The 72,089-nt window shown below is 44.6% G+C and overlaps 1 protein-coding gene across 1 annotated transcript; it reads left to right on the top strand.

Annotated features, from left to right (window-relative positions):
• The first annotated feature begins 12,874 nt into the window (after nt 1-12,874).
• SETD7 (SET domain containing 7, histone lysine methyltransferase) lies at nt 12,875-48,504 on the top strand. Its single transcript, XM_040418470.1, has 8 exons — nt 12,875-13,029; nt 25,580-25,709; nt 29,457-29,658; nt 34,956-35,145; nt 37,127-37,208; nt 43,020-43,137; nt 45,051-45,208; nt 47,295-48,504. The coding sequence occupies exons 1-8, from the start codon at nt 12,990-12,992 to the stop codon at nt 47,473-47,475; spliced, it is 1,101 nt and encodes a 366-aa protein (XP_040274404.1). The 5' UTR covers nt 12,875-12,989; the 3' UTR covers nt 47,476-48,504.
• Nucleotides 48,505-72,089: the final 23,585 nt, after the last annotated feature.

The following is a 72,089-nucleotide window of genomic DNA, read 5'->3' as shown; positions in this document are numbered from 1 at the left end:
TCCATAGCCAACTCCTTTAACAATTTTGATTGTACTACCAAAGGAAACTGAGTCAAAGAAACCAATTGTAAAACCTTCAAGAAGCTATTCCGCCATCTTGCACTTTGGGTAACGTTCTAGCCATGGACGCATGCTCTCCAAATTTACTGGTGTCCATGCTCTTTGCCACAAATTCCTTGGTAGATGGCTGAGTGGGCAAATTTGCTTTTTTGAAGCAGTGCACCATTGGGTGGCTACCTCCACAAAATGCACATTCGTGACGATATTTGCATGAGGAAGGCCATCGACACTGCGCTTTATTAAACGCAAAGCAGGTGCCCTTCCCTAAAACAGAAGACTGCTGAGCTGATGCAGAAGGCTTCTGCTTGGCGGAATAAAAGGACGTACGCTGCGGCACCAACAAATTAAGCCACAGACCCACATCCTTTGTGCTCCATCGCACACTAGGGTATACCGACAGCCTCTGCCTTACTCCCTCGTCATACGTAAACAAACCTACTCCTCCAAAATTCTTATACGCTTCTAAAACATTATCCAAGTGTTGAAATAAACCCGAACATCTTTGGGGGTACTTTTCCCCCATCACACTACAGAATATACAGTAAGCCTGGAACCAATTATTAAATGTCTGAGGAATCAGGCGTCTCCTGTCTTCTTCTGATATCTCCTCCCGCTTTTCCAATTTAATGATAAACTTAGATACAGGCAAAAGAGATAATATGTCAACAAATTCATTTCTCTATATCTTCTCCTTAACAGACATGGACAAATGAAAGCCGAGAGGAGATATATCGCACGAAAGTGACTCTTTGTAACAAATTTCCGCCACCCCTCTGCCCTTGGAGACTAACGGGAGAGAGAGGGAATCCTCACCATCTGATTCCTGACCATCCCTCTCCTCGCCCGACCTCCAGTCATCCGCAACATCATTCGCCACAGCCGCCGGACCAGCAGACAGAGATAAGGGGGGGACTAAACTCTTTAAAGAGGACAAAACAGCGGACAGGGACTCAAGCACAGGGGCTAAGCCATTTTGGCACTCACCACTGGATGAAGCCCTGGACTGGACCAATGGAGGAGATGAATCCAAGGAAGGCAATACAGGATCTTCCAGGCACGCGCTCTCCCGCTGCTCAACACCAGAGTGGAGCTGCTGGGATCAGAGCTGCGCCAACGGAACCCGACTCCTGTGCTGCCAGTTCTTGCGGTGGCACGATGCAGAGGATGGCTCCAGGGACACACTAGCCGGCTGGGAACTTCTGTGTAGTAACCAGCATCCGGAACCAAAAACCTTCACAGTTCCTGGGGGACGATGATCTTTGCTGCACCTCCGGATGTGACGTCAGACTTCTGCTGCCACTTCCGGTCCGGACTTCAGACGACGGACGCTTTTCCCCTCTTTGCCGCACTTGGCCCGACCTAGAAGAGGATGGAGAGAAACGTGTGCGCTGCCTCCTCTCACGTTGTGAGGAGCGCAGGGCAGGAAGCACAACAGAGGGACCCGCATCCACGGCAGCCGCATCCTGCGAACCTTCAGCGACTGTCACTACCAGAGCTTTGAGACGTTCTCACAGCTCTGTTTCTCCACCCCTGTGATGATGTCTCTACTAGAGCTTGGAGGAGTTCTCACTGCTCTGTTTCCCTGCCCCTGTGATGAAGTCGTTACTTTCTGTTTCCTTCCTCCCAGCTGTTCCTCCTGCGTTTGATTTCCCTGCCTTTAAATCACCCCTCCTCCTATTGTAGGGCGTGGATTATATTTCTCATTTCAGTTGTAGCTCTTGCTTGAGTATCTTCACTTGTAGCTATCAGTTCACTGGACCTGTGTTCTGCTGCAGCAAGCACTCCGGATATTGCCAGCTGTCCTTGGATCCGTCTTCTCTGCGGCTGCAGCTCCTTCAGCTAAGTGTGCAGACATTGTTGTGTACCTGGTTATTTTCTGACTGGATCTGAGGTGGCCACGGTTCCCTCCATATACTGAGCAGGGCACCAGTGGCCGTGCCCCTTCCACTATTGTAGGGGTTACAGTGGTCATCACTCTTAAGTACGCGGCATGCTTCGTTCCGCCATTTGGATCCGGGCATGTGCTTTAGCAGCATAGGGAGAGCTTTGAGGGTCTGACAGGGGTCACCCTTTATCCTCCCTAGTTTGGGTCCGGTCAGTAGCTCATTTTTACTGTGTATACTCTTGTTGCTCACCTACAGCCGTGACATTATAATCCACCAAAACCGTCCTTTTTTGACATGGATCCGCTTTCTGGCCTGGTTGACCGCATGCAGGGTCTTTCTTTGGAAGTAGCGGATCTCCGTCAATCTATGATTCAGCTTCAAGCATTGGGCTCTGCTCCGGCTCATGGAGTCTGTTGCGAGCCAAAGGTCTCACTTCCGGAAACGTTCTCCGGGGGCAGTGAGAATTTTGTTCGCTTCAGAGAGGCATGCAAACTCCATTTTTGCTTGTGTCCCCACTCCTCTGGTAAGGAGGAGCAGAGGGTGAGGATTGTCATCTCCCTGCTCAGGGGTAATGCTCAGACTTGGGCTTTTTCGCTGCCATCAGGGGATCCCTCCCTTCGATCCGTGGAAAGATTTTTTGTGGCCCTGGGGCAGATATATGATGACCCGGATCGTGCTGCTCTGGCCGAATCTAACTTACGTGTTTTATGCCAGAACAAACTGTCTGCGGAGCTTTATTGTTCTGAATTTCGGAGATGGGCAGCTGATTCAGGTTGGAATGATGCTGCACTCCGGAGTCAGTTCTGTCATGGTCTCTCAGAGAGATTGAAAGATGCGTTTGCTTTCCATGAGAGACCAACGTCCTTAGAGTCTACCATGTCATTGGTGGTACGCCTTGACAGGCGTCTAAGAGAAAGAAACAAGAACTCTCTGTCCAGCCATTGTCAGTCTAGGGGCAATGGTGCGGACTCATTCAGTGTGCAGGGGCCTCATCCTGTCTCGCTCCCCTCTGAGGAGGAGCCCATGCAGCTAGGTCGACTTGCCCCTGATAAAAGAGGATTTAGTCCTCAGAGTATGGTGTGTTTTTGTTGTGGGGGCATAGGTCATTTGGCAAATGTTTGTCCGTCTAGGAGATTCTTGAACTGTACTAAGAGCGATAATAAGAGAAAAACCTCAAAAGGTGGATCATCAAATTCTGCTTCATCTGCTACTTTGGGCAAAGTTGATGTAGGAATTGATGCTTTTCCTCTGACCTGCAGTTCCCGTTTTCTCCTGTCTGCCAGGGTGGCGCTAGAGAGCAAAGTCATTTCTTGTGAGATTTTTGTCGATAGTGGAGCGGCCGTCAATCTTATTGACACTCAATTTGTAGCCATGCATGGTTTTCAGGTTTGCACATTAGAAAAGGATATACCTGTTTTTGCTATTGACTCTGCTCCACTCTCACAGAGATCTCTGAAGGGCATTGTTCACAATATCCGGCTAGCTGTAGGTGACACTCATGTGGAGGATATATCTTGTTTTGTCCTTAACAGATTGCCTTCTCCTCTAGTTTTGGGGTTACCCTGGCTCACTAGACATAACCCCACTATTGATTGGCAAGGAAGGCAAATAAATGAGTGGAGTGACTTTTGTAGAGAGAATTGTCTCACAGCGACTTTTGCAGAGGTGTCTACTAAAACTGTGCCATCATTTCTCTCTGATTTCTCGGACGTGTTTCCCGAGAGCGGTGTTCAGGAGCTACCTCCTCACCGGGAGTTTGACTGTCCCATTAACCTCATTCCCGGCGCCAAGCTGCCAAAGGCACGCCTCTACAATCTCTCACAACCGGAAAGAATCGCAATGCGAACTTATATCTCCGAGAGTCTCGATAAGGGGCATTTTCGTCCCTCAAAGTCACCTGTGGCCGCGGGTTAAAAAAAAAGATGGCTCTCTGAGACCTTGCCTAGATTTTAGGGAGCTGAACCGTATCACGATTCGCGATCCCTATCCCCTTCCTCTGATCCCGGACCTCTTCAACCAAATTGTTGGGGCCAAGGTGTTTTCCAAATTGGATTTGAGAGGCGCGTACAACCTGGTCAGGGTCAGAGAGGGGGATGAATGGAAAACGGCCTTTAATACCCCTAACGGGCATTTCAAGAATCTCGTTATGCCTTTCGGCCTGATGAATGCTCCGGCCGTCTTTCAGCATTTTGTTAATAGTATTTTCTACCATTTAATGGGGAAATTTGTATTGGTGTATCTTGATGATATTTTGATTTTTTCCCCTGATGTTCAGACCCATCAGGATCATCTTTTTCAGGTTCTGCAGATTCTGCGGGAAAATAAATTGTACGCCAAGCTGGAGAAATGTCTTTTTATGGTATCGGAGATTCAATTTCTGGGTTTTCTCCTCTCTACTTCTGGTTTTCGCATGGATCCGGAGAAGGTCCGTGCTGTACTTGAGTGGGAGCTTCCTGAGAATCAGAAGGCATTGATGCGCTTTCTGGGTTTCGCGAACTATTACAGAAAGTTCATTTTGAATTATTCCTCTGTTGTCAAACCCCTTACTGACATGACAAAAAAGGGGGCGGATTTTTCCTCTTGGTCGGAGGAGGCGCTTGCAGCCTTTTCTAAGATTAAAGAGAGTTTTGCGTCTGCTCCCGTCTTGGTGCATCCCGATGTTTCCTTACCTTTTATTGTTGAGGTGGATGCTTCCGAGGTGGGTGTGGGTGCAGTTTTGTCCCAGGGCCCTTCTCCTGCCAAATGGCGACCCTGTGCCTTTTCTCTAAAAAAACTCTCCCCGGCAGAGAGAAACTATGATGTGGGAGATAGGGAGTTGTTGGCCATCAAGTTGGCTTTCGAGGAATGGCGCCATTGGTTGGAGGGGGCCAGGCACCCTATCACCGTTTTTACCGACCATAAGAATCTGGCATACTTGGAGTCGGCCAGGCGTATGAATCCGAGACAGGCCAGATGGTCTCTGTTCTTCTCCAGATTCAATTTTGTCGTTACATTCCGACCTGGGATCAAAAATGTGAAGGCTGATGCTCTCTCTCGCTGTTTTCCGGGAGGAGGAAACTCCGAGGACCCGGGTCCCATTTTGGCGGAGGGGGTAGTTGATCTGCTCTATATTCCGATTTGGAGGCCGAGGTCCAGGCTGCCCAGACTGAGGCACCTGCCCGTTGTCCTTCTGGGATGTTGTTCGTGCCTCCTGAGCTACGTCACAAACTCTTCAAGGAGCATCATGATACGGTTCTTGCTGGTCACCCCGGGAGTAGAGCCACGGTAGATCTCATTGCTCGGAGATTTTGGTGGCCGGCTCTTCGTAAGTCGGTGGAGGGTTTTGTGGCTGCTTGTGAGATGTGCGCTCGCGCTAAGGTCCCTCGTTCACGGCCTTCAGGTTCCCTTCTCCCGTTACCCATACCTTCCCGTCCTTGGACACACCTGTCCATGGACTTTATCACGGATCTTCCTCGTTCCTCGGGGAAGTCGGTGATCCTGGTGGTGGTGGACCGTTTTAGCAAGATGGCTCATTTAGTACCTTTCCCTGGTTTACCCAATGCTAAAACGTTGGCGCAAGCTTTTGTCGACCATATTGTTAAATTGCACGGCATTCCCTCTGATATATTCTCCGATAGAGGCACGCAGTTTGTGTCCAGGTTCTGGAAGGCTTTCTGTTCTCGCCTGGGGGTTCGGCTGTCCTTCTCTTCTGCTTTTCACCCGCAGTCGAATGGTCAGACTGAGCGCCTCAATCAGAATCTGGAGACATATCTGCGCTGTTTTGTGGCAGAGAACCAGGAGGATTGGTGTTCATTTCTCCCTCTTGCTGAGTTTGCTCTGAACAACCGTCGTCAGGAATCTTCTGATAAGTCACCATTCTTTGGTGCATATGGGTTCCATCCGCAGTTTGGGACATTCTCTTTGGGGCTCTTTCTGGTTTACCTGAGGAGGAGAGATTTTCCTCGTCTTTGTCTACCATTTGGCAAAAGATTCAGAGTAATCTTAGAAAGATGAGTGAGAAGTATAAGCGTGTGGCTGATAAGAGACGTGTGCCTGGTCCGGACCTGAATGTGGGTGATCTGGTGTGGTTGTCTACAAGAAATATTAAACTGAAGGTTCCCTCCTGGAAATTGGGTCCCAAGTTTATTGGGCCTTATAAAATCTTGTCAGTCATCAATCCTGTTGCCTTCCGTCTTGATCTTCCACGGGTTTGGAAGATACATAATGTATTTCACAGATCTCTCTTAAAACCATATGTCCAGCCCACGGTACCCTCCTCTTTGCCTCCTCCTCCGATTTTGGTTGATGGCAATCTGGAGTTTGAGGTTTCCAGAATTGTGGACTCTGGCATTGTCCGCGGTTCTCTTCAGTACCTCGTTCATTGGAAGGGTTATGGTCTTGAGGAGAGGATGTGGGTTCCGGTGTCGGACATTAAAGCCACTCGCCTCATCAGTTCATTTCATAGGGCTCATCCTGAGAAGGTGGGTCCTGGGTGTCCGGAGTCCACCCGTAGAGGGGGGGGGGGTACTGTCACTACCAGAGCTTTGAGACGTTCTCACAGCTCTGTTTCTCCACCCCTGTGATGATGTCTCTACTAGAGCATGGAGGAGTTCTCACTGCTCTGTTTCTCCGCCCCTGTGATGAAGTCTTTACTTTCTGTTTCCTTCCTCCCAGCTGTTCCTCCTGCGTTTGATTTCCCTGCCTTTAAATCACCCCTCCTCCTATTGTGGGGCGTGGATTATATTTCTCATTTCAGTTGTAGCTCTTGCTTGAGTATCTTCACTTGTAGCTATCAGTTTACTGGACCTGTGTTCTGCTGCAGAAAGCACTCCGGATATTGCCAGCTGTCCTTGGATCCGTCTTCTCTGCGGCTGCAGCTCCTTCAGCTAAGTGTGCAGACATTGTTGTGTACCTGGTTATTTTCTGACTGGATCTGAGGTGGCCACGGTTCCCTCCAAATACTGAGCAGGGCACCGTTGGCCGTGCCCCTTCCACTATTGTAGGGGTTACAGTGGTCATCAGTCTTAGGTACGCGGGCATGCCTCGTTCCGCCATTTGGATCCGGGCATGTGCTTTAGCAGCATAGGGAGAGCTTTGAGGGTCTGACAGGGGTCACCCTTTATCCTCCATAGTTTGGGTCCGGTCAGTAGCTCTTTTTACTGTGTATACTCTTGTTGCTCACCTACAGCCGTGACAGCTACGCCTTCAGCACCGGGCAGCTCCGCAGACAAAGCTGGATTCCCCAGGTCAGCTAAGCAGGCTTCCAACCAGGCAGACGTCTCCCTAGCTCCGGCTCGTCTTCTAAGCTCTGCGATGAGATCCTCCAAGGTAAGTGGATGGAGTACAGCAGGGTGAGGCGTACAGCAGGGCGAGACACACGGGGCGGCAGGCGGGCAGCAGCTCTCCAAATTGCGGTCCGGCAGACAGCACAAAGCCGTCAGCCACCGCAATTATATACACCTCGAGCCATAAACACTCCTGACCATTAACCAATGCCCTATTGTTGCTGGGGCTCCTAATCTTCCTGGCCCAGCAACAATCTCAGGATGGGACATATAACTGGCCAATCAAGCCTAACCTTCCCTACCCTAGATACAATCCTACAATACTAAAACACGGGGGGCACACCAATAATGATGAAGCAGAGTGCTGGCCTGGTATATGTAGCAAGCATGAACAGAACAAGACAAAGAAATACCATACAATGGCCGCACCTCAAAAATACAATTTATTGAAATATATAAAAATTAAAAACAACAACATGTACATGGGGCAAACCCCAAGGATGGTACAATTAGAGTATGACGGTATATATATCTGTGTGGTGATGTGCCACAGAGAGAGCTATGCAAGAACGGGTAAACAATGTAATCCCTGAAACAACTCCCTCAATCCTGTAGTGGTGGCACAAACATAATGGTATCACACAAGGCATACAAAACCCATCCAAGAGGAGTGCACTTGAAGCCTGACGCGTATCGCTAGTGCCTCGACTAGCTTCCTCAGAGGTCCATGTGCATTTGAGTCCTAGGAACTCATCCAATATAGTCAGTAAAGTCAGATATCACAATTAATATATAAGAATCAGCTGTGGTCATACCTATTAAAAACTCATTTGGTGAAGAGGTCAGGCGAGAAAACGTAGATAGGTATCACCTGGATGTGTCCCAGTGCATGGTCCGTGCGCCCCTGCAAACGCCAGCGAACCGGCGTGTTGACTAGGCAGGCGCGCATGCGCAAGATGGCTCCCGGAACAGACATCGACGCCACGATGCGTTCCAATTCTTATATATTAATTGTGATATCTGACTTTACTGACTATATAGGATGAGTTCCTAGGACTCAAATGCACATGGACCTCTGAGGAAGCTAGTCGAGGCACTAGCGATACGCGTCAGGCTTCAAGTGCACTCCTCTTGGATGGGTTTTGTATGCCTTGTGTGATACCATTATGTTTGTGCCACCACTACAGGATTGAGGGAGTTGTTTCAGGGATTACATTGTTTACCCGTTCTTGCATAGCTCTCTCTGTGGCACATCACCACACAGATATATATACCGTCATACTCTAATTGTACCATCCTTGGGGTTTGCCCCATGTACATGTTGTTGTTTTTAATTTTTATATATTTCAATAAATTGTATTTTTGAGGTGCGGCCATTGTATGGTATTTCTTTGTCTTGTTCTGTTCATACCCTAGATACAATGGCTATTTTTAGCCACCTTGACCATCCACTTTCGGCGGAAAAATTCCTGCCAAAACGAATAGCCAGGTAACCTGGGATGATCATAATCCCATGAGGATCCCTCCATATTGCCATATACAGGATCCTGACATTCTTTCACCATGGTCGCTGCTCCGTTATGGGAGCAGATATGCTAACGGACAGCCAAGGTACAGAGAGGCAGCGACCGCCGACTACACTCAAAGGCGGATTGGGAATTTAAAGTAGCCCTGGAAAAAAAACTAAAAGGGGCTCCATGTTGTAGGTGGGTTCAAACTGACAGAAGACAGGCCAAAACACGTAGGCAGAGACAGCCGAAGTAGACGGGGCCTACAATACTGCAGTGCAGCGCAGAATACCACCCCAGCAGAACCGGATACCATAGGACAGCACAAAATACTGACACCCTCACCACAATATTCAACTGTATCACCATCATGAGGACAATAATACAGTTGAGTTCAGGAGGGCACCTGTGGCCGTTGAGCATCAGATCATTATGTACCTGGCCTGCAGCCATCAAGAGGGCTTGAGTGACCACCTGGGCATTGGCTCACCGGGAAATTTCCATGTAGGGTCTATGGCCAATCCGCCCCTGACTACACCTGTCCTCAGTAAGCGTTGTCTCCTGCATCGTTTAGATATCCTCCGAGCATCGCAGAATTCCTGTAACCTTTACAGTGGCTCAAAAGCAAATCTACCTGCTGCCCGCCTCGTTGTACCCTAGCGATGTGATCTCTGCCTCCCTGTATCTTGGCTGCCAATTAGCAAGTGGGGCCATAGCAAGACAACTGGTAGGTTTAGAGAAATAACAATGACATAGCTGGAATCGAGAGAACATCGGTATTAAGGGAATGTACGTAATTTAAAAAAAAACACGACTGGTCCTCTTTATTACTTGCAGTAGCACCACCCAGTGTCATGTCTCACTCATGTTCCTTTTTCTGATTGCATCCCCAGTGCTGTAGAGCAGCATATCAGCTGGTCATGAGGATATCCAATAATCTGTATGTTTTCTGATTGTCAGAGAAGAAGCAGAGCCTGTCTAGCTGCATCCTCAGCTTCCCTGACAAGAGGAGAAGTGCAGCAATCGCGGTATTCTTGGATTCTCAGAGGGACACTACTTTTGCTGCAGTTTGGGTGAGGTAGAATGGTTCGCAATGGTGTGGCTAAAGGGGGTTGTTTATTTGGTTCGGCGCTGCTGCCCACCCTGAAGCTTGTCATGAAGACAATGGATCTGCCTGTGGATTAGCCCCATTGTAAATCAGTGGGATAATCTGTTAATCGTATGAAATCTGCAACAATATTGACCATGCTCTAGATTATGAAATCCGCAGCATGCACATCATTCTGGATTATTTTTTTTTTCCTGAGCATGTGAATGGGGTATAAAGTACTTCATTTGCTGGATTGGTGCAAATCCACACCCAGATCTTGACAGAATCCTTACTGGGTGAACCTGGCCTAACAGTTTAGAGATAATATATTACTGCCCTATGAACTATAGCCTAAAGTGTCCCAGATTAAGTGTTCAATCTGGGATTCTAGTTGTTGTCCATACTGCCTCCTCATCCTCCAATGGTATGGCAAGCCAGGATGACCATCAGAATTTGATAAAACTGTAAACTGTACAGACATACCTTTTTATGAAGCTTTTTTCAGGAGTAGTATAAATATGAAGTTTTATTCTGCCAAATGCTGCTCTCCTCAAGTGTCCAGGCAGCAAGGCTCACTATGAAGTGCTCTCTGCACTGTGTTGTTCACAACGCCTCTCCTCTGAGTGATGGCTGTAGCATCCAACCAGTAGATCACTACAACCCCCCAGTCAGAAGAAAGATGAGGAGCAAAGAAGCAGTTCAATGCAGACAGCATAGTCCACCTCACAGTGAAGCTTCACTTCCTGGTTCTTGTAAGAGCAGAATCTGCCAGAATACAACTTCATACTTACACTACTCCTGATAAAAGTTCCACAAAAGTTAGCATTACCATCCCCAGCCCCTTCATAGTGCTGTCAGTTTAGGATGGTCAAAACTGCTGACAGGTTCCCTTTAAGGCTACTTTCACATCAGCGTTTTCCTTTGCGCTATTGAGATCTGTCATAGGATCTCAATACCGGGGGAAAAGACTTCAGTTTTGTCCCCATTCATTGTCAATGGGACAAAACTGAATGGATCGGAGTGCACCAGAATGCATTCCGTTCCGTTTGGTTGTGTTCCCATAGCGGACAGAAAAACACTGCAAGCCGTGTCTTTCTGTCCGGCATGGGATGCAGAGGACTAAAACCAATGTAAGTCAATGGTGCAGGATCCGTTTTCTCAGACACAAAAGAAAATGGATCCGGCGCCCATTGACTTCAGTGGAGTAGCGTGGGTTGCCAGCACCCGGGGCAAGGCAATTATTGATCCTCCCCAAGCTGTCGATACGCTGTCGATACAGATAATGTAGTAGATGTCAACTGCAGTCCTATGTAACATCACAGATAACACAGTGATAACTCTCTGAGTACAGATAATCTAGTAAATGGATGGGAGGCCCTATAATTCAGAACATGCACAGTGTGGCCTCAAGTTCTCCTGCCCCCCCCCCCACAACCCTACCATGAAAGAAATATGTGGATGGACATTACATATATTGGTACAAAAAATACTGTAGAATACAGCACCTTACCTCTTACATCCAGTCACGTCTCCTCTGAGGTACACTCTTTCCTCAACGTCTTCATTCGGAGATGAGACCGCCATGATACCTTCTTTCAGCCGTGTCTAGTCTCTGCAGAGTTTATCACAGAAAAACATTTTTAGATTCCTCACTTTACTATAGTCCTCTCCCTCCTGGTGCCTCAACACGGTCATCCTGCTGCTACCCCCAATACTGTGCTAGTACCATACAGATAGTCCCCCATAATACACTCCGAAACTGTCCTGAGGGGTAATAGTGTTCCCTGCATAGTAATGTCCTCCATATTGCGCTCAACAATAAAATCCCCTCAGCACCGCAGTATTAATAATGCCCCCATAGGGCTCCTAGTAGTGCCCCCAGCAGTAACAAGGCCCCTCGATAAGGTACCCCTATAAGAGCCCGCAATAGTAATAAAGCCCCCTATAGTGTCTGCAGTAGTTATAATGCCGCCTATAGTGGTCCAAATATTTATAAAGACCCTTGCAGTAGCCCCAGTATTTATAAATCCCCGTCTCAGTGTCCCCTCTGTATTATTATATATAATTGCCTCCTCTGTATATGAAGTATTGGCCCCTCTTTATCATTATGGCCCACTCTCTCTATATATAGTAATCCTCATCCGTCCTCCCCACCTCCATAGTGCCCCCAGTGCTGCCTGCCTTAGGGTGCATACATAAAAAAAAAGAACTAATCACCTCTCTTCTTCACTCCGTCACTGCGTGTGGCCTGTGTTCGGGCGTCCCGACGCAGGTGGTCACGAACACATCACTGTACCCTGCTGCGCCGCGTCATCACGTGAGACCCGTCACAGTGAGGTAATCGTGATCTCCTGCGCGGTTCAACTGCCTGATGGCCTGGAGCCTATGAGGCATAACAGAGGGGACGGTCGCCCTCATTCTACTGCCTGGCGCCCCCTGCAATTTGGTGCCTGGGGTAATGCCCCCCCCTCGCGCTACGCCACTGTTGACTTATAATGGTTTTAGTGCTGGATCCGTCATGGCTATTTTAGAGATAATACAACCGGATCCATTCATAACAGATGCAGACGGTTGTATTATCAGTAACGGAAGCGTTTTCCCTGATCCATGACAGATCCAGCAAAACACAGATATGAAAGTAGCCTAAACTGGACTTGTTATATACTAGATAGAAATAGTGCGGCCAGCAGGTGGCAGTGTCACCTGCATGCACTAGGGTTCCTGTGGTTCAGTGTCCTATGGCTAGAACTTTATGGTGGTCCCCAAAATGCACCCTAAACCAACTGCTGTGACTGGATGGGACCCAGTGCAGGGCGCACGTCGGAGGTTGCCCTTTTTTCTAACATACACAAACAGAAGTTCTGACCTGACCTTCAGCACTGTACCAAGAAATGCTGAGTGACAAGTCAAGTCTGTAGAGAAATACATGATGCCATCTTCCAGGATCTCTGACTTCCCTTAAGTCATCCCATTCTGAGAAATGACAGCTCGCCCCAGGTTGGGTGATGTCATCAGCTGCTTATTAGAAGAGGACATGGGTGCAAGCCACTAGAGGAGCTGTGCACGCTGTGTCCACCGGGGGGCGCTGGTAGGCAGGCGCACAGACTCTGTGGAGGGAGGGGGCGCTCTAGAGCCACCCGCATGCTGAAGAACTTGGTGTCTGTCACTGGCGGCGGAAGCCATGGATAGCGATGATGAAAACGTGGAGGAGACGGTGGCAGGTGGGTGCTTTGTGTCTGGATGTGCACGCGGGGCGTAGTGTAGATCCATGGCTGACATGTGAGCGGTAACGTGCAGGCTGAAATAGGGTCTCCCCAAAAAGGAAGTGCCCTGTACACACAGCGCAATGTGATGCAAGCTGCTGGGGGCTTCTATATACAGTATTCCTAGGAGCTGCAGATCCAGCCCATAGAAGGAGAAGTAGACAGCATGGCAGGGGGCCAGAGACAGCAAGTTTCCATAAGCAGGGATCCACTTCCTATAGATCCATGACAAGCTGCGTGATCTGAAAGTGGTCAGCAGATCCCAGACTTCCTGGCCTAGGAATACATGTCAGGCTACAGCATGTAGAGATCAGCCATGTCCCCAGACAGGAGGAGGAGAAGTATGGGCAACATGTTACTTAAAGTGAACCTGTCCCTATAAAACGCAGTGCAGCGTGTTCTGGAGCAGATTGATGTGCGGTAGTGATGATCCAACTAGTGCGTTCATCGGAACAAATTTACACGTTTAAGAGTGCGTTCCCACAGCCAGGCTCGGACTGGCCCCAGGGGTACAGGTGAATCCCCGGTGGGCCCCTGAGCAAGGTGGGCCCCTAGTCTCCCACCCCCTGCACAAGTGGCACAGTAGACTTACTGCACTACATATATATTCAGTGTACAGCACCTCAACCAGCCTATGTTCATATAAAAAACCTTATAGATTAATAAAGAAACTCCCCAGGTTATTATTATAGACACGATCAGAGCTGAGATGACTTCTAGGTATAGAGGAAAGCTGTCAGTGTCGTCTTCCTCAGGACCTACCTTCTCTATGCAGGGACCTCCATATTCAACCATCTGGTAGCATCTTGCTGCTGTATGAGCAGGTAATATTTGAATGTATCTGTACGGTGGGCCCCCAAAATAAATTTTACTGGTGTGCCCTAGGCACCCCAGTCTGCCACTGCCCACAGCTCTGGACGAACCCTCTGCCGATGATTAACATGGCTGCACATCTTGCATTGCCTTGGTAATCTTGCACATGCACCGTTACCGCAAGTATTGGTGCATACGCAGTGATATAAAAAAAAGAATCCGCTTAAATAAATTTGTATGTGCTGCGAAACGAATTTTAGCGGCGTGTGCACAATCACTGATTCAGTTTACCAGGCAGATAATTTGAGCACGAAGTAACGGCGCATGCTCGAGATTATCAGCGGTATTGTTTTGGTTTTTTATAGTGACAGCTCTCTACATAGTGAATGCTGTCAATCACTGATAGTAGCCACATGGGCTGTCTTTAGCTCAGATATGTATACGTTTTTTAGATCCTCTTCCCATAAAACTATATATCAGTCTGCTCAGCTCCTCCTGCTGTATACCCTGCAGACTGCACTGCATTTCATAGTGACAGGCTCCCTCGAACCCAGTAATTTGCTAAGGTTTATTATGGATATATATATATATATATTAGTACTATGTTACATCGCTGTACAGATTCTAAAGCGCAATAGGCACCTAGGTATCTATTTCGCTAGAAAAAGTCAAAGAAAAAAATAAAGTACATTAGAAATAATAATCTAATCACATTTAGAGTAGGTTTTAATAAAGTTTATTTATAAGTCTAGGTACACTTTAAACCAGGAATGGCCACCCTGAGGCTCTCTAGCTGTTGCAAAACTACAACTCCCAGCATGCCCAGACTTCCTACAGCAGGGCGTGGTGGGAATTGTAGTTTTACAACAGCTGGAGAGTCACAAGTTGGCCATCCCTGCTTTAAACACTTGGAAAATCCCGTTCAAGGGGTTGTCTGAGACCATAAAAAAATCTCGGACAAGCCCTGCAGGTGCCTACAATAAAAAAAAAATCATCCTATACTCACCTCTTTCTCAAGAGCTATTCTCTGTGGTCAGGTGCCATATACCAGCATGTCACCAGTGTACCGGGCTAGCACCTCAGAGAACGACTTCGAAGAGAGAAGTGAGTATAACATGTTTTGTTTTTTTTTTGTTTTAGGCTATTTCAGAGCTTGTCCAAGATTTTAAATCTTGGACAACCCCTTTAAGAACCTTTTATGTATGCATAAACTGTATGTTGCCTGTAAAAATGACATACACTGGAGGTAATTTTGTATGTATAGTGCGCCCTAGTGACATCATTTTCTTATCTTTTGATGTCCACCTGGTGCAAGCATTTATAAACTTACCTTATAGATGTGGGGTCTCTGGAGTCTGCCGAGGGACTGTTTCCCATTGTATAGATCAGGAATCAGCAACCTCCGGCACTTTAGATGTTCTGAAACTACAACTCCCAGAATGCTCCATCCACATCTATGGGAGTTGTGAGAACAGCCGAGCATGTTGGCATGCTGGGAGTTGTAGTTTCACAGCAGCTGAAGTACTGAAGGTTGCTGGTCCCATCGGTGGATCCATCTTGTCTCCTGCTTCATTCTCTGCCAGTCTGTTTGGTCTCTCAGAAAGGCAACAGATCGAAGGGGAAAAAGTGATGCCTGTCCTGTAGCCCCCTCAAAAAGGAAAGTGGTGTGACAGCCTGTGTGGGGGGCCATTGCCCCCCGAACCTTCTGGTGGATGTCTAAGGCACTTCTAAAGGCATAAGTTAATTTGTAAAGGGATATATATATATTTGAACCATCTGGAGACTCTGGGATTTAGAAAGGCTCCAGTTTAGCGAGAGACCTTTACTAATTAGGCTACTTTCACACTAGCGTTTTGGTTTCCGTTTGTGAGATCCGTTCAGGGCTCTCACAAGCCGTCCAAAATGGGTCAGTTTTGCCCTAATGCATTCTGAATGGAAAAGGATCCGCTCAGGATGCATCAGTTTGCCTCTGTTCCATCTCCATTCCGCTTTGGAGACGGACACCAAAACGCCGCTTGACGAAACTGTCTCCTGTCACCCTCAGCACTATATGTTTTTTTTTTCTATCTGACCAATATATTTCCTAGAACAGAGTAAGGGTCCATTCACACGCCCGTGTGTGTTTTGCGGATCCACGGATGCGTGGATCCGCAAAACACAGACATCGGCGATGTGTGTTTCGGTATTTTGCGGACCGCACATCGCCGGCATTCTCATAGAAAATGCCTTTTCTTGTCCGCAATTGCGGACAAGAATAGGATATGTTCTATTTTTTTCGGGATCGGAATTGCGGACCCGGAAGTGCGGATCCGCAATTCCGGATCCGGGCAGCACATCTTGCTGCCCCATAGAAATGAATGGGTCCGCATTTTGCGGAACGAAATTGCGGACGTGTGAATGGACCCTAAAGCTACATTCACACAAATGGTCCTTTTTCACTCTATGCCTTTTTGGGAAATACCTGTTAAAAACTGTTCCCTTCATTTGTATGGGGCTGTCAGTCTGTGAAAACGGACAAAATAGATGGGCCATCAAAAAAACGGCCGTGTGAATAACCCCATAGACTACCATTGCACTTAAAACAGCCGTGTGAATAACCCCATAGACTACCATTGCTCTTCAAACGGCCGTGTGAATAACCCCATAGACTACCATTGCTCTTAAAACGGCCGTGTGAATGTAAGGAAACATTCTCTGTGACTGTGGTTGTACTTGAGACCTTGAAGCATGTAAATTGTAATCAGGCTGAGGCCTTGTAATAAACCCCTGCATGTTAATGACGAGAAGCTGTCTTTCCAGCAAGAAAATAAAAATCTTGGATATTTTCGAACCATAGGGAATCCAGTATATGTCAGTAGTGTGGTAAAGCAGCGCCTGGTTCTAGAGATGCTGACGCTCCAGTACCTGAGAATTACCTCTCGCCCAGACAGGCTGCAGTCGTGACCATAATCTTCTTTACAGGCAGACGAGGGAGGTTAGGAAGGTGAGAGATAAAGGGCTTAGTCTATAAGATACTGCTAAGAACAGTGTTAGACTATGGAGGCAGTGACAAGTCATTAAAACTGTGATTTATAAATGTATCTGACGTCTACGCCATTCTGAAGACCTCTGCTTCCTGTAACGGTGCATTCACAGGACCGTACGGATTCAGAAAGCAGAAGAAATCCGTGTACTTTCTGCATCCGTGAGTCATGATGGACCACATCCACATCCCAGGACACGCTCAAAAACGCTGCTTGCAGCTTTTTTGTGTATATGATGGGAATGCAATGAAACGGAAGGGAATGTATTTTGGAGCACTCCATTCCCTTCAGTTCAGTTGTGTCGCCAATGACAATGAATAGGGACAAAACTGAAGCGTTTGCCCCCGCTATTGAGATCCTATGATGGATCTCGGTAGCGGAAAGGGAAAGCGCCGCAGATGTGAAAGTAGCCTTAGTCCGTTCCACAGAAGATGGAAAATGTCCTATACTTTTCTGCAAATCCCATTGACGTCAAAGGCTGCAAATTTCATATGGTAGTGTAAATGCACCTTAAATGGGTTATCTGACTCTAACAAATTCTCCCCCACATGCCGGGCCCCTCACACTGATTCTACTTACCTGGCTCCCCGCGTCACTCCTGGACCCCGCACCGCCGCAGCTGCTTCTCCCTGTGCGCAGAAGAAAACATCCGCTGTCGTGGGGGCAGCCAATGGCAGGCGGTGACGAGCCTCCCTAGTATCGCGGTAACACTAGGGAGGCTCGTCCCTGTCACCGCCTGCCATCGGCTAGACGACCCCGCTTCCCCCGACACCAGATGTTTTCATCTGCGCACAGGGAGAAGCAGCTGCGGCGGTGCGGGGAACAGGAGTACAATCAGTGTGAGTGGCCCGGCATATGGGTGAACATTTGTTAGTGTCGGATAACCCATTTAAGTTATATCTTGTTTACATGAAAAGGCTGATCTTTTTCTTCAGTTGTAATCCAGTCTAGGTAATATTGTTGAGACAGACATGGCACAAATATTTCTTCCCTCCTGAGGTTTGCTACAATGTATAGGTGTAGATAAATGTATCAGTCTGGAATCCAGGCTGCTGTTGTTTGTCCACATCTGCATTAGGGTTCCATTAGGAGCCTTCATCACAGATTCCATCAAAACAGCAAGAAAAATCCATGCTGGTAAAATGACAGAAACCTGACAGACCCCATTATAGTCAGCTGGGGACTGTAGGTATCCATCCTAGACTACAATTACGTCTATCTGTTCCTACGACTAAACGGAAAAAATAGAAAGCCCAAAGCAGATGTGAACACTCTTTAAGGGAGTCTTTAGTACAGTGGTCCCCCAATAAAGATGAGCAAAATGATTTGTATGTAATGATTAGTTCATCGAACAGCGGGGATAGCCTCTCGCTGCTCAAGAGGCTCCCCTTTGCCGCTTGATTGACACTGCTGGACATCTCACCCATCCCTGACAGTCTCTCTCCTGCATCATTGCTCTGAGTAGCAGCACAAGCGCAGAGACTCAGTTGCTCCAGTAGCAGAGATCCTAGTAGCGGCGCAAGCGCAGGAGCAGAAGTGCAGGCGCGAGATTGTTAAGGGCAGTGGAGAAGTCTGGCCCTGTCGATCAAGCGGTAAGGGGAAAACTTCTTGAGCAGCCGGAAAAAAACAATGTTGCTCAAGAACTCTGTTTGATGAATGAATCGATTTTGTACAAATCGCTTTGCTCATCTCTAGTCCTCAATCATTAGCTCAGTAGCACAAATGTGGCTCACGACTCGCTATAGGACCCTTGAGTTGTGACTCATATGCAATGGCTCCGTAATAAGTTTTCATTATTGACAAATTTACAGACATATCCTCACCCCAAATAGTGCTAGTCTGTATGGTATCTCTTTTCCTTTACTATATACCACCTAAAACAGGTAGTGTTGCTCTGGCCATTTTATTCCTTCAATCATATATTGGTTGAAGTGAGGAATGACTAAAAACCTGACGATGCATTAAGTAAATTAGTGTGAAATTTGGTCTGAGAGGTGGTTGCAGCCATAGCATTTTAGTGCCGGAAAGATGCCTGTTGATCAGTTAGACTGCGCAGCACATTCACATATAACGTGCACATATGTTGGTTTATTTCCTATAATGCATCTAATAGGTGCTCTTAAAGGCTACGTACACCTTTTGGGGGAATTTTGTTAATTTGTATTGTACCCATTGAGGTGCAAATAATATTTTCAATTGGTCTTCATTTAAAAATATCGAGCCCTTTTCTCTGTACAGAGCTGAGATGCTCTACTAGCAGAATCTGAATGTTCTCTAGGGAGCTGACTGGCTCCTGATCTGTGACATTATAACCACTCATTATAGCTCAATCCTTAATTTACAGATAAGAATGTAGTGCTTATGACCTTTTAGTAATTTAGAGAGAAGTGTTATTAGATGACTGGCATAAAGTGAAAGGATTCACACATCTAAAAACAGTACACCCTTTGTAAGTCAAAGGGTTTATTTTTAATAAAGACCAATTAAAAAAATGTTTCCATTTCGTCCACCATGACGGCTTTACTATGAGATTGACCCTTGACCTCTGTAGGGGCAGGAACACACAGAGTTTAAAAGGCCACCACCCACACTCACCCTCAGTGTTTCCTGTCCCTACGGGGTCAACCACACAGAGAGCCCTCCTGGTGGAGGTGAAGAAAAAGTTTATTATTTTATAAAATACCTGAGGATTCCGTCCTCGTCCCCTGCCCTCCTGCGGTCTGGTCCAAAGCTGGGCAGGGGATTCATATGGAGCCGATCTCGCTTCTGTACCAGGAGCCTGTATCCCTCCCCACAGTGCGGTCCCCCTTCCCTATGTTGAGGAAGCTGACCGCAGGGAAGCAGCATGCTGAACGCCGACAGGAAGCCTCAGCATTACTCTCTGCTCCCGGCGGCTGGAGGCAAAAGGGCGGAGCTTAGACAGGAAGGGGCGGAGCTTAGATCGGCCGCACGGCGGTGACGTCAGACGCCGGACTGACTACTTGTGGCGGCAGATTCAAACAGGCAGTGGCACCGATCTTCCTCCTGGCGCATACAGCACTAATGTCTGCTCCTGAAGCCCCGGACGCCTCTACAGCCCAGATGGACTCTGAAACTCCCTCGGCTACTCCAACAGTGAGTTCCCCTGTGGGGAAAGACAAAATGATGTATCCTTTTTTGACTTACTTGCTGTTTTGTCTATTGATACCTGGCTGCTCCTCTCTTTTATAGGGAGTTAAAGAGCCCAGAACAAGGTCTAAAGTTCAAAGATGTGCAACTTGTAATAAGAAGCTCCCCGAGAATTATAAAAAGAAGCTCTGCCAGAGCTGCATAAAAGACCTTATAAAAGAGGAGCAGCCGTCAATTTTGTCCGAGGTCAAAACGCTTATTCAGAACGAAATTAAGTCCTCTTTGGCCTCCCTCAGATCAGCCCCGTCTACACCTCCTGCTGCAAAAAAAACTAGATTATCCGCCCCATCCTCCTCTGTTTCGGAGATTATGGACGAGGGGGCCTCCACCTCTGGACAGAATGTGGACTTTGACGTTCTATCAGAGGGGGAGATAATGGAAGATAATAAAAAATATTTATTTTCTTCCGAGGATATGGAGGAGCTATTGGGAGCTGTCAGAGCAACCATGGGGATTGAGGAGGTGAAAAAACCAAGGTCTGTCTTAGACGAGATGTTCGGGGGACTCAGAGCAAAAAAGTTAAAAGTTTTCCCAATGAATGAAAATTTAAAGGACATGATCTTAGACGAGTGGACTGACCCCGAGAGGAGACTAGGGGTATCTCGGGAATTCAGAAACCGGTTGTTGTTTGATCCAGCGGACGTCAAATTATTTAACGAGACCCCCAAAATTGACATCTAAGTGGCGAAAGTAGTTAAGAAGACTTCCCTCCCATTTGAGGACTCTTCACAACTACAGGACCCAATGGAAAGGAAAGCCGACTCTCTCCTAAAGAAATCCTGGGAGACAGCTATGTTTGGGGTCAAAACCAACATAGCCGCAACATCAGTCGCAAGATCTATGTGTTTTTGGCTTAACGAACTAGAAGAACATATCAAAAACAAGACTCCTAGGGAGGAAATATTGAGCTCTATCCCACTCCTCAAATCTGCCACGGCCTTCTTGGCGGATGCCTCGGCGGAATCGGTGAGGTTCGCCGCTAAGGATGCGGCCCTCACCAATTCCGCAAGGAGAGCTTTGTGGATGAAAGCCTGGGGAGGGGATAGAGCATCAAAAGCAAAACTATGCTCCATAGCGTTTTCTGGGGAATACGTTTTTGGACCCGTATTAGACTCTATCCTGGAAAAGGCTGCAGACAAAAAAAAGGGGTTCCCGGAAGAGACCAAAAAGAAGCCCTTTCGTTCCTCCAACTCCCAAACTAGACCCTATAGGGGCAAAGGAAAGGGGGGTAGGTGGAGTTACCAGAAGGGGGGAAAAGGCAGAGGTTTCCTTCTTAACCCCTAAAATAAAGATAAACAATGACGCCAGAGTAGGGGGAAGACTGCGGAATTTTCTGTCCCAGTGGGAGTCCATTACAAAAAATCCATGGGCCCTAAATATAATTCGGGATGGCTACCGGATACAATTTTCCTCAGTCCCTCCAAAGAGGTTCAAAATAACCTCTCACAGCCCAAAAATAATAGAAAAAATCTGGCAGGGTATCCTGCAACTTATAGACTCAGGCGTTGTGACAGAAGTCCCAAGTACAGAAAGAGGAAGGGGTTATTATTCCAGTCTATTTCTGGTACAAAAACCAGATGGTACCTTCCGCACTATTATAAATCTAAAAGGATTAAACAAAGCGGTCGCATACAGGAAATTCAGGATGGAATCTGTAACATCCATCATTCCCCTGATCAGAACAGGAGACTTCATGACGTCCATAGATTTAAAAGACGCGTACTATCACGTCCCCATAAACAGATCATCGCAAAAATTCCTCAGGTTTGCCCTAGTGGACAGCTCAGGAGTTGTAAGACACTTCCAGTTCACCGTGTTACCCTTTGGAATCTCATCTGCTCCAAGGGTATTCACAAAACTAGTAGTAGAAATGATATCCCCTCTGAGAGCAGAAGGGATAAAAATTTTCCCATACTTGGACGACTTTCTGGTCCTGGGACCCTCGGAGCAGGAGACAACCAGCATTACCAGAGACCTGATGCACAGGTTTTCAGACCTGGGGTGGGTAATAAACCTGAAAAAATCAAGTTTAGTCCCCTCAACCAAAATGAAATTTCTGGGGGTAATACTGGACTCGGTCTCCCAGGTGACATCCCTCCCTCGGGAAAAAGTTACGTCGTTTATGGAAAAAACACAAAAATTCCGAAGTCAATCCCAGTGCTCCATTCGCAATGCCATGAGCCTCCTAGGCACAATGACCTCCTGCATAACAGCGGTGTCTTGGTCTCAGGCCCACACCAGGATTCTCCAATCTTGGATCCTGAGAATTTGGGACAAGAGACAGTGCTTTCTAGAGAAAAAAATCCCCATCCCGAGTCAGGTAAAATCAGATTTAAAATGGTGGATGAAAAAGGAAAACCTGCAAAAGAGTGTACCCTGGGTAAAAGATCCGGAGATTCAAATAAACACGGATGCAAGTGGTACAGGATGGGGAGCAAAAATAGGCTCGATAAATTACCAGGGCACTTGGTCGGACGCCATGAGAAAATGTTCCTCAAATCACAGAGAATTGAGGGCAATCTGGGAGGTGCTGAAGGTGTCACAGGACAGGGTCTCCGGAAAACACCTAAAAATCCTCTCGGACAACGTAACAGCCGTAGCATACCTGGAACATCAGGAGGCACACGATCATCAGGCTTAAAGGAATTGGCAGAAAAAATATTCTCCTTGGCGGAAAAGAACATTCTATCCATCACTGCTATCCATCTAAAGGGTACAGAAAACATACAGGCAGATTTTCTCAGCAGAGTAACCATAGATCTGGGGGAATGGGCCCTAAACTCAATCGTATTCGAGCAGATTACCAGGAGGTGGGGGACCCCCAAGATAGACCTGTTTGCATCAAAAAAGAACGCAAAGGTCCATCCCTTTTTGCTCCCTAAACCCAAGAGACAACCCTTGGGCGATAGACGCATTTTCAGTCAGGTGGTCTTGGGATCTAGCCTATGCCTTCCCCCCCTTGGCCATTAATACCCAGGGTGCTGCAGAAAATAAGATCGGACCCAGTAACAGTAATACTGGTTGTCCCGTACTGGACAAAAAGGAATTGGTTCCCAGTGTTAAAAGAACTAGCTCTGGAAGAACCCTGGATAATCCCCCCGCGGGAGGACATTATCTCTCAGGGTCCAATTCTTCACCAGAATCCAGGTCTTTTCAGACTATCGGTCTGGATTCTGAACGCGAAATCCTAAAAAGCAGAGGGATATCAGAGAAAGTCATAAACACCCTTAAGTCCAGCAGGAAAGAAGTTACTTCTGCAATATATCTTAAGATATGGAAAAAATATTGTAGTTGGCTTGGCCAGACTCCTCCCGTAAACTCTTCTCCCAATATTAAAAAAGTGCTAGACTTCCTCCAACGAGGGTTAGATCTGGGCCTTAGACCAAGTACTCTCAAAGTACAGATCTCTGCTTTGGGGGCTTGTTATGATACGGACCTGGCCAGTCACAGGTGGATAAGGAGGTTCATAAAAGCTGCCTCAAGATTGAGACCTTCCCTAACCCCTAGGACGCCTCAATGGGATCTAAACTTGGTCCTAAAAAACCTTACAAATTCGCCTTTTTCTCCTACGCAGGATATATCTCTCAAACACCTATCTTTAAAAGCAGCCTTCCTAGTAGCAATCACTTCAGCCAGACGTCTGGGTGAAATCCAAGCGCTGTCCTGCAGGGAACCATACCTCACGATCTTCCCGGACAGAATAGTTTTACGTTTAGATCCAGGTTTTCTCCCAAAAGTGGTGTCGGACTTTCACAGAGACCAAGAGATCATCCTTCCATCTTTTCCCAAGGACGACCCATCACAAGATCAGTTCCAGTTCCTGGACGTCCGGGATACCATCATACAATACCTGGACTTAACAAAAGAATTTAGGAAAGATGATAACCTTTTCGTTCAGTATGGGGGTCCAAACAGGGGGAAAAAGGCATCCAAAGCCACGATCGGAAGATGGATCAGATCTACTATTATTTGCTGCTACCAGAAGTCGGGTCTAGATAGCCCCACAAATATAAAAGCTCACTCTACAAGAGCTATGGCGTCTTCATGGGCAGAAAGAGGAGGTGTCTCCCTTGACAGGATTTGTAAAGCAGCCACCTGGTCGAATATAAGTACTTTTATCAAACATTACCGGATTAATGTGTCAGCTTCTGCGGATTTAACCTTCGGTCAGAAGGTTCTACAAGCAGTTACCCACCCTGTTTAATAATCTGGTAGTTCTCATAGTAAAGCCGTCATGGTGGACGAAATGGAAAGACCGTAATTAGACTTACCGGTAATTCTGTTTCCTTGAGTCCACCATGACGGCTTTACTATGAGATTGACCCTTGACCTCTGTAGGGGCAGGAACACACAGAGTTTAAAAGGCCACCACCCACACTCACCCTCAGTGCTTTCCAAATTACCAAGTGGGTGTAGCCTTAACCTAGGCAAGTATATGAATATATACATTTTTTTTTCTATATATATATATATATATATATATATATATATATATATATATATATATATATATATATATATAAAAAAAAATGTATATATTCATATACTTGCCTAGGTTAAGGCTACACCCACTTGGTAATTTGGAAAGCACTGAGGGTGAGTGTGGGTGGTGGCCTTTTAAACTCTGTGTGTTCCTGCCCCTACAGAGGTCAAGGGTCAATCTCATAGTAAAGCCGTCATGGTGGACTCAAGGAAACAGAATTACCGGTAAGTCTAATTACCGTCTTTTTAGTGCAAAATGAATAAAAAGCAATCATAAAAATAAATTAAAAAAATGCCCACGAAGGTGTACTTATTTTTAAAGGGAGTCTTTAACCAGGATAGGCCGTTTTAAGATCAAGGAACTGCTACTAAAAGCAAGAACTATGACTAAATGTATTGGTGATCATTCATGTTAATTAGTTGTTTTTACTTTTTTTATTTATTTTTTTTATTTATGGCTTTCTCTTTCAGTTTTTGAAAATTAGGATGACCACCATTGACTAATGCCATGCCTTACATTTACCATTGTATTTGATCCTTTTTTTCTGGTGCGTTGTTAAATTAGCGCTGTCCTCGGGATTGGACACTTGCTCATCAAGTGATGACCTAACGTAGCGATATGCCATTACTTTAGAAGATGGAAATACCCCTTTTAATATGTTAGCTTCCATTTCTAATAAAAGCTGAAATGGCAGAAGTAGGCTCCAGCCGAGTTCCTAATGGGCAGCAGTGTGTGGGCGCACATAACAGTCCTGTGCCTCTGACACTACTTGCCCACCTCTATTCCTCTTGGTGTAGCTGCACTCAAGTCCTAACAGACAAATCCAGGGCCCTGGAGACTGCAATAATCTAATTCAATTCATCCTTTAAAAAGACTGCGACATTTTGGCCACTCAGAGCATTATTCAGGCAAAAAAGAAGTATTGGTTGGAATCCACGGTGCCTTGGATTCGTCTAATACAATAACCGTTAACAAACGTGAAATTTGATCACATTGAACCACTTTTTTTTGTATGTTGCAGGCCAACTGGATGATGACGGCTTGCCCCATGGGCTCTGTACTGTCAGTTACAGCTCCACAGACCGCTTTGAGGGACACTTTGTACATGGGGAAAAAAACGGTCGTGGGAAATTCTATTTCTTTGATGGAAGGTAATTTATTTGTTTGTTCACATCTGTCTTGCGTGTCACAGAACTAGGAAGGGCGCTGGTCATTTTAGCTAATATTTTCATAAATGTGTCTACACATGTTAGGGATTTTCCTGCACTTTAATATTTGAGGTGTGTTGCTCCAACTGCCAGTATCCCCACTGATCACCTTAGTGGAGGGGCAGTCATTCAGGTAACATGGTTTGTAAGGCTGAAAAAAAGACATCTGTCCATCCAGTTCAGCCTGTTATCCTGCAAGTTGATCCAGAAGAAGCCAAAAACCCTGTGCCAATTTTCTTTGCTATAGGGGGAAAACGATTCCTTTCCGTCTCCTATCAGCCGGTCAGAATAACTCCCTGGATCAATGCGAGTTATAATGAACTATAACCTGTAATATTATTACCCTCCAGAAATACATCCAGGCTCCTCTTGATGTCTTTTAGTGAGTTGACCAGTTGACTCGTATAGAATAAAGAATAACTTAGAAGCTTGGGTAGCCAAAAATAAGCTATCCAGATGCTATACACCACACCATATGAAAGTCTATTACAAGGGAATGTGCTAGTGCACTTGGCACGGAGAGCGTAGGTAGTCCTGGAGCTCATGGAGTGTTTGCTTGTCTGGATTGCTGCCTGCACAGCTGAGTTTGGTGAAAAGCAGACATGTGCAAATGAATGCCCCCATAATATTAACACTGTGAAGGCAAAATATACCGCACTGGAACACTTGTGAAATCAGAAGCCTCCCATTCTTATTTGGTTAACAGCACACAACGAGCAGTGATCTTGCGACTGGCTGCTCTTGTCTATGCAATAGGCCATCTGGTCTTCTGCCTTTAGTATGTCGCACTGTAGGATGCAGTGTGGACCTACAGTGTTAATTCCGATGCAGAAGATGGGGAGCTTAGGAGAAAGGAATTGTGTCATTTTCACCCTTTTTTCTTTTACATGCATATCTGGAAGATTTTGTCTTTTTTACTTTTTTTGGGTGGGCCGCATCTCGTACTCTGTAAGCATCAAGCACCTACATCTCCAAGGAGTGCTTTGCCAGGCTATCTTGACCTCCAGTCAATACTTCTTTTGTGCCTAGGAGTTAAAATTGTCGTCCCATGAAAAACATTCTACAGCTTTCAAATCGGCACCTGGATCTGAATACTTATAGTTGCATGTAATTAAAAAAATTATTATAGCTGCTGAGTAATTCAGTGAAATCTATATAGCTCAGTTCAATTGCCTCTAGCTGCAGTAGAAAGGACACACCGAGAATAGACACAGCCCCAAAGCTGAGAGCTTAAAGGGAAACTGTCAGCAACTTTATGCTGACCGCACTGAGGGCAGTATAAAGTACTGACAGAAATGCTGATTTCAGCGGTGTGTCACTCATCAGCTAAAAGTCAGTGGTTGCCGAGAACCAGCATCATAATCATTACAGCCTGGGCCTGGAAAAGAGTCAAATCTACCTGAGAAGAGTCCTGGTTATTCCTAATCTCCTGCTCTCTCCCCATCTGCTGATGATTGGCAGTTCTCTCCTAGAGAGAAAGGGAGAAAACTAGGTAGAAGACTGCCAGTCATCAGCAGATGGGAAGGGAGCAGGAATTCATGAATAACCAGGACTCTTCTCAGGTAGATTTGACTCTTTTCCAGGCCTAGTCTGCAATGATTATGATGCTGGTTCTCGGCAACCACTTATTTAGCTCATGAGTGACACATCACTGAAATCATCAAGCATTTCTGTCACTAATTTATGCTGCCCTCGGTATGGTCAGCATAAAGTTGATGACAGGTTCCCTTTAAAATAAATCTAGCAGAACAATTCCAGCAATGAATGGGGAGATCTCTGGATCCATGTTAGGTACAAGGCCAGTTCTAGCTGTTAGTACATGACAATCTCCTATCATATGTCTGATTTTCTATACTATTCATGGGATAACCCTTTTAATAGAATTCTTGATCTAAAATGCTACAGCACCGCAGAGTAAAACATAGTTTTCTTTTATCAGTTCACCCATTGCTCTATCGTGCTGCCACGGATAGGCCAGCAAGAACATGCTGACCGTCTTCCTTCAATGATTTATTTAAATTTCAAATCACAGTATCTAAAATATTAAATTTTAAACAAATTTGGCAAGACCTTTTAATTCTGTAACTGAGTATGAAAACTATATCAAAGACCTCTCTAGTAAATGCATACTATAGTATGTGGGGAAATAAGTGTAGATGGAAGAAACTGTAGATTCTGAATCAAGTAAATGGCTTAAAAATGTATAAAAGATACAATACCAAAAGTGAAATACTGCTGTTTCCTTCATTGGCCACTAGGTGTTGTCTCAACAAGCTATACCAAAATCTGTCAAAGAGAAACCATCTTGTTATACAGCGTACAGTGAAAATAAACTCAGAGCAGCAAGTTTTTTTTTTCTTAATTTTTTATTTATTTTTAACCTGACCAATAAAAATATTCTATGACCCGTCGACGGGCCATGTTCCCAAGACTGCAGAACTTGACTTCTCTTATAGCAGTCACCTTTACTCCGTGCTCATTGTGTTTCCCTTGACTCTGATACCCTCAGGACTTACAGAGGCGCTGAATTGTATAACAACCGGAGGGTCACAAGAATTATATAAAGCAGGTAACAAATATACATGAGTAGAAACTCACCGATAGATGACGGGCCAAATGATGATGGTAAATGGATGATGGCCCAAATGGATTAAGATGCTGTCAGTCAGGTAATCAAGCAGTCAGATGATGATGATGCTCAGGTAATGAAGCAGATAAGTAAAGATAATCAAGGATAACAGACAATAACTGACCCTGACTCTCGCTTTCCCTGAATCTTCCCTAGATCTATCCATGAATACTGATTCTCAAGCCAAATGCAACTGATCCTCACTTTCCCTGACGATATCCCTATAAAACACCCTTTTTTGAAATACTGACCCAGACACAAACGGAAAGAGGTGCTAGGACCCACAGAATAAAACCAAACTGCAGAGCTGAACTAGAAGCAAAGCACAAGTAGATACGTGATAGAGATGTGCTGCATACAAGTGCACAGGCCTCTGCAGAAGCCAAAAATATTTAAAGAGGCTAACCAGTCAGGAAATATTTTCCTCAGCCCGCCTGGCTATAGCAGAGAGGTCAGCGGATCGACACTAATGGAGCGGCTGTGAGATTGTTTCACAGTACCTGCCCCAAACAAATTAATAGACAGGAGGACGTGAAACAATAGGGAAATTCCTACTGATGATGAGCGCTCACCCACACTTGCAGTGCAAGAAAAGGGAATGTGTGTGATTTTTGGAAATCTCATTCTCATGCTGTGAAAATTTAACCTGCAGTGCGGATTTCTAATTCGCAGCATATCCATTTTTGTTATGGAGTTTCCTCATTGACGTTTAACATTTCTGCACTGTTTTCCACATCGAATCCACACCAAAACCTATATGATTTGATGAGGATTTTCTGCTGAGGATTTCCTTGTGAAACTGTGGATTTGACTAGATAAAAAGTCTGCAGTGAATCCGTTACGTGTGGCTGTCCCCTTACACTAAGATATCATTGTTGGGACTTGGATTGGTTTCTGTATTTTCGCCAATGCTTCTAGTAGGGCATATCCCTGTACATATGGCGCCCAACTGTCTTTATGGCTGCACGCTGGGGCTGTGTGTTTCCATACTCTGTAACATAGAAAATGCACAAATGAATTGTATTCCTGATGTATTAATTTGGAATCTTTCTATATTTCAGTACTTTGGAAGGCTTCTATGTTGATGATGCTCTACAAGGACAAGGGGTATACACTTATGAGGATGGTGGGGCTCTGCACGGTACATACGTTGATGGAGAACTGAACGGGCCGGCGCAAGAATATGACTCAGATGGAAAATTAATATTTAAAGGTCAATACGGGGACAACATACAACACGGAGTCTGTTGGATTTACTATCCAGTAAGACAATTGTAATAAATCTTTGCATTTTCTTATTATTGTACAGTATGTCAAGATGGTGATGGAAGGCGAAACTAAACCATTGCGACCATTGAATGAGACTCCCAATCTAATTTCTGCTATCCACATGCTCACCAGGGCAACTAGAGTGAGAACATACAACTCCATGAAAATATTTGTCCTTAAGGCGCATTTACATGCACTAATGGAGCAGGCAATTATCGGGAAGGGACTGATCCTTCCCGATAACTGCCTGCTCGTCAGTGGAGGTAAAGAGCTGCATTTACTGGCAGTTTATCGGGAACGTGCATTCATAGTAATCTGCCTGACAGTCGGACTGTGTTAATTCACCATTAGTCCGATTAGAACCCACTACTCCGGTGTGGCAAGATAACAGTGCTATACACTGAGTCAACATGCTCAGCTCTACAACTTCCTAAACGTTGGGGGTCATTTATTAAGACCTACGTTTTAGATGCCTGTCTTAATAACCCCTATAGCTGGTGGTAGATCTGCCGGAGTTTTGAGGAGGCGTTGGCCTCTACATATCTTCAGCGCATCCAGCGCCAGTTCTAAATGTAAGACAACTTCTTTGCTTTCTTACATTTAGACCATTTTCTACACCTAAAACAGGCTTAGAAAATGATGAGACAAGCCTGCTGGCCCTTCCCCACGCAACGCCTGCTTTTTTAGAAAAGTCGCAGATTGCCACGCAACTAACCGTTGCACTGCAATCTGCACCTGAAATACGCCTGATATAGGTGTATTTCAGAATAATAAATGACCCCCATAGTTTTTAATTTCCTTACTATTGAAGATGTTGCTTTGTTGTCAGTGGATGACAATATTCTTTATGTTCACAGTCTCCGAACCCACACATATCCTCAGAAAAGGACACCAATATCAGCTCGCTCAGGGTCTGACTCTCAGCACACCCCTTTAACGTATACCTGCACGCTGTCTACATACACTGCTCAAAAAAATAAAGGGAACACTTAAACAACACAATGTAACTCCAAGTCAATCACACTTCTGTGAAATCAAACTGTCCACTTAGGAAGCAACACTGAGTGACAATCAATTTCACATGCTGTTGTGCAAATGGGATAGACAACAGGTAGAAATTATAGGCAATTAGCAAGACACCCCCAATAAAGGAGTGGTTCTGCAGGTGGTCACCACAGACCACTTCTTAGTAGCTATGCTTCCTGGCTGATGTTTTGGTCACTTTTGAATGCTGGCGGTGCTTTCACTCTAGTGGTAGCATGAGACTGAGTCTACAACCCACACAAGTGGCTCAGGTAGTGCAGCTTATCCAGGATGGCACATCAATGCGAGCTGTGGCAAGAAGGTTTGCTGTGTCTGTCAGCGTAGTGTCCAGAGCATGGAGGCGCTACCAGGAGACAGGCCAGTACATCGGAGACGTGGAGGAGGCCGTAGGAGGGCAACAACCCAGCAGCAGGACCGCTACCTCCGCCTTTGTGCAAGGAGGAACAGGAGGAGCACTGCCAGAGCCCTGCAAAATGACCTCCAGCAGGCCACAAATGTGCATGTGTCTGCTTAAACGGTCAGAAACAGACTCCATGAGGGTGATATGAGGGCCCGACGTCCACAGGTGGGGGTTGTGCTTACAGTCTGGAGACTCCGTGGAGAACGTTCTGCTGCCTGCAACATCCTCCAGCATGACCGGTTTGGCATTGGTTCAGTAATGGTGTGGGGTGGCATTTCTTTGGAGGGCCGCACAGCCCTCCATGTGCTCGCCAGAGGTAGCCTGACTGCCATTAGGTACCGAGATGAGATCCTCAGACCCCTTGTGAGACCATATGCTGGTGCAGTTGGCCCTGGGTTCCTCCTAATGCAAGACAATGTTAGACCTCATGTGGCTGGAGTGTCAGCAGTTCCTGCAAGACGAAGGCATTGATGCTATGGACTGGCCTGCCCGTTCCCCAGACCTGAATCCAATTGAGCACATCTGGGACATCATGTCTCGCTCTATCCACCAACGTCATGTTGCACCACAGACTGTCCAGGAGTTGGCAGATGCTTTAGTCCAGGTCTGGGAGGAGATCCTTCAGGAGACCGTCCGCCACCTCATCAGGAGCATGCACAGGCATTGTACGGAGGTCATACAGGCACGTGGAGGCCACACACACTACTGAGCCTCATTTTGACTTGTTTTAAGGACATTACATCAAAGTTGGATCAGCCTGTAGTGTGTTTTTCCACTTTAATTTTGAGTGTGACTCCAAATCCAGACCTCCATGGGTTGAAAAATTTAGATTTTCCATTTTTTTTATTTTTGTGTGATTTTGTTGTCAGCACATTCAACTATGTAAAGAACAAAGTATTTCAGAAGAATATTTAATTAATTCAGATCTAGGATGTTATTTTTGTGTTCCCTTTATTTTTTTGAGCAGTGTAGTAGTAGCGGTGGTGCAGAATAATTACAGATATATTCCTTTCACTGCTATATTTACCATGCTGTGTAGATGGCATGCTGGTAAACCTTAGCACAGCTCTTCAAGAGTCTGATCATCACCAGTCTGACTGGCCTTTCATGAGGATAGGCTGACAATATTTTGGAGCAGAAAAACCTTTTTTAAAGAAGCCTGCCACTACTCATGACGTGTCTGTTTTAGTAAAAATACTTCCATCCCCAATAATAACAGTGGAGCAAGCATCTGTTCTTATAATTTAATGTTGTACCATTCCTCTTTTATTCCTCCTAGAAATTTAAGAATAAATTGAGCGCTTTCCAGTCAGAAGTAGGTCCCTACACAGTCTGATAATGTTGTCCCTGAATAGAGTGTGTGCAGGGATAAATGTATGTAGAAAAGAAACCTGCAAAAAAGTGGTGCACACCTTAAATGGGATAACGAGATAGATATACACTCACCTAAAGAATTATTAGGAACACCATAGTAATACGTTGTTGGACCCCCTTTTGCCTTCAGAACTGCCTTAATTCTACGTGGCATTGATTCAACAAGGTGCTGATAGCATTCTTTAGAAATGTTGGCCCATATTAATAGGATAGCATCTTGCAGTTGATGGAGATTTGAGGGATGCACATCCAGGGCACGAAGCTCCCGTTCCACCACATCCCAAAGATGCTCTATTGGGTTAAGATCTGGTGACTGTGGGGGCCATTTTAGTACAGTGAACTCATTGTCATGTTGAAAAAAACTTTTTTCCAGTCTTCAACAGTCCAATTTTGGTGAGCTCGTGCAAATTGTAGCCTCTTTTTCCTATTTGTAGTGGAGATGAGTGGTACCCGGTGGGGTCTTCTGCTGTTGTAGCCCATCCGCCTCAAGGTTGTGCGTGTTGTGGCTTCACAAATGCTTTGCTGCATACCTCGGTTGTAACGAGTGGTTATTTCAGTCAACGTTGCTCTTCTATCAGCTTGAATCAGTCGGCCCATTCTCCTCTGACCTCTAGCATCCACTAGGCATTTTCGCCCACAGGACTGCCACATACTGGATGTTTTTCCCTTTTCACACCATTCTTTGTAAACCCTAGAAATGGTTGTGTGTGAAAATCCCAGTACCTGAGCAGATTGTGAAATACTCAGACCGGCCTGTCTGGCACCAAGAACCATGCCACGCTCAAAATTGCTTAAATCACTTTTCTTTCCCATTCTGACATTCAGTTTGGAGTTCAGGAGATTGTCTTGACCAGGACCACACCCCTAAATGCATTGAAGCTACTGCCATGTGATTGGTTGACTAGATAATCGCATTAATGAGAAATAGAACAGGTGTTCCTAATAATTCTTTAGGTGAGTGTATATACAGTACAGACCAAAAGTTTGGACACACCTTCTCATTCAAAGAGTTTTCTTTATTTTCATGACTATGAAAATTGTAGATTCACACTGAAGGCATCAAAACTATGAATTAACACATGTGGAATTATATACATAACAAACAAGTGTGAAACAACTGAAAATATGTCATATTCTAGGTTCTTCAAAGTAGCCACCTTTTGCTTTGATTACTGCTTTGCACACTCTTGGCATTCTCTTGATGAGCTTCAAGAGGTAGTCCCATGAAATGGTTTTCACTTCACAGGTGTGCCCTGTCAGGTTTAATAAGTGGGATTTCTTGCCTTATAAATGGGTTTGGGACCATCAGTTGCGTTGAGGAGAAGTCAGGTGGATACACAGCTGATAGTCCTACTGAATAGACTGTTAGAATTGGTATTATGGCAAGAAAAAAGCAGCTAAGTAAAGAAAAACGAGTGGCCATCATTACTTTAAGAAATGAAGGTCAGTCAGTCAGCCGAAAAATTGGGAAAACTTTGAAAGTAAGGGTTATCTGACCATGAAGGAGAGTGATGGGGTGCTGCGCCAGATGACCTGGCCTCCACAGTCACCGGACCTGAACCCAATCGAGATGGTTTGGGGTGAGCTGGACCGCAGAGTGAAGGCAAAAGGGCCAACAAGTGCTAAGCATCTCTGGGAACTCCTTCAAGACTGTCTGAAGACCATTTCAGGGGACTACCTCTTGAAGCTCATCAAGAGTATGCAAAGCAGTAATCAAAGCAAAATGTGGCTACTTTGAAGAACCTAGAATATGACATATTTTCAGTTGTTTCACACTTGTTTGTTATGTATATTTTCTGAGTTCCTGAGGAGGTCTTCACGTCTTGCACAGAGTGGAGAGAGACTACCAAGAGTACCCCCATGAAGGGCCTGTCCTATCCTCCATTGCACTGACCGCCCATTGATTTGAATGGAGACTGTGTAATGCTTCACTCCCCTGGTGTAGCACTGCAGGAAAATTGAACATATAGGAGGAGATCTATCAAGACTGGCGTGTGCTGCATCGCTCTTGTTATCCCCGGTGCTCCTGTGGAAGGTGCAGGCTTCATCATAAATTAGGCACATTCTCAGGCAGTCTGCATCTAAACTGAAACCTATGCCAGCTCAGGGCTGCCATACATTTCTGTCTACATTTGCATCTGAAAACTGGTGTAAATGAAGATAAATGTGCCTGGCCCACTGGCTCCACCTCCTTCGATGCCTTCACCATTCCCCCTATTCAGAAAGTTACGAAGGCAGCCATAAAAATAGCGTAAAGAGATAAATCTCCCCCATGCGAAAGTAGAGAACTCCTTAAATGTAATACTCCCTGCTGTTAAGGCAGAAAATAGATTTTTCTAAACCAAACCTTACATTTGTACAATAAATGCAACTGCTTGTTGCAAATGCAATGGGAACAATGAGGCACAATATCCAACAAAATGTCTACTGAATCTCATTGACGCAAGCAGGTGTTTGTTGCATTGGCTTACAGGATGGAGGAAGCCTTGTGGGTGAAGTGAATGAAGATGGAGAGATGACTGGTGAGAAAATTGCTTATGTTTACCCAGATGAAAAGACTGCCTTGTACGGAAAGTTTATTGATGGAGAAATGTTGGAAGGAAAATTGGCTACATTGATATCGGTGGAGGAAGGAAAGCCATACCTTGAGATTGTCCCTGGCAGTAAGTATACTCAGTAATACTAAAATGTGTTAGTCACTGTACTTTCACACAACTTTACATAAATTAAAAGTACAAGTGACTGCAAGAAACTTTGTAATCAGTTTTTATCAGTGAAAAATGTCTATTTCTTATGTTATAAGCTATTTAACCACCCACCTCCTTACTAATTGCTTTTCACTCTGAAAAATGCTTTGAAGTCCCACTTAAACCAGAGTAGCTCCACAGGAGGATCATATTACACATGTCAATACAAGTCTATAGAGAGGGGTGGGGGAGGAGTGAGCAGCAGCATGAGTGAGACAGGATTCAAAGAAAGGCACTAAAGAGACTGCACGGCTACATATTAGATTTATATCTCAGCACAAGTGCTAAATTTATAAACTGTACAGGTCAGTACCTCTCTGTAATGTCCTTTGTGATCCTGGGGCATGCTTCTTAGTAAAAAAAAGGTTAAGGAGCAGACTCTCCTACTTTTTGTCTGCAGTGGATGGCGCCTAGTCTCCACTCACCATGTCTAAGGGTACTTTCACACTTGCGTTTTTCTTTTCTGGCATAGAGTTCCGTCACAGGGGCTCTATACCGGAAAAGAACTGATCAGGCATATCCCCATGCATTCTGAATGGAGAGTAATCCGTTCAGTTTGCATCAGGATGTCTTCAGTTCAGTCGTTTTGACTGATCAGGCAAAAGAGAAAACCGTAGCATGCTACGGTTTTATCTCCGGCGAAATTTATTCCCATAGGAATGTATTAGTGCCAGATCCGGCATTCAGAATGCCGGATCCGTCCTTCCGGTCTGCGCATGCACAGACTGAAAAAAAGGTGAAAAAAAATAAATGCCGGATCCGTTTTGCCGGATGACACCGGAAAGACGGATCCGGCATTTCAATGCATTTTTTCGACTGATCAGGCATTTTTAAGACTGATAAGGATCCTGATCAGTCTTACTAATGCCATCAGTTGGCATACATTTTGCCTGATCCGGCAAGCAGTTCCGGCGACGGAACTGCTTGCCGGATCTCTCTGCCACAAGTGTGAAAGTACCCTAAGAGATCTGCAAACTAGATATTTGGCATGTGCGGAGGAAAACTGATAAAAAAAATGCCAGATAGAAGTGATATAATGTTTAGAAATAGTGTTATTCCTCAGGTACACACACTGTACTATTGATTAATGCAGAGCTTGTTTATGCTTTTAAGTGACTTGGCTTTGTCAATTCTAAAGTAAATAATGGTAAAAACTCAAAAATTTTTGCCACCCTTATGATAAATGACAAAAATAGTGAATAGTATTGGTATTTTTGGTTTTTCCTTTTTACTCATTTGGAGGAACAAAATACACTTTTCGTTTTATCACTTGTTATATATTAATAACGTGACTCAAAGTGCCATAGACCCAAATATTGGGACTGTTAACCTAATCCAGCTACAGAACATGGTTAAAGGGGTTGTCATGTGCTAGTATATTGATGACCTATCCATCAATACAAGACGTCAGCAGTATTGCTTCTTTGCTTGCTTATTTTGTCACATTTAGGCCTCATGCACACGACTGTGCCGTTTTTTGGCGGATCTGCAAAAAAACGGAAGCCACCCTTGTGCCTGCCGCAATTTGCGGAACGGAAGGCCCATTGTAGACATGCTTATAATTGTCCGCAAAATGGACAAAATTAGGACAAGCTATATATATATATATTTTTTTTTTTTTTTTTTTTTGCGGGGCCTCGGATCGACGCATCCTTTGCAGCCCCATTGAAGTGAATGGGTCTGCATCCGAGCCACAAAAACTGCAGCTCGGATGTGGACTATAACTATGGTTGTGTGCATGAGGCCTTATACACATTTTATCCAATTTTTTGTGAACTCTGACAACCCATTTATACACTTCAGCAGTACCCACTTGCATACAGTATTGCACTTTCCCTGAGCTAAATATTGCTAATGGTGAGTTGTTTGTACATATATTTTCCTCTGGCTTTTGTAGGTAACGTCTATACATTTGATAAATCTACTCCATCCTGTATTTCTACAAGTCCTTTGCTTCCAGATCCTTATGAATCAGAAAGGTGAGTATGTCAAATATCTATATTATGTAACATTATTATACTGTTCTTTATACTTGCACACCCTGGACAAAATCTGTAAGATTTACAGTTTTAGAAGATATGAATGATCCTGCAAAACGGCATTTGATAAACTAGAAATAATGGTGAGGGGAAGCTATATATCATCACAGAATTGGTACCTGTACACATTATATACAAGCCACAGTAACCACACGCAGATTACCGCTATTTGATGTGGTTAGCCATATGTAGCCACACCCGGGCCTTGCTTGATTGTATGTAGGGTCTGTGTATAGACAGTGGGGTAAATCTACATAGGTTATGTAGACTGCATCAGTGGCTCAGACGGGTTAATACATTTTGTTCATGGCTAGATACTTTAGTCTGTTTATTCCAACTATTGGCTTAGTGGGACAGAATTTTACTCCACAGTTATGGCACAATTTTGGCACAAAATGCCACATATTAGACCCTGCCTGTTCATCGGGAAGACGAGCCTCTTTTCTGTTAAAATTCCTTTTAAGCCTAGATGCACCACATTTTGATGCATTTTACGCCAACAATGCATATTGTGGGTCAATACGTTTCTTGGCTCATGAGAAACCTCTGTGCTTTTCATCCGTGCTGCACTAACGGTAATAGTTACTGAAACATGGGGAAAGCAAAAATCATTATAAATCATTAAAAGCATATAAAAAAATGTGGGTGGTCAATCTTCAGTGATGTGTCCTACTTTATTGGGGCCAACCATCCCAAACTCATCTGCTCTTGATTGACATCTTCTGGAAAGGACATCAGATGGGGGGGAGGGTTTCAGAGGGGTTGACTCTGATAACTCAATGTTATTCCCTGAAGAATGAACACCAAGTGGACACTTAAAAGGGTTTTCTGAGTTGTGGGTTTTTATTTTATTTTTTTCACTGACTACCTAGCCTCTGGATAGGTCATCAGTATCTGGTCCGACACCCGGGCCCAACCCTCCCTTCCCCCCCCCCATAGTCACTGCTTCATAATAGGCTACCTAAGGCTGGATTTATGCATAGCATTTTATACTAGCTTTGACCACAAATGTAATATTGCAGTAATCGATCATTGTAAATGGTTATGAATTTGGTCCAACAGTTATCCGGCTTGTATAAATGTCAGGCTGTGTGAACTGGGATTATAGCCTATAAAAATGTCAATTACTTTTTGCCTGTATTGAACTCTACAAACTATTTCCACATGTCCTCATCCAGAGAACTGTGTGGACATCTATTTCATTAGTTTATTCAAAACAATTTTTGTTGCCGCCTTAAGATTTTGAAACCTTCATATTTGCCCTTGGCCTTTATTACAGCTGTGGACAGAATTCTTGCACTGCAGTAACTACTGATTTGCTGATGCTTAATAAGAAATCCCTCACTTGACCTTGTTCTAGTTACCGGCTAGAAGATAGTCTGTTATCTGCTAGAAAAGCATATCAAATTCTTCCTTTAATTTTACTTGCATCTTGGTTTTAGAGGTCATTGAGAAAGCCACTTGAAAAGTTAGAAAACAATTACATTTTTATTTTCATTTTTATCCTTTTTAATCTGTTTTATATTACTTTTAAGATTATGCTTTTGCTGAATTTTCTCTAGAGAGGAAACGTTCACATTGTCCCAAAATTTATGTGGGTAGTAAATGAAGTTTTCTTCATTTTATTCTAATGTTCAGCAATTTTTTCCTACAGTGCATTTAAACCAGAACTGTGTGTGTCAAACTTAAAGGGGTTTGCTCACAATGGCATTTCACAGAATGCTATAAACTGTCATGTATGCTCCAATGTAAGCATACATAACTGCGTGCTGTCTTCCAGCAGTCATAATGAAGGCCTTCTGCTACCCCGGTATTAGCAACCATGCCCACGGGCATCCATTAGCTGCAAGAAGGTGAGCTACCTTTGGCTGATTCTGGGTACCAGTACTTCTGCGCAGACACATCCGTTGAATGTGCTGATACAGGCACCAGAATACCCTCATTCTGCACATACGCTGGATTATTTGCCTTTAGCACCTGCGCAGAAGTACTAATACCCAGGAGCAGCCCAGGGAAACATTGAAGTGAACAAGTCATATGACTGCCGTTATCTTGCATTTCATGGATGTGGAGGAAGCCCATTGAGTATTTTTATTTCCGCTGCTGATACTGGAGCATCACTATGAAAGCTGGTGGAAAGAATAAAGTCATGTATGCTTGTATGGCATTTTGAGAATTGTAAATGGGCCAACTCCTTTATAGGGGTGTTGAGGAATAACTTCTTATAACCTTATCCTAGGTTTTCAGTGCAGTGGCAGTGCGCATGCTCAAACGGCCATCTGTTCAAATGGGAAACATGGAATCCCCCTTTCTCATGATCAGTTGGGTTACCCACCAATCAGACACTTATCACCTGCCCTGTGGATAGATAATATCACAACCTCTTTAAAGGGGTTCTGCGGCCGCTGCCTTCTCACTGTTTACCGCTGGCCCAGTGACGTCACGACTAGTATCAACTAGCGCGGGCGGGGCTAAGCTCCATTCAAGTTAACAGAGTTTAGCCCCGCCCACGCTAGTTGATACTAGTGGTGACGTCACTGGGCCAGCGGTAAGCAGTGAGAAGGCCGCGGCGCTGCTATAGCCCCGGTGCCTTCTCAAACAGCTGATCGGCGATATCCTGGGTGTCGGACCCCCAAAGTGCAGAACCCCTTTAAGGTGTCCAGACATGTTAGATTACTATTTTTCCAAACCCACTGGACCAGCAAATTAACTAATGTGTACGGTGGTGGTGTATGGTTCCTACTCTCCCTTGGTGGCAGATACTGGGGTAGAAAGAAGAATTAGGCATGTTGAATTTCAGCATGCACAATCCTTTGTTCGTAATGGCTCAGTGCTGCTGACTGCAAATAGTGGTCCCCAGTGTACGGGAACTGGCCGTGTGCACTCCATTTGCGGATGTGGACCCATTGACTTGAATGGGTCGGCGATCCGCAAGATAGAACTTGTTCTATCTTTTTGTGGTCCAGCGGCACGGGCCACAATCCATGCCCCCGCTCTGCAAAAGTGAAGTCCTATCTTCGGTCGTATCTGGCGAATCGCGGACCAGCCGTTAATGGTCCACAGCACAGGCACTGAGCAATTACGCTTGTCTGCATGAGCCCTAAAGGAGATAAGCTGTCAACAGAGGTGTATGACAACAGCTTATTCTCCTGTTCCAATTGAGAACACATACACACTCGGCCATGTTTTACAAGAGGGTCAGATGGAAAAACTGCCAGCTGAACCCTTTCTTAAATGTATGACCTCCTCCTCTATTATGGGGCACCTGCTGTCACATGGATGATTCTTAGACAAACTATACATCTGTAGGCTTATTCCTGTTGATGGAAAGTAGAATACATGGATACAAACTGCCCCCTCAGTTTGTTGTCCTATCTCTTTTTTTTATGACTATATTTGTATCACAAACTAGGAATAGTGTAAGTAAGGATGTGTGGCTACAACAAGTGAGCACACCTGAAAATGCGCAAATAATAAACTTTATTACATATAAGTCCTATACCATACAAAAACAGCTCATTAAAGTCACCTAAAAACACAGAAACCCAGCGCAATGTCAGCACTTTAAAGGATGGAAGGATTATACGATGGGGGATATGACTAGCCATATCCTACAGCAAAAAATAAGAGGGGGAGAGATGTACTGCCGATATTGGAGGGAGCAGGGATCCATAGTCTGGAGGGAAGTTTCCCCCTGATGGGACTTATGAAAAAAGGGTGGGCTAAGGTTATGCATGTGTCCTGGGTATTAGCGAATTAGCTCCGCTATGGAGCAGCCCCTTCTACCGGAATTTCTCTCTGTCAGAAATGCAGGATTGGAAGAATAAGGGGGTTCTTAGGATAGGTGATCTATTAGATAATGGTCCTTCAGATATACAGGAGAAATTCCAGATCCCTCGTACAAGCTTCTTCCAGTATCTTCAGTTGCGCCATGCGTATGATACCATGCAAAAAAGGCACTAACATTATTAAATTAGAGACGGCCCAAAAATGTATGCTCACTAGGGGTCATATCTGTGCTATACAGACTGCTAATGGATAAGGCCTCTTTCACACGAGCGTGACAAATTGGCTCCGGATGCATTCAGGGTGGGTTCAGTGAAACTCGCACCATTTTGCAAGCATGTTCAGTCCGTTTTGTCTGCGGCTGCGTTCAGTTGTTCAGTTTTTTTTCCCGCGCGGGTGCAATGCGTTTTGATGTGTTTTTCACGCGCGTGATAAAAAACTGAAGGTTTACAAACATCATCTCTTAGCAACCATCAGTGAAAACCGCACTGCATACGCACTTGCTTCCGGATGCAATGCGTTTTTCACTGAAGCCCCATTCACTTCTATGGGGCCAGGGCTGCATGAAAAACGCCAAATTTAGAACATGCTGCATTTTTCACGTAACGCAGAACTGAAACACAGACGCATCGAAATGAATGGGTCAGGATTCAGTGGGGGTGCTATGCGTTCACGTCACGCATTGCACCCGTGCGGGAAAACTCGCTCGTGTGAAAGGGGCCTAAGTTTTTGGAGACTCATCCGTTGACACGAATAAGGAGATGGGAGAGAGATTTGGGGGAGTTATCACAGGATCAATGGTAAGAAATTCTAGAAGCGGTCCCGCTGGTGTCACTGAGTGAACAGGGGAAACTGTCTCAGCTTTTTATTATTCATAGAGTGTACAAAACGCCAATATTTTTACACCACATTGGTGACGTGAGATGTCCAAGATGCTTACTGGAGCCAGCTGACTTGATTCACATACTGTGGCAGTGTCCGAGTCTGGACGGGTACTGGAAAGGTATAATGGAGACAATACATCAAGCATTTTCGGTGAGAGTGGATAGAGATCCTAAAATATGTGTATTAGGCTATGTCTCTAAAATTGGGACAGATGAATATAGAAAGGTCGTGGTGAGGAGGTTGTTGTATGTAGCCAGAAAATTGATAGCCCTTCATTGGATACAGGTGAGTCCTCCGACACTAGAGGAATTCCGGATAAAAGTTCATAATATGCTGATGTGTGAAAAAGCTATATTCCTCAAAAGAGGATGCCCACAAAAATTTGATAAAATATGGAGTGACTGGTTGTCTCATAGTCACATTATGATTTAGAGGCAAATGAAGGAGGAGAGCCATTGCCGGAGTGAGTAGGAGATTAGATTTAATTGGACGTACAAATATTTATGTATATAAAGTAACTTGACAGAACACAACAGATTGTAGAAAATTAAGTTATTTGGTACAGTTATGATTCGGTATGCTAAATGTGTATCTATTTTGTTAATAAAAAAGATTTGATTTAAAAAAAAACACAGAAACCATAAGGAGCACACTAGGAGAGTGCCCCCTGGTAGGCACTGCCCATACCAATCCCGCGTTACAATACATAAATAGAAAATGTGATCAACAGAAGGACAATGAAGAAATAATAAAGACAAATATTGCACAAAAGAAAAAATATGAAGATACTTAAACATTAATGACCAAATACAATATGCAAAATGAAGAATCTACACGACCTGAATGCGACGAGGGGGGAAAGGTAGAGAGTAGAGGGTTACTCTCTACCTTTTTCCCTCCTACGCTCACATTCACGTCTTGTATATTCTTCTTTTTGTCAGCTTTTGCCTACCTTTTTTTTTGTACTGTTAATATTCGCAAGTGACTTTCTGTATTGCATTGCTGATTTTGTTGAGATTTCTGCTGTTGAAATTGAAACTGATTTATCTGGATTTCATATTCCTATTTTTCTTTCTCTAGAGTGTATGTAGCAATTTCTATGATTTCCAATGCTGGAGAAGGTCTATATGCTAAAATAAGTATAGGCCCTAATACTGTGATGTCATTTTATAATGGTGTGCGGATTACACATCAAGAGGTATGGCTTCAGAAACAAAGATAACCTGTACTGGACAGATTACATTACTCTAAAGCCTCATGCACACAAACGTACTTTCATTCCGTGTCCCTTTTTTTTTTTTTTTCGGACCATATACGGAACCATTCATTTGTTTCCTTATGTCCGTATTTTCGTTCCGCAAAAAAATAGAACATGTCCTATTGTCCGCATTACGGACAAGTATAGTACTGTTCTATTAGGGGCCAGCTATTCCGCTCCGCAAAATACAGAATGCACACGGATGTCATCCATATTTTTTGCGGACCGCAAAATACATACGGTCGTGTGCATGAGGCCTAATGAGGGCTCTTTTACACTGACTGACACCGATGTAAATAGCGATCAGCACTAGTTTATTGGGTCTTTCATGCAGCCTGATCCAAAGTGAATGGGAGACGAACGATTTTCATTATGATCATTTGTCCCCCAATCAGTTTGCATACTGTTGACTGCACATCCCTGTTTACACAGGGTGATGCGCTGCCGACAAACAACGATTTTTGTTGCCACATGACAGATGCTAATTTGTTTGGTGATCGCGTTTGCTCAGTTCTTGGGTGATCGGAGACACATTTAAATGGGAATAAGCATTTGTAAAAACGTTCATTCCAGATAATGGGCCTGATCCTTGACCCATGTGAAAGGGCCTTATATGCATAGTCTGACGAGTATCTCTTTGACTACATTGTCCATTTATTTATCAACCAAAAATCAGTTTTCAATGTCTGCCATCCTGATCTTGTGTCTCAGGATCCATTCAACAAGAGGAGGGGGAAGTAATATCATATGGATGAAATTTACAACATAACCTTATTGTGGTAATCTAATATGGTGGCATTGCTAACATGCGGTGTGCTGCCCATTCCTAGTATCCAGCATTCAGACAGAATAAAAACATGGGAGGTGCGGGAAATTAAACCCTCTGCGCCACCATATTGGCACCTGAAATTCTTCTTACTGTTTTATGCTGCACACAGAATACTACCGTAAAGAGTACTGGCGTAAATTACATGATAAATCTATGCCGGCTCATAGACTGTGTAGATTTCTGTTACTGGCACACATATCTCCCGAGATGTTCCACGGAGACAAGTGCCTATTCATAAATTTGGTGCATCTTACACCTTTTTTATTTTTTTATTATGAGGCTTTATGAAATTGATGACCCATCCATAGAATTGGGGTACTTTCACCATGTCGGATCCGTCCTGCGGCTATATAGCCGTGCCCCCGGGCCGCCGCTCCGTCCCTATTGACTATAATGGGGACAGGGGCGGAGCTACGGCGGTGCACGGAGAAAGCCGCCGGACTAAAAAAACCTGACATGCAGTAATTTTAGTCCGGCATCTTTCGCCGTGCTGCGCCGGAGCTCCGCTCCCGTCCCCATTATAGTCAATGGGGACGGAGCGGCGGCCCGGGGGCACGGCGAAATAGCCGCAGGACGGATCCGACATGGTGAACAGCATGTCGGATCCGTCCTACCGCAAGTGTGAATCTAGCCTAAGTTATCAGTATCATACCTGTGGAGGTCTGACTCCCGGCACCCCCACGATCAGCATGCATCCTCTTCAGTGTATACCTGCATGCTGTCCATATTGTAGTGGAGGTTGAGTGTAGTTATGGCTTTTCAGCCTATTCAAGAGAATGGGACAAAAAGCTGTAATTGTGGTGCACCACCACTACAATGTGCACCGCAGGGGTGCAGAGAGTCAGACCCTGATATTGATGACCTGTCAATAGGTCATCAATATAATGAAACCCGGAAGAAACGCCAGTCACAATAAATTCCCCGTATGGTATCTATAAAGTTCGGATAGAATTTTAAGATTTACCTTATCTTCGTAGACTTATGACGGATCATGTAATGTACCCTTTCTAATTTTCACCTCTAGGTTGACAGTAGAGACTGGTCGTTAAATGGCAACACAATTTCTTTAGATGATGAAACGGTGATTGATGTACCAGATCCTTACAATATAACTACCACATATTGTGCTTCCTTGGGACATAAGGCCAACCATTCTTTTTCTCCTAACTGTATTTACGACATGTAAGTATGCTCCTGTTGTATCATATCTGAAAGTTTTTGAACTAGATGAAACTCATTGTCAAGATTAGTTTTTCCTCAGAATCAACCACCAGTGCTGTTTCACAATGAAGAACTTTTGCTATACTTTTACCCTTTGACTACTGGAGACTGCTTGTCTTGCCCTATACCCAGGGCTTTGGCCATGCGAAATGCATCGCTATGCTACAGTGCAACATAATGAAAGCGATTTGTGTTGTGACAGGCAAGTCACCAGACGTCAAAATAAGCTGTGGCGACCTGCATGTCACAGACACAACAACTTGCAGATCGCTATGCGACCACATTCAGTTTCATTTTGCTGTGTTGTAGCATCATGATACTGCGATGTAGCCCTAGGCTTAGGGCAAAATGGAAGCCCCAGTGGTCAAAGTGTCTACAGTCGCCATGTAACGATAGTTTTCTGCCCTTCCCGACATCCCTTCCGTACATGTACTGTGGATGTCGGCTCTTTAAAGATGACACCTGCTCAGGAGCTGAGCAGGTGCCATAGCCGCAGCAGACCGCTGGTAGTAGAGTCCGTGATCAGAACCAGTCCCAGTCACCACAGCTTACACTGCCTGTGGCAGAGCTTGATAGGAACTTGCTGATTAAATCGTTGCAGTCTATGGTAGAGCAATCCAGTTCTCTAGGGGGACTAAAATGTGAAAAAGAAGTTAACAAAACAAAAAAAAAAAGTTTAAAGTTCAAGAATTAGGAACTTTATTTCCACATTTTACAAATAAAAATGAACCATAAAAAATAAAGATCATTGGTATTTCTGCATCCAAAAATGGCTGAACTATTAAAATGTATACTTTTTTTTTTTTTTTTTTTTTTTATCTCATAATGGAAAAAATTCATAAAAATGGCTAATTCTGTATTTTTTTTTGGTCTCTTCACCTCCCTAAAAATTTTTTACCAAATAGAGAATGCTGTAAAAATGAAACCCACATAACGATGGTGGAATTGTGTTTTTTCAATACTGCCCTAATTCGAATTTTTCTCCAGTTTCTCACTATATTATATGCCATTAGAAAGTGCAACTTGTTCCACACCAAAAAACAGCTCCGATTTGGCTATGTGAATGAAAAAAAAAAAAAAAAAAAAAAAAAAAAAGTTTTATAGCTCCTGGAATGCAGGGAGTAAAAGCAAAAACAAAAAATGGCTGCTTCAGGAAGGAGTTAAATTTGTCCTGTGCCAAAACTGACAAAGTTGCTGCTAATAGAAGCTTCCTGTTTTTGACTTGTACCAGGTGTCTTATGCCCTTGAGAACCGTCTTTGCCAGACAGTTCCTGCTACTGTGCCGAATATACTTCTGCATTGCATCTATCCTTCAGGCTGTACTTCTGAGGATGTTTTACTCCGTTCTCTACTGCGCTGTGATAATGGGTGGCTTGTTACCACCCATTATCACATTTATCCTCATTTAGTTCTATATGCAGAAATACAATTGTCCTCATAGGACACATACAAAAACATTTTCAAGAGCATATCTCAGGAATATATTGTATTTGTATGTCTTTGCACACATCATTGTAGAATATTTTAAAGGCGAGATGTCTGGCCCTGTCATTTTTCCACCAATGGCGTTGCTCCAAGTAGCGGTGCAAGCGCAAAGGATCTGCGCCACTTTCATCTGGGTACACCTGGAAGGGTAGCAGCGCATTCGCAGTCGGCTTCTGCACTGCTCAGGTAGCAGCAGTAGATCCTCTGCGCTTGAACAGCTACTCGGTTTGCAAGATTGGCAGGGCCAGGAGAGATGTCTGGCCCTGTCAGTCAAGCGGGAAGTTTCTTGAGCAGCCGGGCCAGGCACTTGCTGCTCAAGGAGGCTGATTGATGAACGGAATCAATTCACTTTTCACCACAGTCAACACGATCATCCAACTCAAATTTTGCCAACACCATGCTCCGGAAGAAGCTGTGTAGGGTTATTGGCCAGACAGTCTTTGCCTACAGGCTTCTGAGATGTAAATCCAGCACTTACTGTGTGTTTACAACATTAACAGGGTTGTAGATGTGTATTTTCCTTTTATATTTGGCTAATCTCTGTATAATCTGCCTGCTTAAGGTTTGTCCATCCAAGATTCGGACCTATCAAGTGTGTCCGAACCATCAAGGCAGTGGAAAAGGATGAAGAACTTACTGTGGCCTATGGCTACGACCACAACTCGGCAGGAAAAAATGGCCTAGAGGCACCAGAATGGTATCAGCAGCAGCTAATGGAGTTTGAGCTGACTCAGCAGAAGTGAAGAACCACCCTTTTTTTCTTCTGTGCTTCGGGTAACTGGATCTGTGCATTCTGTTTCTACTGAAGGTTTCTGGACGTTCAGGGGGCCTCTCAGAATCACTGTAGACTAATCTCCATCTTGTGATGTTACTAGTTATTATTAAACTTGTACTCAGAATACACATTAGCTTTGTGACTATGTCCTACACTTTAAAAATGCTAAAGCTATTTTATTATTAGGCAAATATTGAGAGGCTTGGTAGGTATTTTATAATTTTTACATTTTATAGGCATCAGAAAGCCAGAGGGGAAATAGGGCATACATATTAGGACCCAAAATATGTTTTTTTATTTTTTATTTATATGCCATTGAGATGGTTACAAAGCAACTTAATTTTAAATTTGTGCAATAAACTAGCATCTTACATGCAAACTAGAGAAGGCAAAGGGTATTTGTTGTCTTTAATACAATGTGATATTTTCTATCTAATTAGGGAAAAAACTGAATAAAATAAAGCCTCTGATAAATCAGTCTGTGGTACAACTGCCCTTGCAGGTATGGGAAACTGAGAGCTTTTGGTATACGTTTTGTATCACATAATGTACTATGTTGTGTATTACATAATATGTGGAGCGCCAGTGCATTTGTGAATGTACGTGGCTAGAAATACCAGACCAATATGTGAGTTATCTGTAAGACTCTGTTCCCCTCACATCAGGGCAATGTGTCTGGAGTATTCCTCAACTGGTATCCCTGATATATGCCTATACAGAGGTATAATGTACGGTATATTGGCAATTGGCTACACTTTTTTTTTTGCAGTATCCCATTGTATAGGAAAGCACATTGTGCTGCACGCTCTGACAGAGTTAAGAAAAAATAATGTCACCAAGGGGACACTTATTTGGCCTCCCAGTAGGTGTTCTATTGCTATATTTGGCATAAACACATGGACCTTCCCAGCACATAAACATGTTCACATAATGTGATGTGAACACAGCCTAAAATTATTTTCTAACGTACTGATCTCTTAGTGATGCATATGTAATGAAGAGAGATATAATATATATATATATATATATATATATTATATTATTTTTTTATTTTTTATTTTTTTCTTGATGTGAATTAATTTTTCTTGTCCTTCAACTGACTGTGAGCGTAAGAACATATCCATAGTGTCTCATGGACCTGAACGAAAGCGTGCAGTATATATTTTAACTGTTTAGTAAAAATCAGTTTGTTGTTATCTTCTATACAGTGGGCCACTGGAAAAAAAATATACAGTTTTTGGTTGTTCCTTTGCATGAGACCTATCACTGTGTGTCGTACAGTGCCATATACCAGGAGATTTCTCTGCTGTGTGTGCCTAAACGTAAAGCCCAAATTCGATGTGAACAGAGCATTATACAGGGGGATTCAAAAAGAATGGTGCAAATTTATAGCCTCTGTATTCAGAACTCAGAGAACGTAACAAGAATTTATTAACCTGAAAAGACCCACTGTCTACCCAAGTTTTATCTGTACACTATATGGCCTCCACTTTTTCCATAATGTGTTGTCTCAGGTTCTTGTGAGGGGCATATGCACTGAGTTCTTGATATAGCCCCTCAGAATAATTTGCAGGTAATTAGATCTGTAATCGTGGAGGCCAGCGCAACATTGGTGAATTGTTTAATCCAACGTGGCCGAGGCTCCGGCAGAGTTTCATTCAGGTAACGGTGCACATCCAACTGGAAATGAGGAGAGGCACCAGCCTGCTGATAGACTACATTTTGGCAAATCTTAATCTGTCTGCAGCATAAGCTATTTCCTTGACATAACGGGTAGGAGTGGCCAATGACCATATCCTTGGCAAAAAAAAAAAAAGGGACCGTGGACATTGCGCCTGCTCATTGCACAGAATACATTTATTTTGGATGAGTCCCTCATGTGATGGGTCTTCTGAGCCCCAAATTCTAACTTTGTGGCGACTGACCTTCCCACTGAGGTTAAAGGTGGCCTCATCGCTGAACACCAGACTGTCAACGATTTTGTCCTCTTCCAATCGGTGCAATAGTCATGTCGGTTTGTCATCCCGTTTCAGCTCCTGAAGAATTTGTAATCTGTATGGATTACAATGCAGACATTTTTGTAAAATGCCATACTCTGGTTTGTGGCCGCTGTAGTTCCATACTAGTCAGCCTGGTCAACTTTTCTGTGACTATGCTTGTACGTTTCAAATCCTGTCCACTGTCCCTTTCTCCCAGGATATAACCAGCTAGTGGTTTCGAATTGGTTCACCCAACTCAAAATACAGTTTCTATGCAGAGCATATTTACCTAATTTATTGTGAAAAATTCGCTGCATTGTCACAACCGATACCGTTCTCGCAAATTCCAACACGCAAAAAGCTTTTTGTTGCTGTGAGGTCACCATCTTAAACTTGACCCTTTATGTACAGATTTAAACTATCGTAAGGGTACAATTTAATCTGTATGAAATAATAGCAATGCAAGGATCATCTGTGGGAGACAAGATTATAAAGGATTTTATGTTAGCTATATATATATATTTAAAGAAACACTATTTTGTTCATGTATATTTTTTCTTTGTATTTTATGAATTTTGAATGTAGCACTCTGGGATGTAAACTATGTAACTTATAATGAGGTTTGCACAGGTGTCTCGTATGGACCTGGCTGATTTTACTACCCGCCTAAGTCCACTATATCCCTCCCTGAATGGGCGGAGCTGATGGCCGGTGGTTGGTATTTCAGCTGGAAACATACGAGACATTTAGGATCATGACTAAGAACACACCTGTTCGAAACGCGTAGATCCGGGTAACTCCGGGGGGGCACCAGTGTTATGCTTTGACTGCTGTATCCACCTGAATTTTTTTTTGGTGCTAATAAAGACCGGGATTTTTTACTTCATTCATCGTGGTGCTGGAGCATTTCTTCTATTTTCTTCATTTGCAGATTCATGAAAACTGTCTGACAGAAGACTATACTTTTGCACCATCCTTCTTGAATCATCCTGTATATTTTAAGGTTTTACATTGTGAAATGTACATGGTTCACCATCTTTATACTATAGAAGAAAGGTTTTGGAATGATGGTGGTCATATGGTAGATCACCAGGCTATTAGTATTCCTGCTACTTTAGACTGCTAATGGGCTGACCTATACAGTAAGCTTTTGATCACCAGTTTGATAGTATTGTAACCAGTGCCTCCTTACTTTAAAATGTTTGCTTATTTGTTGGTAGGTATCTGATTTATGTATATACCTACTGAGGGCAGGAAGTCCTGAAGCTTTCTCCAGATTCTGTGAATGTGTTGGTCCTTGTGCAAACCTCACACATTATACTGCTGTTACCCTCCAGGTTCACACACTCAGGTCATGAACATGCCAACAGTGGTCTTCTGGTCAAAACATAGCGTTAACCCTTGGATTATAAGGAACAAAACTGTAGGTGTTCACACAGGGTTACATTTGTAATAACATTTTGAGACATAACTGGTTTTATAATATGGGGTTGTGTATTGTATGATTGAGCGTTGGTTGGTTGGCGGTAAGTTTTCATAGTGTATGGTTTGTAACTTAAAAAATCTCCAAATATGAATGTGTTTTTTTTTAATGTCTTTATTATGTTACGGATTTATTCAGGTTTCTAGTACAAACTAGAGAAAAGTGTTTGCCTGTTTAGGATTGTAACCTTATTTAACAATTGGATACGTAATAAAGTGGACTTCTAGAAATTTTGAGAGCTTGTATTATTTCTATTTCAAGCAATTCTTTACCCAGGAGGTGCAGGATTCTTAAAGGGGTTGTCTCACTTCAGTAAGTGGCATTTATCATGTCGACAAAGGTAATACAAGGCACTTACTAATGTATTGTTATTATCCATATTGCTTCCTTTGCTGGCTGGATTCATTTTTCTATCACATTATACACTGCTCATTTCCATGGTTACGACCAGGGCTGTGGAGTAGGAGTCTGAGTCAGAGGCAATTTTGGGTACCCGGAGTCGGCAAAAATGAACCGACTCCTACTAAATTTAAATTGGAATAAAAAAAAGAGCAAGTTTAGATGTCCCAATTCACAAAAAGTTATAATTAATTCTCTACTGTAAGAATAAAGGCCAATGCATGCAGTGCGTCACGTAACCGCAAAACGAACACGTTAAGTGACCATGAAGAAGCATGCTTTCCATTGTGTTGTGTTCCGCTGTTACAGGGAACGCAACGCCCATGGTTAACCTAGCCTCTCACTGATAACTGATTAAGTAAATATGTTTTTTGCAGGACTAGAGACACTTGTATAAGTGAAGGGAATGGATAGTCAATAGTTCAAGACTGAAGCTGTAAACCATTTGAAAAACTGCTGTCATTCAGCTAAGGCCTCGTGCACACGGCCGTTGTTTGGGTCCGCAACCGAGCCGCCAAAACGGCCCCATTCACTTCAATGGGGCCGCAAAAGATGCGGACAGCACTCCGTGTGCTGTCCGGATCCGTTGCTCCGTTCCGTGGCCCCGCTAAAAAAATATAACCTGTCCTATTCTTGTCCGCGCTTTGCGGACAAGAATAGGCATTTTATTGAAGGCTGTCCGTGCCGTTCCGCAAATTGCGGAACACGCACGGACGCCATCCGTGTTTTGCGGATCCACGATTTGCTGACCGCAAAACACACCACGGTCATGTGCATGCGGCCTTAGGCTATAAAAACTTGTAAACTCAGATTGTTAAACTTTAAACATGACTATGGGATTCTACTAGGGAAATCATGTTTTAAAATAAATGCCCCTTCCCCTGCTTCTTCCTGGATCCTCCCACTGCCCTACGTTCAGCAGAAGATAAGCACACAAAGAAGAAGGCAGCAGCTTCTGCCCAACTACCTCTCTCTGCTATAAGAGCTTAGAAGAACTTGGTGGAACAGCTGTATGTTGCCTTTCTTTCCTTCAAGGAATGTATAAAATACATTTGCATATTAAAAACAGAGGAGTCTGAATCGGAAGTACCACATAAGCATTTATCTTAGTAGCCACAATATCCTTGCCTGTGAAGCCATTTTTATGCAACGCAATGATGGCTGCACGCGTTTCTTTGCAGGTCACCATGGTTAACAATGATTTCAAGCATCACCCTCCTTTTAACATGTCAAGTCTGCCATTTTAACCCAATCAGCCTGACATAATGATCTCCAGCCTTGTGCTCGTCAACATTCTCACCTGAGTTAACAAGACGATTACTGAAATGATCTCAGCAGGTCCTTTAATGACAGCAATGAAATGCAGTGGAAAGGTTTTTTGGGGATTAAGTTAATTTTCATGGCAAAGAAGGACTATGCAATTCATCTGATCACTCTTCATAATATTCTGGAGTATATGCAAATTGCTATTATAAAAACTTAACTACCTCCGGACCGCCTAACGCACGGATGCGTCCTGGAGGCGGTCGATTCATTCCTCCTGGACGCATCTGTGCGTCATCTCGCGAGACTTGAGATTTCCTGTGAACAGGCGCGCACGTTCACAGGATCGGAAGGTAAGCGAGTGGATCTCCAGCCTGCCAGCGGCGATCGTTCGCTGGCAGGCTGCAGATGCGATTTTTTTTTTTTAAACCCCTAACAGGTATATTAGACGCTGTTATCAAAACAGCGTCTAATATACCTGCTACCTGGTGGTCCCTTTTGCTTGGATCGACCACCAGAGGACACAGGCAGCTCAGTAATAAGTAGCACCACTGCACTACACCCCCCACCCCTGTCACTCATTAACCCCTAATCACCCCATATAGACTCCCTGATCACCCCCCTGTCATTGATCACCCCCCTGTAAGGCTCCATTCAGACGTCCGTGTGTTTTTTACGGCTACATAGATCGGATCCGCAAAACACATACGGACGTCTGAATGGAGCCTTACACTGAATGGAGCCTTACAGGGGGGTGATCAATGACGGGGGTGATCACCCCATATACACTCCCTGATCACCCCCCTGTAAGGCTCCATTCAGACGTCCGTGTGTTTTTTACGGATCCAGGGATACATGGATCGGATCCGCAAAACACGTACGGACATCTGAATGGAGCCTTACAGGGGGGTGATCAATGACGGGGTTGATCACCCCATATAGACTCCCTGATCACCCCCCGGTCATTGATCACCCCCCTGTAAGGCTCCATTCAGACGTCCGTGTGTTTTTTTACAGATCCACGGATACATGGATCGGATCCGCAAAACACATACGGACGTCTGAATGGAGCCTTACAGGGGGGTGATCAATGACTGGGGTGATCACCCCATATAGACTCCCTGATCACCCCCCTGTCATTGATCACCCCCCTGTAAGGCTCCATTCAGACGTCCGTGTGTTTTTTACGGATACATGGATCGGATCCGCAAAACACATACGGACGTCTGAATGGAGCCTTACAGGGGGGTGATCAATGACATGGGGGGTGATCACCCCATATAGACTCCCTGATCACCCCCCTGTCATTGATCACCCCCCTGTCATTGATCACCCCCCTGTAAGGCTCCATTCAGACATTTTTTTGGCCCAAGTTAGCGGAAATTTTTATTTTTTTCTTACAAAGTCATATTCCACTAACTTGTGTCAAAAAATAAAATCTCACATGAACTCACCATACCCCTCACGGAATCCAAATGCGTAAAAACTTTTAGACATTTATATTCCAGACTTCTCACGCTTTAGGGCCCCTAAAATGCCAGGGCAGTATAAATACCCCACATGTGACCCTATTTCGGAAAGTAGACACCCCAAGGTATTCGCTGAGGGACATATTGAGTCCATGAAAGATTGAAATTTTTGTCCCAAGTTAGCGGAAAGGGAGACTTTGTGAGAAAAAATAAATAAAAATCAATTTCCGCTAACTTGTGGCAAAAAAATTCTATGAACTCGTCATGCCCCTCATTGAATACCTTGGGGTGTCTTCTTTCCAAAATGGGGTCACATGTGGGGTATTTATACTGCCCTGGCATTTTAGGGGCCCTAAAGCGTGAGAAGAAGTCTGGGATCCAAATGTCTAAAAATGCCCTCCGAAAAGGAATGTGGGCCCCTTTGCGCATCTAGGCTGCAAAAAAGTGTCACACATGTGGTATCGCCATACTCGGGAGAAGTTGGGGAATGTGTTTTGGGGTGTCATTTTACATATACCCATGCTGGGTGAGAGAAATATCTTGGCAAAAGACAACTTTTCCAATTTTTTTATACAAAGTTGGCAATTGACCAAGATATTTATCTCACCCAGCATGGGTATATGTAAAATGACACCCCAAAACATATTGCCCAACTTCTCCTGAGTACGGCAATACCACATGTGTGACACTTTTTTGCAGCCTAGGTGGGCAAAGGGGCCCACATTCCAAAGAGCACCTTTCGGATTTCACCGTCCATTTTTTACAGATTTTGATTTCAAACTACTTCGCACACATTTGGGCCCCTAAAATGCCAGGGCAGTATAACTACCCCACAAGTGACCCCATTTTGGAAAGAAGACACCCCAAGGTATTTCATGATTGGGCATAGTGAGTTCATGGAAGTTTTTATTTTTTGTCACAAGTTAGTGGAATATGAGACTTTGTAAGAAAAAAAAAAAATCATCATTTTCCGCTAACTTGTGACAAAAAATAAAAAGTTCTATGATCTCACTATGCCCATCAGCGAATACCTTAGGGTGTCTACTTTAGGGGGTCATTTGTGGGGTGTTTGTACTGTCTGGCCATTGTAGAACCTCAGGAAACATGACAGGTGCTCAGAAAGTCAGAGCTGCTTCAAAAAGCGGAAATTCACATTTTTGTACCATAGTTTGTAAACGCTATAACTTTTACCCTAACCATTTTTTTTTTACCCAAACATTTTTTTTTATCAAAGACATGTAGCACAATAAATTTAGAGAAAAATTTATATATGGATGTCGTTTTTTTTGCAAAATTTTACAACTGAAAGTGAAAAATGTCATTTTTTTGCAAAAAATCGTTAAATTTCGATTAATAACAAAAAAAAGTAAAAATGTCAGCAGCAATGAAATACCACCAAATGAAAGCTCTATTAGTGAGAAGAAAAGGAGGTAAAATTCATTTGGGTGGTAAGTTGCATGACCGAGCAATAAACGGTGAAAGTAGTGTAGTGCAGAAGTGTAAAAAGTGGCCTGGTCATTAACCACCTCCGGACCGCCGAACGCAGCGACGCGTCCTGGAGGTGGTTGATTCACTCCGCCTGGACGCACCGGCGCGTCCTCTCGCGAGACGCGAGATTTCCTGTGAAGGCGCGCGCGTTCACAGGATCGGAAGGTAAGCGAGTGGATCTCCAGCCTGCCAGCGGCGATCGTTCGCTGGCAGGCTGGAGATGTGATTTTTTTAACCCCTAACAGGTATATTAGACGCTGTTTTGATAACAGCGTCTAATATACCTGCTACCTGGTCCTCTGGTGGTCCCTTTTGTTTGGATCGACCACCAGAGGACACAGATAGCTCAGCAATATGTAGCACCAAGCACCACACTACACTACACCCCCCCTGTCACTTATTAACCCCTTATTAGCCCCTGATCACCCCATATAGACTCCCTGATCACCCCCCTGTCATTGATTACCCCCCCTGTTAAGCTCCATTCAGACGTCCGCATGATTTTTACGGATCCACTGATAGATGGATCGGATCCGCAAAACGCATACGAACGTCTGAATGGAGCCTTACAGGGGCGTGATCAATGACTGTGGTGATCACCCCATATAGAATCCCTGATCACCCTCCTGTCATTGATTACCCCCCTGTCATTGATCACCCCCTGTAAAGCTCCATTCAGACGTCCGCATGATTTTTACGGATCCACTGATAGATGGATCCGCAAAACGCATACGGACATCTGAATGGAGCCTTACAGGGGCGTGATCAATGACTGTGGTGATCACCCCATATAGACTCCCTGATCACCCCCCTGTCATTGATTACCCCCCTGTCATTGATCACCCCCCTGTAAAGCTCCATTCAGACGTCCGCATGATTTTTACGGATCCACTGATAGATGGATCGGATCCGCAAAACACATACAGGCGTCTGAATGGAGCCTTACAGGGAGGGTGATCACCCCATATAGACTCCCTGATCACCCCCCTGTCATTGATCACTCCCCTGTAAGGCTGCATTCAGATGTCCGTATGATTTTTACGGATACATGGATCGGATCCGCAAAACACATACGGACATCTGAATGGAGCCTTATAGGGGGGTGATCAATGACAGGGGGGTGATCACCCCATATAGACTCCCTGATCACCCCCCTGTCATTGATCACCCCCCTGTAAGGCTCCATTCAGACATTTTTTTTGGCCCAAGTTAGCGGAAATTATATATTTTTTTTCTTACAAAGTCTCATATTCCACTAACTTGTGTCAAAAAATAAAATCTCACATGAACTCACCATACCCCTCACGGAATCCAAATGTGTAAAAAAATTTTGACATTTATATTCCAGACTTCTTCTCACGCTTTAGGGCCCCTAGAATGCCAGGGCAGTATAAATACCCCACATGTGACCCCATTTCGGAAAGAAGACACCCCCAGGTATTTTGTGAGGGGCATATTGAGTCCATGAAAGATTGAAATTTTTGTCCCAAGTTAGCGGAAAGGGAGACTTTGTGAGAAAAAAATAAATTAAATCAATTTCCGCTAACTTGTGGCAAAAAAATTTTTTTTCTATGAACTCGCCATGCCCCTCATTGAATACCTTGGGGTGTCTTCTTTCCAAAATGGGGTCACATGTGGGGTATTTATACTGCCCTGGCATTCTAGGGGCCCTAAAGCGTGAGAAGAAGTCTGGGATCCAAATGTCTAAAAAATGCCCTCATAAAAAGAATGTGGGCCCCTTTGCGCATCTAGTCTGCAAAAAAGTGTCACACATGTGGTATCGCCGTACTCAGGAGAAGTTGGGCAATGTGTTTTGGGGTGTCATTTTACATATACCCATGCTGGGTGAGATAAATATCTTGGTCAAATGCCAACTTTGTATAAAAAATGGGAAAAGTTGTCTTTTGCCGAGATATTTCTCTCACCCAGCATGAGTATATGTAAAAAGACACCCCAAAACACATTCCCCAACTTCTCCTGAATACGGCGATACCACATGTGTGACACTTTTTTGCAGCCTAGGTGGGCAAAGGGGCCCACATTCCAAAGAGCACCTTTCGGATTTCACAGGTCATTTACCTACTTACCACACATTAGGGCCCCTGGAAAATGCCATGGCAGTATAACTACCCCACAAGTGACCCCATTTTGGAAAGAAGACACCCCAAGGTATTCCGTGAGGGGCATGGCGAGTTTCTAGAATTTTATATTTTTTGTCACAAGTTAGCGTAAAATGATGATATATATATTTATTTTTTTTATTACAAAGTCTCATATTCCACTAACTTGTGACAAAAAATAAAAACTTCCATGAACTCACTATGCCCATCACGAAATACCTTGGGGTGTCTTCTTTCCAAAATGGGGTCACTTGTGGGGTAGTTATACTGCCCTGGCATTCTAGGGGCCCAAATGTGTGGTAAGAAGTTTGAAATCAAAATGTGTAAAAAATGACCAGTGAAATCTGAAAGGTGCTCTTTGGAATATGGGCCCCTTTGCCCACCTAGGCTGCAAAAAAGTGTCACACATGTGGTATCTCCGTACTCAGGAGAAGTTGGGGAATGTGTTTTGGGGTGTCATTTTACATATACCCATGCTGGGTGAGATAAATATCTTGGTCAAATGCCAACTTTGTATAAAAAAAATGGGAAAAGTTGTCTTTTGCCAAGATATTTCTCTCACCCAGAATGGGTATATGTAAAATGACACCCCAAAACACATTCCCCAACTTCTCCTGAGTACGGAGATACCACGTGTTTTGGGGTGTCATTTTACATATACCCATGCTGGTTGAGAGAAATATCTTGGCAAAAGACAACTTTTCCCATTTTTTTATACAAAGTTGGCATTTGACCAAGATATTTATCTCACCCAGCATGGGTATATGTAAAATTACACCCCAAAACACATTCCCCAACTTCTCCTGAGTACGGCGATACCACATGTGTGGCACTTTTCTGCAGCCTAGGTGTGCAAAGGGGCCCACATTCCAAAGAGCACCTTTCGGATTTCACCGGTCATTGTTTACATATTTTGATTTCAAACTACTTACCACACATTTGGGCCCCTAGAATGCCAGGGCAGTATAACTACCCCACAAGTGACCCCATTTTGGAAAGAAGACACCCCAAGGTATTCGCTGATGGGCATAGTGAGTTCATAGAAGTTTTTATTTTTTGTCACAAGTTAGTGGAATATGAGACTTTGTAAGAAAAAAAAAAAGAAAAAACCATAATTTTCCACTTGTGACAAAAAATAAAAAGTTCTATGAACTCACTATGCCCATCAGCGAATACCTTAGGGTGTCTACTTTCCGAAATGGGGTCATTTGTGGGGTGTTTGTACTGTCTGGGCATTGTAGAACCTCAGGAAACATGACAGGTGCTCAGAAAGTCAGAGCTGCTTCAAAAAGCGGAAATTCACATTTTTGTACCATAGTTTGTAAACGCTATAACTTTTACCCAAACCATTTTTTTTTTTATCAAAGACATGTAGAACAATAAATTTAGAGAAAAATTTATATATAGATGTCGTTTTTTTTTGCAAAATTTTACAACTGAAAGTGAAAAATGTCATTTTTTTGCCAAAAAAATCGTTAAATTTCGATTAATAACAAAAAAAGTTAAAATGTCAGCAGCAATGAAATACCACCAAATGAAAGCTCTGTTAGTGAGAAGAAAAGGAGGTAAAATTCATTTGGGTGGTAAGTTGCATGACCGAGCAATAAACGGTGAAAGTAGGGTAGGTCAGAAGTGTAAAAAGTGGCCTGGTCTTTAAAGGGACACTGACAGGCCTTCTGAGCATAATTAGCTCTTTATATGCCCCCCTAGGTCTTATAATAAGTTCCCAATTCATATAAGTATTATCCCTGTGCGCATTATAAAACGTTAAAAATAATCTTTATAATCACCTCTCCTTTCTGCCCAAGGGGCGTTCTTTGCGGCGCATTTGTGCCCAGCCGCGTCCCAACTGCCGGGTCCTTAGACACGCCCATCTCATTAGTATTCACTTGGCGCAATGTGATCCCGGCGAGGGTGCCGGGCGCATGCGCATGATCTCCGAATGTCGGGGACTGAGAAATACCGCCCAGCGAAGTGAATACTAATGAGATGGGCGTGTCTAAGGACCCGGCAGTTGGGACGCGGCTGGGCACAAATGCGCCGCAAAGAACGCCCCTTGGGCAGAAAGGAGAGGTGATTATAAAGATTATTTTTAACGTTTTATAATGCGCACAGGGATAATACTTATATGAATTGGGAACTTATTATAAGACCCTAGGGGGGCATATAAAGAGCTAACTATGCTCAAAGGCCTGTCAGTGTCCTTTAAGGGTGTTTAGCTATAGGGGCTGAGGTGGTTAAGGGTGTTTAAGCTAAGGGGGCTGAGGTGGTTAAGCAGCAACTTTTCAAATTTCAATATTTATGTATTAGCTCAAAACTTTTAAGCCACGACTGTACACTCCCATGGTCCAGAGAGGCTGATGCTTTTTCCTATAGTGCGCAAGCACGACCACCACTGATGGATGGCAGGGTGGTCTGTAACCATGGAAACGAGCAGTGTATAATGTGATGGAAAAATGAATCCTGCCAGCAAAGGGAGCAATATGGATAATAATAATACATTAGTAAGTGGCGTGTATTAACTTTCTCCAAGTGATAAATGCAACTTACTAAAGTGAGACAACCCCTTTAATTTACTGTAGATTGAGAGCTAGTGAGCCTTTTGTAAATAGAATGTTGTAGGGTATTGTGTATCCTATACTCCGCTCTAGTCATATGTTCTCCGCCTAGATTTATAACCACTATGCCATTATAATTTAACAGAGTTTTCCAGTTTGCATCAACATCCATTAAAATTATCATTTATGAAGGTAACTATAATTTTGTATTGTATTTCTTTTACCTTTTATTGCTATCTTCCATTTTGGGCTGTGGTCACATGACCATGTCCATGCAGCTCATTCTTATTTCCTGTGATATGTCCACAGGCATGTCAAAGCAGCAACATGGACAGTGATAGAGGAGTGTATATATAAGTAGCTGGGCAGTACTAAAGCTGTGGCAGAGAAAGGAGAAGTGCATCATGTGTTTGGTAGGCTAGAGCAACAGGAAGTGCTATATGCAGGATGGAAGTTGTTTACATGATGAAAATAGATTAGGAGAGGCCAAATTGGGGGGGGGGGGGCAAGGAGAAGATTACATTAGTATAAACTATAATAAATCCTGGAAAACCCCTTTAAGGGGTGTACAGGTTTAAACGACCTCTGTTCGGGAGTCCAGGTGATAATATTAACAAAAGCCAGAGAGGCATACTCGCCTCATAGTTCCCTGCTGATGTCTATTTCCTTGGGATTTTCTACACGCAGGCATTTCTTTTCATCATTGGTTGAGACATGTCATGATTCATGAAAACGAACAGAAAAATTAACTTAGTCGCCCACAGCAACCTATCACAGGTCAGGTTTCATTTCTTATGGTGTTCTTAAAATAGGAAAGTTGTGCTGTTTGGTTGCTACAGGCAAAAAAAAACAATAACGTTTTTATGAAATTCCCCAGTGAATTTTTCTCAATGTAAAGTACGATCTTAATCAATGGGACATTTGCAGTCTTTGTCCAGCCCCAGACCTTAGGTTCACAACTGGCCACTATTGCAAAATATTTAAGAATCAATGTTGCGCTGGTAGCCAGTGCCTGCCATTGCCCCACTCTGTCGAGCATAAGGGACATGTTACTCAACCAGTGTCTTCTTTACTGGCAGTCCAGACACCCTTGCCCTTCTTTTGCCACCAGCAGTGGGCTTGGCCGCAGGCGTCCTATGTTGTCTCCTCTGCTGCAGGCTGTAGCCTGCACTTTCTGCCTGGGCATTTTACATGCACTCTCGTGCTCCCCAGGTTTGGCTAGTTTCATCAGAGTATTTAGTGGGAGGGTGCCTAAAGTTTAGGTTTCTAACTTGATAGTTTACCAGTGATGGTGTGGCGTTTGGTTTCTGCTCATGTACTGACCTGTGGTGGTTTACTGACTCTGACCCTCTGCTGCGGGTCCTGACTATACCCTGTTTAACGTACTGACCCTTTGCTGTCTGCTCTGACCTCAGACTAGTTTCACTGATTCGCACATACTCTGCCTGCCCCGACCACAGGTGGTTTCCAGACTATGAAAATTGACTGACCCCTAAGTACTACACACTGGAGTTTGACCCCAGTGGTTCAGCTTCCAATCACACAGGGTCTATTCCAAGAGGTAGCATCCTGGTGGCTCCCCTGCAGGGATTACAGGGTAATTACCAAGGGACTGATAAGATAACGCCCTTAGGTCTAGCCCAAAGTCAAATCGGTTGGTTGGTGCAGCAGTTCCACGCACCCTGCCCGTAACAGTCAATATGTATATTATATACCGTATTTTTCGCTTTATAAGACGCACCCCAGGTTTTAAGAGGAGAAAAATAAGAGGAAAAAAATGTCATCATACCTCATATCAGACCCCCATAAATATCAGGACATCAGATCAGGGCCCCAAAATATCAGGACATCAAAATCAGACCCCATAAATATCAGGACATCAGATCAGGCCCCCATAAATATCAGGACATCAGATTAGGCCCCCATATCAGGATGTCAGAACCCCATCAGACCTCAGGTCAGCCCACATAGTGAGACCCCCATCAGATGAGATTAAAATAAAAACCATCTCTTACCTGTCCTGCGCCACGGCTCCTCTCCATCTCCGGCAGAAGTCGCGCTCCTCTGTCTTCCCGGCCTCTGCTGCTCTGTCACCTGACTGCGTGCAGCGTCAGGTCATAGTGTGCGCACTATGTCCTGACGCTGTACATGGTCAGGACAGTGCAGCGCCGGCCAGGAAGACAGGGGAGGAATGAAGACCAGGAGGGTGAGTATTACAAGTGCTTGCAGCGCTTCACTCCCTACTCTTGGCACCTAAAGAATACTAGTGAGAAGCGCTCTCTAGTATTCGCTTTATAAGACGCACGGCTATTTTCCCCCGCTTTGGGGGGGGGGGGAGAAAGTGTGTCTTATAAAGCAAAAAATATGGTACTTCATCCTTCTTCACAATAGCTACTTTGAATTATCAGCTATTACCTCTATGGCTTAAAGCCCTATTACACTGCCCAATGTTCGAGCAGGGAGAGCACTGATTGATCACGAGCTGATAATTGGGCATCTTTCATACTGATGAAAGATGCAAGTCAGCTTACAAATGAATGTTCGTTAGGTGGACGGCATGATATTACCGGGAACAAGCATTTCTATGAACACCTTTCTCTGATAAGTGTTCAGAAAATCATCCAGTGTAATAGGCCCTTTACAGGTCTAAAGCTAACCATCATTATGGCTCAATCGTCCTAGTTACACCGAAAAAAACTAACTTCTCTTTCAGAAATTAGATAACGGAGTGATTTGCCCATTTTTTGTAATAAACTATGGATGAACATCATGACATATAGTTGCTTCTTCTGTGAGAAGTTCTTTATTTTTAAAGGGAACCTGGCAGCAGAGTTTTGGTCATTAGATTGGGATGCTGCCATAATACTTGTATATTGATAGCAATGGCATGCTGCTATAAAAACTGCTCCAGGCAAACTAATGTTCCTACCTACTTCTACATCTATTTTATCAAAATTGCTAAATTTATCATAATCAAGCATAATAGTACAAAATCACAGACTTCATTCCATATATTTTCAATAGCCATCTACAAAACAATAAAATAGTCAGTTAATTTCCAGCATGTAGTCGCTATACATAATGGAGAGACCGACCCAGAGAAGAGCCACATTTCCAGCATCTGAACAGTATAATGGAGACTTTGTAAGTATCCCTGTTGGAGGTGACCAAAACTGCATAATTCTTGTAAAAACCTTACTAGATGAGCCTTGTTAAAATTGCTTGTTTTACTAGGAGGGAGCAAAACAAATATAAAACTGCAGTGTGATACTCGGCACTAGTCATCAGGGCGGTTTAATAGTGACTGTGCCCTGCCTTGATTGATATCCTGCTCGGTGTAGCTATGCCAGTTTTCACACCTCAAGCAGCACATCAGTCAATGAGTCTAACAGCGGCTTTATAACCTTTTTCTCTCCCTCCTGGTTAACGAGCTATTTCAAAAGGGACACTTCTAGAAAGGTATTTATAAGCAGTATAGCAGTATGTCTGTGGTTTAATAACCAACATGCTGCGTTACAGCATTATAATCCGAATAGTGGTATACCATGGAGGCTGACCACACCACTGCTGTGGTCAGAGGAGGACAGGCACTGAACTCAGTCTCGAATAGAGACACTGTTGCGTTTGCTATGGGGCCCTATGATTACTGTGTACAGACCTGGTGATATAAGGCTACTTTCACACCTGCGTTAGGTGCGGATCCGTCTGGTATCTGCACAGACGGAGCCGCACCTATAATGCAAACGCTTAGATCCGTTCAGAACGGATCCGTTTGCATTACCATGAAAAAATTTTTTTATTTTTTTTTGTTCATGATAATGCAAACGGATCCGTTTTGACTTTACATTGAAAGTCAATGGGGGACGGATCCGTTTGAAAATTGAGCCATACTGTGTCATCTTCAAACGGATCCGTCCCCATTGACTTACATTGTAAAGTCAAAACGGATCCGTTTGCCTCCGCATGGCCAGGCGGACCACCGAACGCTGCAAGCTGCGTCAGGTGTCCGCCTGCTGAGCGGAGCGGAGGGACAAACGGTGCCAGACTGATGCATTCTGAGCGGATCCGCATCCACTCAGAATGCATTAGGGCTGGACGGATCCGTTCGGGGCCGCTTGTGAGAGCCTTCAAACGGAACTCACAAGCGGAGCCCCGAACGCTAGTGTGAAAGTAGCCTAATACTGCCTCCGCTGTTACCTTTGGCTCTGTTTATAGTGGAATACTGATTAAAAGTATCATTATTGTGGTTTGAAAAAATCTTATTAGAAAAGCCTGGCTGTGATTTATAGAATTTCTTCATGCGAATTAAAATCATTCTGCCTGCAGATTACATTGCATTTTATGGTGACAGGTCCTCTTTGAATTTCAACTGGCAAACCTTTTGTTTTGGTTGTCCATTTTGATTAATTTTAGTCTGTGTATGGCCACCTTATGTTTATACCACCTACTAGTCCATCTCAATAAATTAGAATAAATGTATTTCAGTAATTCAATTCAAAACATGAAACTCATATGTTATATAGAGTTATTCCACAGAGAGATCCATTTCAAGCGTTTAGTTCTTTTAGGCCTCATGCACATGGCCATTGCCGTATTGCGGCCCTCAAACAGCGGGTCCACAATATGCGGGTACCGGCCGTGTGCTCCCCGCATCACGGATGCAGACCAATGCACTTGAATGGGTCTGCAATCCGGAGCTGTGGTGCGGCACGGAAGCACTACGGAGTGCTTCCGTGGTGTTTCTGTCCGTTCCTCCACACCGCAAAAAAATAGAACATGTTCTATTTTTTAACGGTGCGGACGGATCGTGGACCCATTCAAGGGCTGTGTGCATGAGGCCTAACTGTTGATTATGGCTCACAGCTAATGAAAACCCAAAAGTCAGTATCTCAGAAAATAAGAACATTATATAAGATTAATTACAAAAAAGGTTTTTAACCCCTAGGCGACCACCAACGTAACTGCGTTCCCCGGCTGAGATCGGGGAAGCTGTTATGTTGCAGTGATCAGGGCCGTCTTTAACGCAGGGCAAAAGGGGAAGCTGCCCCGGGCCCAGTTGCTCCTGGGGGGCCCAAGGCAGCTGCCTCTTAAGCCCCGCTGGCCAGTGGCGTAGCGTGGGGGGGCCCATTGCCCCAAGCGCAAAATTCCAGGTGGCGCTAGCAGGGCCTCACTGCCAATTGGGCAAAGTGAGGCGATGGCCCCAGGCGGCGCGGCCCTGGTGATAAGTGGGGGCGGCTGCAGGGCACAGGGAGATGAGCGCTTCCATTGTGGAAGCGCTCATCTCCATAGACATCTGTATCGCCGTCCTCAGGACAGCGATACAGATAGATGTGCTGCGGCAGGGGAGGGAGAGGCCTCTCCCTTCCCCGTTCCTCTGATAGGCTGCAGGCCTAGTGCCTGCAGGCGGTGCGATACATACAGCCAGCACACAGGCTGGAAGAGGCCTGTATCGCATCGCTGCCAGCCTGATGGAGGTAAGTATAAGTGTTTATTTTTTTATATGGTACTACTACTGGCACATGATTGGGGGGTATCTATGGGAGCACTTGTTACTGGCACATGATTGGGGGGCATATATGGGGGCACTTGTTACTGCTCATGATTGGGGGGCATCTATGGGGGGCACTTGTTACTGGCACATTATTGGTTGCACTTTTACTGGCACTTATTGGGTGGCACTATGGGACACTTCTTACTGGCTCATTATTGGGGGCATCTACTGAGGCCACAAAGAAGGGGTATTTTATATCTGTGACATTGTGTACTTTATTTGCACATACACTTACCAAACCTGTGCTACTGTACGTGTGTGACATACTTGCAAGCATATATACCATTTAATATTCGCAAGGCAAGCAGTAAGGGACTGGGAAGTGGCCGTGCTGCTGTAGCCAAGAGTCTGGTCAACAGAATCCCTCACCCTGATCCTCTTTTCCTCCCACCATGGAGAGTCTTGCCAAACAAGTGATCCCACACTAGGATATTCCGAGGAGCTCTTTCAGCGCCATTCCTTGATTTGGCCCTCTAGCCAAGGCCGCTTGAAGAGGGACATGAGGAGATCATGTGCCCTGATTCCCAAACTCTTGAGCATCACATTCACAAGAAGATGACGGTGGGGAACTGCAATTAGTGTTTCACGAGGTAGATGATGATGATGATGAGACACAGTTGCCAATAAGTCAACCGCAATTAGTGTCTCAAGAGGTTAAAGAGGACCTTTCATCTGTCCAAACATTGTGAACTAAGTATCATGACATATACAGCGGCGCCCAGGGATAATACTGCACTTACTATTATCCCTGGGGCCGCTCCGTTCTCCCGTTATGTCCTCCGGGATGTTTCTGGGACTTGGTTTATAGTAGGAGGAGACTGCCCTTGTTCTGCTGGGCGTCTCCTTCTCCTAGGCTGTAGCGCTGGCCAATCGCATCGCAGAGCTCACAGCCTGGGAGAAAAAAACCTCCCAGGCTGTGAGCTCTGCACTGCGATTGGCGAGCGCTACAGCCTAGGAGAAGAAGACGCCCAGCAGAACAAGGGCAGACTCCGCCTACTATAACCAAGTCCCCTAAATCTCCGCCTACTATAACCAAGTCCCAGAACATACCGGAGGACATAACGGGAGAACGGAGCGGCGCCCAGGGATAATAGTAAGTGCAGTGAGATCCCTGGGCGCCGCTGTATATGTCATGATACTTAGTTCACAATGTTTGGACAGATGAAAGGTCCTCTTTAACCTCTTGAGACACTAATTGCGGTTGACTTATTGGCAACTGTGTCTCATCATCATCATCATCATCATCATCATCTACCTCGTGAAACACTAATTGAAGTTCCCCACCGTCATCTTCTTGTGACTGTGGATGCTCAAGAGTTTGGGAATCAGGGCACAAGATCTCCTCATGTCCCTCTTCAAGCGGCCTTGGCTAGAGGGCGCCCAAGGATAATAGTAAGTGCACTGAGATCCTTGGGCGCTGTATATGTCATGATACGTAGTTCACAATGTTTGGACCGATGAAAGGTCCTCTTTAAGGATGAGACACAGTTGTCAAACAGGCCCGCAACTGTTCCCCGGAGCACCCCCTTGCAGCAATCTCCCTTGCCAAGGGCGATAAAAGAATTGTCATTTGCAACCTGTGCCATACAAAATGTACCTCACCACCACCCCCAGCATGACCCGCCACATTGGCATCAAAGCACCCTAATAGGTGGACGAACACCCGGGTCCACAAATCAGTGTCCTGCGCGTCACACCACTGCCTCCTCTTCCCCTGTGTTATGTGCTGGCCAAGTCCCCTGTCCAAGATGCAGTCCCCCCGGATTCCTCCCCCGCCAGGCCTTTGAACAAAGCAAAAACAAATACCCCAGCCACCCACCCACAGGCCCATAGCAACTAAAAGGTGCACCTTTTCAGATTCTGCTGGCCCTGGAAATGTTGCCATTTAGGCTTGTGGACACTGAGGCTTTCCGCAGCCTGATGGCAGTGATCGTCCCGCGTTACTCTGTCCCCAGTTGCCAATATTTTTCACGGTGTGCAGTCCCAGCCTTACACCAGCATGTGTCCCGTAACATCACCCGTGCCCTGACCAACGCAGTTATAGGGAAGGTCCACTTAACGACTGACACATGGACAAGTGCTTTTGGCCAGGGACGCTACATTTCCCTGACTGCACACTGGGTGAACGTTGTGGAGCCCGGAAGTGAGTTGTACCCTGGGATGGCACAGGTGCTACAGATGCCAAGGATTGCGGGCCCTACTTCCATCAGGGTTTCTGCCACCACCTACGTTAGTGACTGCAACCTCCCCTTCTCTTCTTCCTCCACTTCCACCTCTGAATTCTCATCTTGCAGCACCAGTCAGCCATCATTCAGTAGCTGGAAGTAGTGTAGCACTGCAGTGGGGAAGCGGCAACAGGCCGTGCTTAAACTAATCTGCTTAGGTGACAAACAGCACACCGCCACAGAGCTGTGGCAGGGGATAAGGGACCAGACTGAGCTGTGGCTCTCGCCACTCAACCTACAACCAGGCATGGTTGTGTCTGATAATGGCCGTAACTTGGTGGCAGCTTTGGAGCTTGGCAAGCTCACACACATACCATTCCTAGCCCACGTGTTCAACCTAGTGGTTCAGCGGTTTCTCAAACCTACCCCAATTTGCCTGAACTACTGGTGAAGGTGCGCCGCATGTGTGCCCATTTCCGCAAGTCATCAACAGCTTCCGCCAGTCTGGCAGCGCTTGCAATTGCCAGCTCACCTACTGTTGTGCGACGTGAGCGCGCGCTGGAAATCGACATTCCACATGTTGGCCAGGCTTTGTGAGCAGCAGAGGGCAGTAGTGGAATACCAGCTGCAACATGGTCGTCGCCTTTCCAGTCAGCTTCCGCTCTTCACAAGCGAGGAGTGTGCATTGATGTCTGACCTCTGTGAGGTTTTAAGAAACTTTGAGGAATCAACACAGATGGTGAGCGGCGATAATACTATTATCAGCATCACCATCCCACTTCTGTGTCTACTCAAACGCTCGCTGCTCACAATTAAGACGGACGCTTTGAGTGTGGATGAGGTGGAAATGGGGGAAGACAGTACACAGGGTGATAGCCAGACCACCCTCAGTTCGTCTTCTCAGCGCGAATTGGATGATGAGGAGTAGGAGATGGTTGCCTCCGCTACAGAGGGTTGTACCCATGGAAGTTTTATGCCATCTGTTCAGTGTGGATGGTAGAAGAGGATAAGGAGATTGCTGTCCTCATCAGGAGGATGATTCTCAAAGTCCTGTCTGTTGGGATCTCTGGCACACATGGCTGACTTTATGTTAGGGTCACGGGAAAGGCAGCCTCACATTGTACGCATTTTTGGCCAACACTGATTACTGGTTGTTCACCCTTCTTGACCCCCACTACAAAGAGAACTTCTCAGAGTACGTAGTTCCTTGGCCAACCGAGGAGGGGAGATGAGGGGAACACACAGCAGTTCCAACAGAGGCAGGGCAACACTCTCCAAGGCTGGGGCTGTTTTATGACACCCCGTCAGCACCCTCAGCCTGATGCGCTGGCCTGGTGGTCTCACAAGGAGGGAAACATTTTGGAAGATAGTGAAGGAGTACGTACCGTGTCAGAGTCCTCAGTGCCCCCTCTGTGCCTTACAAGTATTGGGTGTCCAAGCTGGACACGTGGCACGAATGTCACGAGGGTGTCAAGAACCACACCATACCCGGGGTCAGGAAGTTGCAGCGGTTGGCTGCACGCTCTATGTAAGATAGGGCTGTTTTCTTATGGTAGCTTTCTGGGTTTGCTTTGCAAACCCTTTTGGCTCACTCAGGGATCCGTAGCTCCTTCTCCTCAGCTGTTCCTTGTCCAGCACTCCCAACCTCCTTATATTCCCCTCTCACACTTCTCTGGTTGCCAGATATAGAGCTTCCTGCCTGGACAATCTATTCTGACCCTCTGGAGCTGTGTTGCTGCGTTCTCTGGTAGTTGGTCCAGAACGCTACCCTCCGGATCCCTGTTGGAACCTTTGGACCTGTATGTGTTTGTCTGTTTTGTCTGTCCTCTCCCTGGTGTTTCCCTCTTAGTGACAGTGGTGCGGACTAGCGATCCCACCGGCCCGTTCACTATCTAGGGCTCATTTTAGGGAAATCCAGGGTTAGGCACTGTGATCGCCGCACGGGTGAGGAACCCGTCTAGGGACGTCCAGGGCAGTCAGGTGCCAGCCGCAAGGTGAGTTTAGGGGTCACCACCTTTCCCTCTCCCTTGGGCAGGGCTTACCCTTTTTTCCTCCCTTGTGCGTGACGCCGGTCATTACAACGAACTAGCCTCTACTACGCCTTGGAGGCGCTGGCCTGCCGCCCACCGCCAACGTTTTGTCAGAGCATGTATTTTAGTGCTGCTGGGGGCATAATAACTGATAAGTGCATCAGCCTGTCAACTAAAAATGGCTGACCGGTTGACTCTTATAAAAATGAACAAGGGCCTGGATTGGCCTGACTTCTCTACTCCACCAGAGGGAAAGCGTCTGAACATAAAGGCACTCTAAAAGTGGCTTTTATGGTGTATTGAATACACTGTATTCTCATGCACCTCTTCCACCACTAAAAAAGGGGTATATGGTTTCAATCTCCCTTTTCTTATCCTCCTCCTCCATCATATCAGCATGCTTATTAGGCTGCCCCTCGCTCCTAATGTTTTAGAGGGGTACGCTCAGCAGCAGGCCCCACCCATAATTGTTTTAGAGGGTCACCAGCAGGCCCTTGCCCTAATATTTTAGATGGTCAGATCACCAGCAGGCACTTGCCCCTAATGTTTTAGAGGGTTAGCTCAGCTGTTCTGGTGGAAAATGAAATCAGCATCTCCATAAAGCTTGTCAGAAGAGGGAAGCATGAAGTGCTCTAAAATTTCCTGCTAGACGGCTGTGCTGACTTTGGACTTGATATAACACAATGGACCAACACCAGCAGATGACATGGCTCCCCAAACATCAGTGACTGTTTAAACTTTACCCCGGACCACGAGGAACTTGGATTGTGTGTCTCTCTATTCTTCCTCCAGACTCTGGAACATTGATTTCCAAATGAAATGCAAAATTTACTTTAATCTGAAAACAGGACTTTGGACCACTGAGCAACAGTCCAGAACTTTTTTTCCTTAGTCAATGTAAGACGCTTCTGTTGTTGTCTCTGGGTCACGAGTGGCTTGACACCAGGAATGAGACAGTTGTAGCCAATGTCCTGGATACGACTGTGTACAGTGGCTCTTGAAGCACTGACTCCAGCCGCAGTCCACTCCTTGTGAATCTCCCCCAAATTCTTGAATGGCCTTTTCTTGACAATCCTTTCAAGGCTGTGGTTATCCCTGTTGCTTGTGCACCTTTTTCTACCACACTTTTTACTTCCACTCAACTTTCCATTAATATACTTGGATACAGCACCGGTAAGTCAGCAGTCATCTCCATGATTGTGGAGCCTACTGAACCAGACTGATGGACCATTTAAAGGCTCATGAAACCTTTAAAGATGTTTTGTGTTGATTAGCTGATTAGAGTGTGACACCATGGGCCAGATTTATCATTACTCTGACAGCTCACTCCACTTTAACATATGGCTAAAGTCAGTTTTAGCCAAGTCAGATTTATGATCGGCCCTTTAAGACTGTAATAAATGTGGTTTGACGGGTAGAAGTTTATCCGTCAAGTAATCAGCTTTACAAAAGTCGCACATCTTTACGAAAAGTCGCACGTTTTTATGAAAAAGTCGCATGTTCTATTAAAAAGTCTCATAAGATAAGCATGGTCCTCACTGGAGTGAAATTGCGACTTTTTTGCGACTTTTTTAAATAGTCCAATAGTAAATCTGTCTAGAGATTAATTTACATAAGAAAACACTCCCACTTTCAGAAAACTGGCGAGCATAGTGCAGAGCAGAAAAAAGTCGCAAATTTGTGCGCAGTTTTAGCCTTTGGGACTTTTTTGGGGACTTTTTCACTCCATTATTCTGACCTGAGCTAATGATAAATCTGGCCTCATGAGTCTACAATATTGAAGTTTTTCACAATTTTCTAATTTTCTGAGATACTGACTTTTGGGTTTTCATTAGCTGTAAGCCATACTCATCAACAATAAAATAAATAAATGCTTGAAATAGATCACACTGTATGTAATGAATCTATAGAATACAGTTTTACTTTTAGGGCTCATGCACATGACCATTGGGTGTTTTGCTGTCTACAAATTGTGGATCTGCAGAACACTGATACCGACCATGTGCATTCTGGATATTGCGGAACGGAAAGGCCGGCCCTAATAGAACAGTCCTATCCTTGCCCGTAATGCGGACAA

This window comes from Bufo bufo, chromosome 2, assembly GCF_905171765.1.
Source record: "Bufo bufo chromosome 2, aBufBuf1.1, whole genome shotgun sequence".
NCBI lineage: Eukaryota > Metazoa > Chordata > Amphibia > Anura > Bufonidae > Bufo > Bufo bufo.
This window is presented reverse-complemented; position numbering and strand designations above follow the sequence as displayed.

What these genes read in the sequence shown, in the direction of transcription:
- SETD7 (XM_040418470.1), top strand. Translation starts at nt 12,990, where the DNA reads ATGGATAGCGATGATGAAAACGTGGAGGAGACGGTGGCAG. An exon ending in TTCTATTTCTTTGATGGAAG is followed by an intron (nt 25,710 to 29,456) that starts GTAATTTATTTG and finishes TCTATATTTCAG; the next exon opens with TACTTTGGAAGGCTTCTATG. An exon ending in GATCCTTATGAATCAGAAAG is followed by an intron (nt 37,209 to 43,019) that starts GTGAGTATGTCA and finishes TTCTTTCTCTAG; the next exon opens with AGTGTATGTAGCAATTTCTA.